This window comes from Aquarana catesbeiana, linkage group LG09 (genome assembly GCF_042186555.1).
Source record: "Aquarana catesbeiana isolate 2022-GZ linkage group LG09, ASM4218655v1, whole genome shotgun sequence".
Classification (NCBI taxonomy): Eukaryota; Metazoa; Chordata; class Amphibia; order Anura; family Ranidae; genus Aquarana; species Aquarana catesbeiana.
In genome coordinates this window covers 75,689,003-75,761,091 of record NC_133332.1, presented here as the reverse complement: position 1 = coordinate 75,761,091, position 72,089 = coordinate 75,689,003, and the positions used below count along the sequence as shown (strand labels likewise).

General features: G+C 42.3%; 2 protein-coding genes across 4 annotated transcripts; one reads left to right on the top strand and one right to left on the bottom strand.

Moving 5' to 3' along the window:
- The first annotated feature begins 3,428 nt into the window (after positions 1-3,428).
- LOC141107813 (cytochrome c oxidase subunit 7A2, mitochondrial-like) lies at positions 3,429-13,238 on the top strand. 3 transcript variants are annotated; one of them, XM_073598801.1, is made up of 4 exons: positions 3,429-3,586; positions 9,439-9,528; positions 11,995-12,079; positions 13,114-13,238. In XM_073598801.1, exons 1-4 carry the CDS (start codon positions 3,503-3,505, stop codon positions 13,170-13,172), a joined length of 318 nt encoding a protein of 105 aa, XP_073454902.1. In that variant the 5' UTR covers positions 3,429-3,502; the 3' UTR covers positions 13,173-13,238. The 3 variants fall into 3 exon arrangements, with proteins under 3 accessions (XP_073454902.1, XP_073454903.1, XP_073454901.1); XM_073598802.1 differs by lacking the exon at positions 3,429-3,586 and adding an exon at positions 6,176-6,321; XM_073598800.1 differs by lacking the exon at positions 3,429-3,586 and adding an exon at positions 6,252-6,379.
- Positions 13,239-26,319: 13,081 nt separating this feature from the next.
- Positions 26,320-68,374, bottom strand: LOC141107812 (synaptosomal-associated protein 25-like). The gene is made up of 8 exons (XM_073598798.1): positions 67,889-68,374; positions 61,245-61,329; positions 47,824-47,865; positions 45,079-45,127; positions 41,569-41,683; positions 32,263-32,388; positions 31,759-31,903; positions 26,320-28,976 (listed from the first exon to the last, which is right to left on the bottom strand). The coding sequence occupies exons 2-8, from the start codon at positions 61,311-61,313 to the stop codon at positions 28,908-28,910; spliced, it is 615 nt and encodes a 204-aa protein (XP_073454899.1). The 5' UTR covers positions 61,314-61,329; positions 67,889-68,374; the 3' UTR covers positions 26,320-28,907.
- Positions 68,375-72,089: the final 3,715 nt, after the last annotated feature.

Below are 72,089 nucleotides of genomic sequence, written 5' to 3'. Positions count from 1 at the left end.
ATCAGAGACAGAAGCGTGGTCAAAGGATTAGCCAGGGTCATCAACAGGCAGGCAATGAGGTACCAAATCAGGAGCAGAGCCAAAGACAGGAACGAGCCAGGTCAGGAACCAGCGACAAGACAGAAGCAGGATCCAAGATCAGGTCAGGGGTAAGCAGGCAACCAAGGGAACACACTGGAGGTATACAGGACACAGGGTACAGCTGAAGACCAGTCAGCATTAGAGCATAGGAAGGTGCATCCTTAAATAGTCCGTCTGGTGCCAACATACATTGTGCGCTCTCTGTTCACGTGCGTGCATTCGTATGAGCATTCATGTGCGCATGCGCACTTCTGATGGCCTTTCTGCGGAGATTCATGTGCACATGCGCATTTTTATTAGTCAAACGTCTTTGTGCATGCACATTTCTATTAGCCAAATGGCTAGTTGGTATTCTCTGACACCTGCACAGTTCAAGAGGGGCGGAATGAGAGGAGATATGGGGCAGCAGCAATAGTAGCCAATCTCTACTGCCAGACAGAGCAGGTGCCCAAGACACAACAGCAAGCAAAGATAAAAACAGGAAAATTAATTAAAATATTATATTGCTGCCAATTGCAAGTATAGAGAAAAGAGTCCTCCCATATAGATATTTTCCCAGGGGGAAGCCCCATATCAATTAGACATAACCATAAATTGTGTATATATTAAACATGTAATAACAATTATACTGGCTGAAAAAGTACAGTGGGGGAAATCCAAACCGGGGGGGTGACCTTGACGCGTGCATTTGTATTCAGCCCCCTTGAGTTATTACTTTGTAGAACTACCTTTCGCTGTAATTACAGCTGCAAGTCTTTTGTGGATGTCTCTACCAGCTTTGCATAGCTAGAGAGTGACATTTTTGCCCATTCTTCTTTGCAAAATTGGACGGAGAGTGTCTGTGAACAGCAATTTTCAAGTCTTGCCACAGATTCTCAATTGAATTTAGGTCTGGACATTGACTAGGCCAGAACTAGGTTTTGCCTTTAGGCCTAAAAGTTCCATTTTGGTCTCATCTGACCAGAGCACCTTCTTCCACATGTTTTCTGTGCCCACATGACTTCTCGCAAACTGCAAACAAGACTTCTTATGGCTTTCTTTCAACAATGGCTTTCTTCTTGCCACTCTTCCATAAAGGCCAGATTTGTGGAGTACACGACTAATAGTTGTCCTGTGGACAGATTCTCCCACCTGAGCTGTGGATATCTGCAGCTCCTCCAGAGTTACCATGGGCCTCTTGGCTGCTTCTCTGATTAATGCTCTCCTTGCCCGGCCTGTCAGTTTAGGTGGACGGCCATGTCTTGGTAGGTTTGCAGTTGTGCCATACTCTTTCCATTTTTCGGATGATAGATTGAACAGTGCTCCGCGAGATGTTCAAAGCTTGGGATATTATTTTTAATGACCTAAACCTGCTTTAAACTTCTCCACAACTTTATCCCTGACCTGTCTGGTGTGTTCAGTGGCCTTCATGATGCTGTTAGTTCACTAGGGTTCTCTAACAAACCTCTGAGGGCTTCACAGAATGGCTATATTTATACTGAGGTTAAAGAGGAGGTCCAGTTAAAAAAAAAATTAAAAAGTCAGCAGCTACAAACACTGTAGCTGCTGACTTTTAATAAGCACCTGTCCAGGGTGCCCGCAATGTCGGCTGCCCGAGGCTGATTCGTTCATCAGATCGGGTCCCGGCGCTGCCATTCGAAGTAAGGGAAACAGGCAGTGGAGCCTTGCGGCTTCACTGCCCGTTTCCTACTGCGCATGCGCGAGTCGTGTGCCGCTTTGTGAATGGCCGGCTGTGTTCTGGGACATACACAGTTCCCAGAACACACTGCGCCACCTTCCCTAGAAGACAAAGCGAGTGTAGGAAGTGGCAGATTAGGACGATCTGCCTAGCAACAGCCATTTCTGGTAAGAACATTTTTTTTTTTTTCTTTTTTTTTTTCACATTTTTAGGAGCATCTTAATGCAATTTTTTTTTAGGGTGGACCTCCACTTTAAATTACACACAGGTGGACTCTTTACTAATTAGGTGACTTCTGAAGGCAATTGGTCCCATTAGATTTTAGTTAGGGTTATCAGAGTAAAGGGGGCTGAATACAAATGCACGCTACACTTTTCAGATATTTGTTTGTAAAAAATTTGGAAAATCATTTATCATTTTCCTTCCACTTCACAATTATGTGCCACTTTGTGTTGGCCTATCACATAAAAACCCAATAAAATACATTTACGTTTTTGGTTGTAACATGATAAAATTTGAAAATGTCAAGGGGTGTGAATACTTTTTCAAGGCACTGTAAAGGCAGGCGCCCCAATACTTTTGGTAAACTAGTGTTTTGGTCTCTGTATTTTTTTTCCTCATGAAACCAGAGTTATCTTTGAAGTATACTTTTAGTCATGCTACAATAATAATTCAAAGCAGAACTTCACCCAAAAGAGGAAGTTCCACTTTTCCACCTCCTTCCCCCTATTCCCACAACCTTCTGGGACAAGTCACAGGTTGCAGAAGGCTAAGGGACCATTCACAAAGTGCAGTGCAGCTCACGCATGCGCAGTGGGAGTCCGGCTGTGGAGCTGTAAGGAGTCGCAGCAGGCTTCCCACAGTAAGTATGTCGATGCCGGGGACCCAAAGACCGGCGAAAAACCAGCCCAGGTGAGGACAGAGCCATGGGCGTCCGCAGAAGTTTTTTCGGGGGGGGGGGCATCATTTTAGGGTCACCCAGGCGCCGCCCCTTTTTGACAATGTCATTATCACATTGTCATGGTCAGAGACTGCAGGCGTAGTACAGTCCCTAGGATAAGTAATGTCCCATGATGCTCTCCTCTCCTAGTCTCCTTTGATTGGCCCTCAGTTATGGCCAATAGGAAAGGAATAGAGCTGGCAGGAAGCTGGGTGGGGAACCTGGTGAGAGCCTCCGTCTCTTCGCCCTGACAGGAGAAGGGGGGGGCGAGCAGGGGAACCTCTGACAGCCTGCAGCTCGTCTTTCTCCTGTCACAGCGCCGCCGAGTTCTCTGCTGGACTGAGCAGGGAAAAGAGCCCACAGTCACACTACAATGATGGGGGGCTTGATAGCACCTGGATGGTTTCACCCCACTGGCTACCCGCACCCCCATAGCGATGCCACTGTGCTGAATGTGCCCATCCGATCCCTGATTCCAGGGGGGGGGGGGCACTTGACCCCCCTTGCCCCTACCTGCGGACGCCCATGGACAGAGCTTGATCTTTGGACATGGGGGTTCCCTTTTAATAAAAGTCGTCAGCTACAGTAATTGTACAGTAGCTGCTGACTTTGAGGTTTTTCTTTCTGGGGTGAAGATCCCTTTTAAAAAGAGTTTTTTATTGCAACGTATTTTATTGTTTCCTTCCTGTTTTAGCATGAAGCAAGCTGTTCTTTAATTCTAGCAGGACCCCGTGTCTTCCTCCCTTCCCCGGTGTCATGTTAGCTGGGAGTGTTTGGCCTGCTCTGCTACGTCTATTTCTGGCATGGTAGATCATCTGCGTGCGCCCTTGTCAGAAGACACAGAGAGGACGAAGGGAGCAGACACCAGCAGAATGAGGAATTTCATGGTATGTAATAGTCCAGACCCTCTACCACCTGTCTACCATGTGGAAGATTTCACTAGTAAATAGATCCAGGTTTTCTCACTTTATTATCACTTGTATCCTTTCAGGAAAGTTTAAGTTCACCAGTCACCCCTTGGTGTAGGTCACCTTATTGCTCCTCTCCCTTGACGTGTACCAGTACCAGCTAATGGTGGCCAATACACGCTTTCATTTTATTACCTAATCATTATGTGATTGCATCAAAACAATCAAATTCTCGAACAACTGAATAGCCATAACTTCCCTTCCAATGGTTTTATGGTGGCCATACACACTTCGATAAACAATCAATTTATTTTCCAATCAATCCCTTCTAGTATGAATAATGGATCTATAGTCGACAACCCGTTCGATTTATATGCCACACATGGGGAAGCAGATTTAATCAATAGTTAAGGTACGATCTGTTATCGATCACATCTCTGTTTTTACCTCATCTTACCTTATCTCATAATCTGATCAATTGAAATGCGATCGTATTCATCTCAGTGCTGCCTATTAACCTCCCTGGCGGTATGATTATTTCAGATTTTTGCGTCTCAAAGCGGTACAATTATTTTGCATAGAAATTTGGCGTTTTATATTGTAGGCCTGTAATTCTTAGCAATAACACGTTTAGATCTGTCCACCAAGAGTCTAGTAGATATCCCGGGTATGATAAAGTTTGAAACACAAAATCATAAATTATAATACATAAATATAAATAATTTTTAAAAATAATAATATAATAATAATAAAATTAATTTCCCCATGATTCACTATCGCTCAATTCTGCAAGTGTTCTAATCTATTATTGCTGTTTTCTAGCTGGTCTAAAACCACTTTTGATGTAAAGGGACACTTTTTGGTTGCTATCGACAATCTCCAGTTTCCAGGCAGAAAGAACAATATATATCATATAAAACTGCATGCAAGGCATGGGCCAAAGCATTGGGGACAAGAGGGATGTGAAAAGATTTCATACAGTACTGTGATCTGTAAGGTTACAGTACTGTATGTGTTATGATTTTTACATTTTTTTGAATTTGCCGCCAGGCTCCGCCCCGTGCGTCGTGACGCTCACAGGGAACGGAGCCTGGCACGGAGAGGCTTTGGGAGGAGGACGGAGCCCGCAGACACCGCGGGGGGACATCGCAGGATCCTGGGGACAAGGTAAGTAACCTGCACCAGGATCCTGAGATATAATCCCGAGTGTGGCTCGGGGTTACCGCTAATGGGACTGAAATTTAACCCCGAGCCACACTCGGGAATACCATCAGTGAGGCTACGGATGAGCTCCAGCGTGTTCGCACACTCCACGTGCAGAGCCCGCCAGGAAGTCGGCACGGCGTTGCGCTAATCACAGGCAGTGAGACATTTTACCGACGTGCGGCTGCAGAGATCGGAAATGTCTCACTGCCTGTGATTAGCGCAGAGCAGTGCCGACTTCCTGGCGGGCTCTGCACGTGGAGTGTGCGAACACGCCGGAGCTCATCCTTACTGCCTATCGATGGAAAACTACCAACTGTTTTCCATCTTGGCCGATTGATGTAATTTGATTGAGCCAAAACTGAGTCTAATGGTGGCCACGCAGGCTTAATTTTTTTTTTAACTGTGATTTGATCAAAACGATTGAATCCCTAAACAATCAAATAGCTATAACTTCCCTTCCAATCATTTTAGATCAGTGTCAATCAAACTGAGTCAATCGGACAAGGCATTTTGCATCGATCGGCAGCACTGAGATGAATATGATTGTATTTCGATCTATCAGTTGTGATGAGATTACATGGGGGAAACAGAGATGCGATCGATAACTTACAATCATAAGTTATGGTTGTATCTTAACTATCGATTGAAATCTACTTCCCTGTGTGTGGCATTTTGATTGAATGGGTTGTCAACTACAGATAGATTATTCCTACTGAAGAGACCAACTAAGAAAAATAAATCTATCATTTATTAACATGTGTATGGCATTGGCCACCATAATTGTACTACAGCTTTCCAAAACACAGTATCCCTGGTTTGTAAATACCAAAAATGCTAATTCATAATAGGGAGCTGTATTCTTAGAAATTTTCTTAGATGTGATCACCTGAAATGCCGCCATTTTGCTGATTGTTGGTTGCTATGGGTATTTCACACTTCAGATGTGTCAAATATCTGCTCCGCCCGCCACATGCTATGGTTCCTCCCACCAGCTCCTACATCCTGTAGTGACTTATGAGCCCATAGGAGCAACCACAGCATGTGGAAGGAGGAATGGGTAGTCTAACGCCTGGAGATGTGAAATACTTACAGTAGCCAGGGATCAGCAGCATTTCAAGACATGAGCTGCCCGAAAGCATAGTTGCCAACAGTCCCGATTTTCCTGGGACAATCCCGAATTTGGGCCCCTCGTCCCGATTTAAGACTGTCCTGATAATTTTCCCAGGGTTTTGAGTTTGTCCAGAGAAAATCGGGAATGTTTTTGCTAAAAAAACGGCAGTGGCTACAAAAACATGGCCGCTGCCGCCATGAGTGTTATTCCCTCTTGTGTTCAGTGCAGAGGAGAGGGGCAGCCAATCGGCGTCTCTCTTCAGTGTGCCTATTGGCTGCAGGGATTGGCGGCCCCTCCCCGCTCTCCACTGAACACAAGGAGGATGTTATCATCTGCCGCCGCCCCTCCGCCCCATGTGTCAGCTGCACAGACACTGCATAGGTGTCTTTTGGATGAGGTACAGGGAGAGATGGAGCTGGGTTCTGTTAGACCAGGCTCCGCTGGGGACTCCTGATGTAAGGGGGGGTCCGCTGGGGACTTCTGATGTGAGGGTGGTCCGCTGGGGACTCCTGATGTCAGGGGGGGTCTGCTGGGGACTCCTGATGTAAGGGGGGGTCCGCTGGGGACTCCTGATGTAAGGGGGGGTCCGCTGGGGACTCCTGATGTAAGGGGGGGTCCGCTGGGGACTCCTGATGTAAGGGGGGTCCGCTGGGGACTCCTGATGTAAGGGGGGGTCCGCTGGGGACTCCTGATGTGGGGGGGGTCCGCTGGGGACTCCTGATGTAAGGGGAGGTCCGCTGGGGACTCCTGATGTAAGGGGGGGTCCGCTGGGGACTCCTGATGTGAGGGGGGCTCCGCTGGGGACTCCTGATGTGAGGGGGGCTCCGCTGGGGACTCCTGATGTGAGGGGGGCTCCGCTGGGGACTCCTGATGTGAGGGGGGCTCCGCTGGGGACTCCTGATGTGAGGGGGGCTCCGCTGGGGACTCCTGATGTAAGGGGGGTCCGCTGGGGACTCCTGATGTGAGGGGGGCTCCGCTGGGGACTCCTGATGTAAGGGGGGTCCGCTGGGGACTCCTGATCTGATGGGGGGTCCGCTGGGGACTCCTGGTGTGAGAGGGGGCTCCGCTGGGGATTCCTGATGAGAGGGGGGCTCCGCTGGGGACTCCTGATGTAAAGGGGGGCTCCGCTGGGGACTCCTGATGTGAAGGGGGGTCCGCTGGGGACTCCTGATGTGAAGGGGGGTCCGCTGGGGACTCCTGATGTGAAGGGGGGTCCGCTGGGGACTCCTGATGTGAAGGGGGGGTTCGCTGGGGACGCCTGATGTGAGGGGGGGTCCGCTGGGGACGCCTGATGTGAGGGGGGGGTCCGCTGGGGACATCTGATGTAAGGGGGGCACAGCTGGAGACATCTGATGTAAGGGGGGCTCTGCTGGGGGCACTTAATGTAAGGAAGGACTCTGCTGGTGGCAGGCGACGTGGCAGGTAACACGCTCAGGGATCCCACTGATTCGGCATTATGGTGAGCTGAGCCATCACTGACAGTTCTAAATCATGGTTTCCAATAGCAAGCCAGTGGGATGGGCTCCCAATCATGTGACTGCTGTGAAAGCCAATCACAGTAGTCATGTGATCAGCAGACCTCCCTGTGATGTAAAGGGGTTAGAGCTCACCATACATGTTACAATCCGATTGCACAATCTGCCTTAACTTTATATCTATCCAACAACTATGTAGTACAAGTGCCTCCCTGATCGGATTCCAAATGATTGGATAGTTTAGGCAAAATGTTTGCTGTGAAGATGTGGCAAAAATCCATACAATCAGAACAAAAATTGCTGTATTTTCTCTATTATGTGAAGGTCTTATAGTACCAGTGCCACCTAGTGGCCACAATGCATTTTCTTTCCAGAAATACTGCAAACAGGAAAAAAAAATGCATTGTGGACACTAGATGACACTGACGATATAGGAACCACACATACAAGAGAAACAACATAAATTTTCATTCTGATTGTGCGGATATTTGTCACATCCACATAAGAAATGTTTAATACATAGAATCCTTAAAGTAATCCCGTTATGATGGTAATAATGGAGTCTACTTTAACTAGCCTTTGCATGTTCCTGTAATTCTACTTTTTGCCCCCGTTCTGTAAATATTAGTAAGTATTTGGCATGTTGTTGTAAAGTTGGTTCCTTTAAACATGTGCTGGTGTATATAATCTAAATGCTGTCAATACCCCTGCCAAAAAAGTTTTAGTTAACATGATATACTGGTAGGCCAAGCTCTACTTCCCCGAGGCCTGGACAAAATATTACCATCCTGGCCAATCTGCTCCATCCTAGTGAAGCACCCCCTGACCTCCAAGGACAGGTGTGGCCCCCCTATACACAGGGAGGGCTGACGTTTCACCCCAGAGCTTGATCCTCAGCGAGTATTGGGGGTCTGTAAGAATTTGGGTGGCAGTCACATTCTTGAAATAAAGAGAAGGTTCATTATTCACACATCTCAGGAGAGAGGGAAAGGGATTCCGATGCCCTGGAACTTCTGCGGATCTTCAGGATTCTACTTGCTGCTGCACAGGAGTACAGGAAAGGGTCTTTAAGTCGGTAATGACACTCCTGTTTTCTAGTAGCATCCAGCAGACATTATGGACAGCAATAATATTCTTCTCCAGGAGAGTCGATCAGCATCTATTGGGACTCCATCCTGTGTCCGGTCTTTCCCAAGAGAGTTAACCAACCCCACTGGAACTTCATCCATTACCACATCTTCAAGAGACTCAACCAACCGCATTGGGACTCCATCCTATGCCCAAGCTTCAGTAGACTCAACCAACCCCATTGGGGCTTCATCCTATGCCCAATTTTCAGGGGACTCAACCAACCCTATTAGGACTCCATCCTATGCCCAATCGTCTTCAGGAGACTTGACCAACCCCACTGGGACTCTTTCCTACCCCCAGACAGGGACAGCTCCAAATTCAGTCACATACAGGCCTCCTCAGAAAGGCAAGCCTAAAGAGGTACTCAGGATCACATGCACCTCTCCCAGGCCTCAGTTTAGGAGGAAGAGAGCTTCCTTCAGCACACCCTAAATTTTTATACTCTTTTCCCATGATGCTCCATTGGCAATGAAACTCCTAGTGGTTGGTCGGGAAAGCATATGAATATTCATAACCCAAGCCCACTGTGAATCCTCCGTCAAATGCCAGAGGTGACAGCGACACCTACTGAATGAAGGGAGAACTGACAGCCAGGCTAAACTTGGACATAGATGACTACAAATTAGCTGACTGACTACAGCCAAGCAGTTACATTTAGTTGGACACTCTTGCTTACAGCAAGGTGGCTACACAGACATAGAAGCTATGACACGTCCATTGAACGTGACCCCAGGTTCAAAGGAACCCTTGTTCATAAACAGCCACATGTGTAGTGTGCACTCCCTCCCACTATCACAGCAGTGATAACTATCCCTTTAAATGTATCAGAAGTGTATTAGGATGTATAGCAGTGTGTAGAGGTTTAGAGCACAGATATGATCACTGAATCTTTTTTTTTCCACTCACAGGTATTAGGTCAGAGATTCTCCAGATCTTTGTCCACTTCCAGCCGCGTCCACCTACAGAATCGCGTTCTGGAGAAACAGAAGATATTCCAGGTATTCTTAGAGCTCGTTTAGACTTGCGGTTAGGGGGAATCTAAAACACATGTGTGAGCAGTGTTTTTAGGGGCCCCAACCACCCCACTATTAAACTGCAAGCAGACTGGTGCGTTCATTGCCACAGTCACAATGCTTTGCTTCTCCATACTTCTCAAATTTTTGAGATAGGAATGAGGGACACCTAACAGCAAAAGTATGCAGGCATAGGACACACCCCCTGCCATGCCCCCTTAATGGAGAATTATAGAAAAAAACAAGATTGGTTAAACCCTCAAGTGCTTTTTTTTAACCACTACTAGTCCTTTATATTGGCTTTTGGAATTTACAAATGCAGCAATTTAGAAATCAGATGAAAGGTTTAGCGCTGGGAAACGCCTTTTCATAGATAAAAAGTGCATTTTATATACAACTATATAGATCAGACCAAAATGAGGGACAAATGAGGAGGAATGAGGGAGAGAGGGACATTTCTCCAAATCAGGGACAGTCCCTCGAAATCAGGGACAGTTGGGAGCTATGCTTCTCTCCCGTGGGAAAAATGCTCTCTATCTGTCATGTTTGTCAAATAGGCATGCCCCACAAATGCCCCACAGTTGGGGTGTGTTGGTGTGGTATTTACAGGGTTAAAACAGGTGGTGGGGAGGCATCATCCCAGATAGCAAGCGATTGTGCTGCAAGTTTGAAAATTACTCTGGTACCTGGATCGACCTTGTGAACTTACTCTTTATCTATTCTTTCTTCTCCTTCCTTTTCTCTTACTTCTCTTTTTTTTTTTCTCATTTTATGTTATGGTACAATATTTGTTCATCCATATCTGCTCTATATTAATACATACTAGACCGATATATGTACTAAGTTTTTTAAGATATCTTTTGTTAGATATTTATAGTTACATCTTTCATACTTATCAGATAAAGTAACATAGAGCAGTTCATTAATTAATTAAATGTATGCGATGAAGTTCAATGCAAACAATAACATACTATGTTACCTATATATATAATTTGTTTTATTGTTTAACAAAGAGCTTATGTATATACATCCTTGTACATGTAACTAATGGACTTTCATTATATTGTGCAATCAATAAACCTTTTTGACAAGGAAAATGACTTGCTAAGCTATTGCTAGACTCGCCAGGCTTTACAAGTTTGTTGCACAATTGCAGCGAGTCCGCATTGCATGACTCCAGATCAACTTTCTTTGCAAACATTCTACAAGTCGGCTGCAAGTTCAGTTATGTTGTGTTATGTTGTGCATTAGTCATCCCACCACAGGGGTCACTGTGGCTTGCAGAGCTCTTGCTGTAGACTCACCACTGCAACTTTGCTCTTGCTAGAGACTTGCCACTCAAATTCGCTACAAATTGGAAAAGTGTCAACTAGAACTTGTGCTTCAAGTGCTCTGCAAGTGTACAACTTGCCAGTGAAAATGTGTAGCAAGTTAACAGACTTACAATTCAACACTGCCACAAATTTGTGGCAAGTTATCCTTGCTATCTGAGATATCACCTCCTGAGTCCTGACCACCTTTAAAATGAAAAAGTGATGCGAATGTGGATTACTTTTCAGAGGCACAGCAATATAACCACCTGCCTAAACCTATCCTAACACTATATATAGGCCTATAAGGGCTCATTCACATCTGAGACGGGGGGCATGAAAATATGTGGGTGAGCTGCAGTCTTTCCATCCTCCGTAAGCTGCAATGGCAGCAAGACAAGGTTTTCAGACAAATTGTACCATATGTCGCGTTTGGCGAGCAGTACCACTGCTGAACACGACCAACCCAAGCAAATGTGGCCACGCTGCAAACACCCTGCAAACTGCATGTAATCAGATTTTGCGGGGTCATGCAGGCTTTCCAGGGTTAAAGCTGACAGTGAGGAGTCACATATCACCTCCCAACTGGCAACCGCCCTCTGAAATGCAGTCCACTGCAGATCACTTTTCATAGGGGTAGTAAGGACTGCTGAAGGTGTGAATAAGCCCTAAGAGCTGGTTCACACCATGCCCACACAAGAATCACACAGGAATGTGCTGTGCGTTCCTGTGCGATTCACAAGCGGTTCTGTGCTGTGCAATTGTAGCCCATTCATTTTGAATGGGTTAAAATTGCACCACACCAAACCAAAAGTAGTGCATGCGCTACTTTTCAAAACCCACTGCAACCGGATTGCATGGTACAAAAGTACCATGCGATCCGGTGCGGGTAAATGCACCGAGTTTATGACCTGCGTTTGGGGTGTTCTTAGCTTTCTATTGACACCCGCTGCAGATCAGAGTATGTTTTGCATGCGATCTGTACATTCCTGTACAAGTCATGTGCTGGCATGGTGTGAACCGGCCCTAAATGTCAAACTTTCATGGTCTTTGTTGGGTTTCGTCAAAATCTGTTCTGTAAATATTTGGCACATTGGCACATCGTATTGAGTGTACAACTAACGTTCCTCTTTGTGTTCAGGCAGACAATAATGTGCCAGTTCACCTGAAGGGTGGTCAAGGAGACCTCATCCTCTACAGAATTACCATGGGTATCGCCATTGTAGGTATGGTTAGTAGGGTTTTATTATAGAACTATAGACTGTATCATCACTGCAATGTGTTGGATCCACTGGCTTTTACCTAAAGAGCATTGTGGAAAACGCAGTAACCAACAGCTGCAAATCACATTCCATTTTTTATTTAGAAGATGTTTTTTTAACTCATGTCATAATTGCTTTTTGCAGTGCGTTTTGCAGTGCGTTTTTTTTTTTTTACAAACTGTGTATAGCTGGTTGGGCCTGGGAAGCCGGCCGCCACGTCCTTAACAACCACTGAGTCATCAGCTGTCAGTGGGCTTCCCTGCTCAATGTAAAAACGAGAATTTCCAGCAATGGAAAAAAATCTGCAAAAAAAATGGCGTGGGGCCCCCTCTTCAATCCATACCAGGCCCTTCGGGTCTGCTATGGATTTTATCGGGAACCCCATGCCAAATGTTTTTTTTTTAAATGGCGTGGGGTCCCCCAAAAATCTTTACCAGACCCTTATCCGAGCATGCAGAGCATGCATCCTGGCAGGTCAGGAAAGTGAGGGGATGAGCGAGTGCCCCCTCCTAAACAATACCAGGCTACATGCCCTCAACTTTGGGGGTGCTTGTTTATGGGGACAAGGACCTCTTCCCCACAACCCTGGCCGGTGATTGTGGGGGTCTGCGGGCAGGGGGCTTTTTTGGAATCTAGAAGCCCCCAGATCCCACCCCCCCCCATGTGAATGAGTATGGGGTGCATAGTACCCCTACCCATTCACCAAAAAAGTGTAAAAAAACTTGAATAAAAACACTGGCCCTGAGATTGGCCCTTTACCTCGATCGGTGATCATGTGATCAGCTGTGTCCAAATGACACAGCCTTCACAGAGCTATGGCACGGTATTGAAGTGGTTAAAAAAGTCAGTGATTATGCGTTTTAAAGCTCTTTTATGGCTTGTTAATAATATGTAAATAATTTCATGTACATTGTCAAGATGCCATTGAACAGTAAAAACTTGGAAGGTTTGTATTTTATTTAAGTTGCACACAGTGAAACATGTTCTTTCTATTGCAGGGTGCTGCCTAGGTATCTTCACTATAGGCAAGGCATCGCTCCCGAAGAAGTCACCCTAGTGAAGATCTGATTGATTGAAGAATCTACTAGAGAATGTTATTGAATTAAAAATATGAGTGTGCTAATTGCCAGTGTGCTTGTAGGTTATTTACAAAGATGGCAGCTCAATGGAAAGACTGAGATCAGATTATGACCGCTGTGTCCAGGATGGGGGAGGATCTCTCAATCGGGACACCAAAAAACTAAAATGTAATATATTGCAGCTTTCTAATTCTTAGAAGTGGTGGCCGCGTTACTTTCTGCTTTTAGTTTTTTCCTTTATTTTTACCTGGTGATCCGGCCAGTAAGTCTGCTTTTCAACTTCCTTTAACAGACCAAACTGTCCAGCAAAAATTGCAGTTAGAGGGTTGAGATAAACCATTTATCACTGACAGGGGTGCTTACAATGGTCAGCTTTTATTCATTGATGTAAAACCTTTATCTCAGAATGAAAAAAAAAACTGTTGCTGTAACTGCTTAAAAAGTGTTAGCTGGAGTTCGGCTTTAATTTGGGATGGGGGGGGGTACAGACACAGCAGGTTGGGGCTCTCAGCCACACAATGAAAGGCAGAGCCAGCTGTCAATCAGGAAGTGGGTTGGATCCCAACAATAACGTCGGGATCTTTCCTGAGCCTGCAGCTACCCCATCAGTTGATAGATAACAGCTGACTCTGGGTCACAGGAGAACAAAAGCGATCCATTCCTGTGACCCACAAGAGAAGAATGGCCTAAAGATCTTTGGTCATACTTCTCATTTAAGGGTTTGTTAAATGCAATACATTACATTTTTTGTTTTGGGTTTAATACCGCTTTAAGTTTCAAAATCTACCCCTAAACAGGAGGTTGTGACAAACATTTGCACATTACACTATACTGACCTCAACCCGATAGAACACCTTTGAGATGAATTAGAGCGGAGACTGCCAGCCAGGCCTTCTCATCCACATCAGTGCCTGACTTCACAGATGCATTTCTGGAAGAATGGTCAAACATTCCCATAGACACACTCCTAAACCTTGTGGACAGCCTTCCCAGAAGAGTTGAAACTGTTATAGCTGCAAAGGGTGGGCCAACTCAATATTGAACCCTACGAAATAAGTTCACGTGCGTGTAAAGGCAGGCGTCCCAATACTTTAGGTAATATAGTGTATGGAGTTGCTATACTGTGAGCACCACCTAGTGGCCATAATGCTTTTTTTTTTAAGCTATTTATATTTATGCTAGGTGCTGCTGACAATAACGATATAGGAACTTCATATATTAGAGAAATCATGGCGGTTTTCATTCTAAATATGCAGATGTTTGTCACAACCGCACAACAAATGTTTTATACATAGACCCCTAATGGCTACCACGGCATTAAATGACCATCTTTAATACATCTTGGAAAATACACTTATCCTTTAAAGCAGAACTCCATTCTTTAGCATTCTGTATTTTTATGCTCCCCACACACTGTGCAGCTTTTTTTCTCTTATTTTCTATTTTTTATATCTTAATAATTTGCTGCCCCTCTGAAAAGTGATCCACAGAAACTCATTTTCCAGAGGGCATTTGACAGGCAATAAGGAAGTGATATGTCGCCTCCTTGCCACCTGTTTTAACCCTCAGAATGCCGACCCACCATGCTGCAACATTGCACATTGTACATTGCACGTGGCTGCGGGATGGTTGCAGCACAGCCCCATTCACTTAAATGAGTTGTGTTCAGTGACAATACTACCTGCAACATGCCATTTCATTTTTGCTACAGCTGTGGCATGTGTACAGCCCTGACCTGCTGCATTTCTGTGTTTAGGTGGGCGGTTAGTGGACTGTAAAACCGCCTGCTTTTACCACCCCCTGGGCACTCATGTGAACATTCTTTAAAGTGGTTATAAACCTCAGACATTAAATATGAGCATAGCATATTTCTCTATAATATGTTTTTGTCTCAATTAAGAGCACTAAGTGCCATTTCCGTCTGCTGCTTCATTACTCTGTTATCTGCATGAATCACTTCTGCCAAGTTTTCCTGACACCAAGAGAAAAAAGGTGACAGGGGAGGAACCACCAGCTAATTCACAGCTTCAGCCTCTGTTCCTGTGAGCTGTGTAAAGTGTGTGGGGGGGGGTGTCCCTTCCCTCCAATCAGCTCTCAGAGCTCTCGTCACTGAGCTCTGCAGAGTGTAACGTCAACTCTCCGTCCATGTTTTTTTGGACAGCTCAGACAAGCTTTAAATTCTGGACTTTGAATGGCTGTAGAGGAGAGAAGACTGCAGATAAATAGGTACAACTTATGTAGGAGGATTTGTTTTATCTTTGTGTATCCCCTGAGGTATATGTAAGGATTTCCAACCACTTTAATCCAGATGCTGTGTGTTATTTGTGTTTGCAGTCTAGACTCATACTACAGAGCATAAGACATGAGTCTGAGTTCCCCTTCCATTCTCTCCTTACTTCTGGATAATATAGCACCCATTATCACCTAATACAATAAGGAGCACAGCAGGTCAGGTCTACATACTGGCAAACAACAATGCACCCACACATATAGAGGTAGCAAGGTCCCAGGCCTCCTTTGATCCAATGACAACCTCCAGGGCCAGAGATAGCTGACATCCTTCTGTATGAAGTGGGTTGTGAGGCACGGTGGGTGCAGAGTAGTTAAAGTTATTGGGCGCCAGACACTTCTTGAACGCAAAAGAAAGTTTATTTCTCTTAACAAACTTTTTTGGGGGGGGAGAGAAGGTTAGGGCCAGGACACCCTTAGGTAGTTGCAAGATTAATTGGCAGTCTCCGAGACTTCAATAGGACAGCTATGCAGGGAAAGGCATCCAGCAAGATGCCACATCTGCATGTGCAGGAATGCTGTCTCCTATGGCAACAGTCTTTAACAGTTCCAAACACAAACCTAACCGTTCTTTCACTTTCACTACAATCACTTCTTGTAGTTCTTCATCCCACTGAGCTCCCAGTCTCTCTCACTTGACTAGATGATTCACTGACACCGAATCCCTCCAATCTTCACAGTGGTATCTTCCTCAAGCATCACCCCCACCTCTCTGCTGGGTCCCTAGCTTGGCACTCAAGATACCTCTCAAGCTTCACCCCACTGGCCTGCTCAGTCCCTGGCTTGACACACGAGGCTGCTCTGCAAGCGTCACCTCCACTGGCTGAGTCCCTGACTTGATACCCACTGAAGTTCCCTAATTCTTCACCGTCCCCGGTTGGTGAGAATTCTGCTCCGGTACTTGCTTCAGTTACTCACTGTGGTCCCTGGCGGATAGTCCCTTACTGGCGACAGCTTCCCTTCTACTTCTGACAACAACAGGTTCTCACGTTTGGTTGGACTGCAAGCCGCAGTCCCAACCCTGCGCTGCTCTCTTGCTTCTGGATAGGTCCTCAGACAGCCTAGCAGCCAGATGTGCCCGGGATAGGCCCAAACTTCACCCATACCCACTACAACACTTTTTTGGGTTCATTTTAGTTTCACATTTTACAGTTCTCCACCACATGGTGGGTTTGGTTTTGGTTTTATCTGTTGTGGGTATATGTATACACATTTTCTCTGGCTGTAGTTCCCTTAGCTAATACACTCCATATCACTGTAGCAATCACCACCATTCATCACCTCACTCACTCACAGGCATATCCCATTAATAATACATTCATTTCACATGGTTCCATCTCCATATCCTTGCAGGGCAGTGTGGACTGTTAAGCATACACCAGATTCACATGGTCGTGACATGGTCACCTGATCTTCCACCAGATTCACATGGTCGTGACATAGTCACCTGATCTTCCACCAGATTCACATGGTCTTCACTTGGCTGCTATCTCTTGTCTGGATGGGATTCCTCACCTCAGCCCCAGGGGAGATAGTCATCCCTGGTCCCTGTCTTCCCTTGAACATAGGTTGGGCATCACCACTGGGCCGCATTGTAAGTTATAGACCTTTATTTTGAGAGATTGTTCTCCGCTTAACCACTAGAGATCCGCGCTATAGCCGAATGATGGCTACAGCGCGGACCTGCTTTGCCGGGACTACGTCTATTGACGTAGTCCCATGCACGAGCGGCCTGCGTGCCCCCTTCAGGGTGCGTGCGGCGCGCTCTGTGATCAGGGAGTCTATGGGACTCGCCTGATCACAGATCAGAGTAAGGGGTCGATACCAACCCCTTACCACATGATCAGCTGTCAGCCAATGACATCAACAGAGCCAGTAATTGGCTATTTTTTCTCCTCGCGCTAACAGCGTGAGGAGGAAAAAAAAGGCGATCGCCAGTGGCTGTGAGAGGGACATCAGTCCCAATCACGGAGATCTGCCGCCAGATCACCAGTGCCCACCTGTGCCCCCTGCCAGTGCCACCTAGCAGTGCCCACCAGCGCCACCCATCAGTGCCCACAGTGCCACCCATCAGTGCCCACAGTGTCACCCATCAGTGCCCACAGTGTCACCTACCAGTGTCCATCAGTGCCACCTATCAGTGGTACCTATCAGTGCCCATCAGTGCCACCCATCTGTGCCACCCATCCGTGCCACCCATCAGGGCCCATCTGTGCCCATCAGTGCCGCCCTATCTGTGTCGCCTTAACTGTGCCTATCAGTGCCGCCTTAACTGTGCCTATCAGTGCCCCCTTAAATGTGCCCATCAGTGCAGCCTATCAGTGCCCACTAGTGCCGCCTCACCAGCGCCTATCAATGAAGGAAAAAAACTACCTGTTTGCAAAATTTTATAACAAACTATGAAAGATGATTTTTTTTTCCCAAAATTTTCCATCTTTTTTTGTTTGTTTAGCAACAAATAAAAATCCCAGCTGTGATTAAATACCACCAAAAGAAAGCTCTATTTGTGGGGAAAAAATTATAAAAATGTCATTTGGGTACAGTGTTGTACGACCGAGCAATTGTCATTCAAAGTGCGACAGCGCTGAAAGCTGAAAATTGGTCTGGGCAGGAGGGGGGTTTAAGTGCCCAGTAAGCAGGTGGTTAAAGGGTATCCTATATTTATAGATATCACTGATTTAATTTCAGAGCATTTTACTGCTGATGATTGGCATGAGCCATGAAACGTGCGTCGAGTATACATCGAATTGATGCCCAGACAAGTTTGGCTCACCACCAGCGATTGTTTATGTTTATTGCACTTTTATGAATGGATGAGTGTTTTATTTATTTATTTATTATATTTATTGGCGTATAACACTTTTCACCTTGAAAATCGGGTGCAAATATTGTGTGTGTGTTATACGCCTATACATCAATTTTAGCTGCCTCAGAGGGGACAGGGAGGGGGGCGGGACGAGCGCCGTCAGATTACATACAGTGAGAATCTCCTGTTTACTTGGCGGCCTCTGTAATAGGAAGTCCCGTCTCCTGGGCCGCCATTGGACCAGTGTTCTGTCTATCATAGGAGATTCTCATTGTATGTAATCTGCCGGCGCTCGTCCCGCCCCCCTGTAAGCTGTAGATGGGCTTTGATCAGGCTGCACTGAAGGCAATGGTGAGGCTGCTGCATTGATGTGGACTGAAGAGGCTGCATTGATGGCACTTGTGAGGCTGCAGATGGGCATTGATCAGGCTGCATTGATGGCAATGGTGAGGCTGCATTGATGGGCATTGACCCTTATTTTGCTTCAAAGTTCCTTATTTAAAAATTTAGTTTTTTTTTTTTTTTTTTTTTTTTTTTTTTTGTGTGTGTGTTATACGGCGATAAATTCGGTATATATTCATACAAGTGTATCATAGTACATTGTGTCCTGTATCACAGATTGACACTCTTTACAACGTGATTTGTAATAAATAATTCTATGAATGATATGAATAAGGTATCCATTCAGTGACATGCCTCACACAAAGTGCATCTAGTTCATCCAAAAAAAAATACAATCCATTTATACACAATCTTTCACCCACAGTTGATCCAGAGGAAGGCGAAAAACCCCAGCAAAGCATGATCCAATTTGCTACAGCAGGGGAAAAAAATTCCTTCCTGATCTCCCGAGAGGCAATTGGATTTTCCCTGGATCAACTTTACCTATAAATGTTAGTACCCAGTTATATTATGTACATTTAGGAAAGAATCCAGGGCTTTCTTAAAGTAATCTACTGAGCTGGCCAGAACCAGCTCTGGAGGGAGTCTATTCCACATTTTCACTTTTTCCTCTAGACGTAAAGAGTGCCCCTTGTCCTCTGTGATTACCTTAAAGTGAATAACTCAACACCAAGTTCACTATATGGACCACTTATGTATTTGTACATGTTGATCATATCCCTCCTTAATCTCCTCTTCTCCAGAGAGAATACATTCAGTTCCTCTAATCTCTCCTCATAGCTGAGCTCCTCCATGCCTCTTTATCAGTTTGGTTGGCCTTCTCTGCACTTTCTCCAGTTCCCCGATATCCTTATTGAGAACTGGTGCCCAAAACTGAATTGTATATTCCAGATGAGGTCTTACTAATGATATATACAGGGGCAAAATTATCTCTCTCTCTCTCTGGAGTCCATACCTCTCTTAATACAAGAAAGGACTTTGCTCACTTTGGAAACTGCAGCTTGGCATTGCATGCTATTATTGACTCTAAAGACATGCTGGTAGGTTAATCGGGTCCTGTCTAAATTGTCCCTAGTATGTATGAATGTGAGTTAGGGACCTTAGATTGTAAGCTCTTTGAGGGTAGGGACCAATGTGAATGTACAATGTATATGTAAACAGCTGCGTAAATTGACGGCGCTATAGAAGTACCTGAAATAAATAAAATAATAAATAAATTTAATGACCAATAAACTCCCTGTAGCTTACTGATTCCCTCTTACAAGCTGGCAAGGTGTACTGCTTTATTTCAACCATCCGAGACCATCTTATGATCACATAGAATGACAGGTCAGAGAACAGTTTTTGTGAAATCATACTTTTATTGTGGTAAGATAGAAAAGTTTAGGGCATGCATTGTACAAATCTGGAACACAGTGTATGCAATAAATACATCCCACAGTAAAGATAAAATTATTAAGGCTTCATGCGTAAAAAAAAAAAAAAAAAAAAAAAAAGAATCAGAGGGGGAAATGCCTGCTGTCTGCAAAGCTTTTCTTTATTGCATGAGCACATTGAAAGATAACATTTCAGGACCATACAAGAACCCTTCATTAGGAATAAGATGTCCGAAGCGGTCCTGGAATGTTGTCTTTCAATGTGATCATGCAATAAAAAGAGCTTTGCACTCTGAAACAAGCTTGTTGGCGTGAGGATGACATATTTTATTTATGTTATATACTGTGACCAGCATCATTTTAACCATATGGTTGATTCCAGTATGGGGCACAAAAGGAATATACTTCATTGTCCTACATCAAACTTCCTTCAAAACTCAAAAATCTTCCCTCCAAAAGCTGTCTGCTGCAAATGTTTCTGGCACATATCGATAAACCTGTACTCGCTGTCAGTACGCATATGTGCGGCATCAAGATGGGTGAGCCTTAAAACTCAACAGTTGCACATGCGTCCATGAGGAGCAAGCAACCATTATATTCTATAATATTTATTAGATTCCGCACTTAGGTGTAGGCTGGGCTGCTGCCTCACCCAAAGGGCTCCAACCAGAGTACCAATAGTAAAAATGATAGTAATATAGGGGTGGGTGGCGCTGCCCATCACCTGAAGAGTGCTCCTCCGCAATGGGTCACTCTTCCCAGGTGAGTGTGCAATAAATAGGTGAAAAAACACTGCCATCACCTGAAGGGTAATCCTCCACAGTGAATCACTCTTTTAAGAATGAGTAGCGAGTGCTAAATAGTATGGTTAATCACAAAAAAATAGATATCATAATGGGTGTTCTCACCCTGTGCTTGAGACAAGTTTATACAATTAAAGCCCTATTAGTTGTGCTAATTGCAAACTAGTGTATCAGCCTGCAGTATGAAAGTGAATATGCTTAGTGTGATAGTGAGTGTTCTCACCCAATCAGCAATTATAACCAGATTTCATCCTAAGCAATTCATCCCAACAACTAGATCATAAAAGTGCAGCATGAATTAATTGTATCTGTGTATGCTCAAGCTTTTACGCCCCCGGTGGTCAGATACTAAATCTGACCACCAGGGGCGTAAGGCTCAAGCATGCACAGATCCCTATGGAGAGTGGACTATTTGCGGAGATGTGGCAAAACGGTCCCCTCCGGGGTCTATAAGGCTATGTATAGCATGTGTATGATAATCAGACACAGGGGTTGCATAACATACACACGGCAACAAAATATCCTGATTTGTGAACCCGCCTATGGGGGGTGGACCCTGCAAGACCGCTCACTATAACAGTGCACCCTCAGACGACATCCTATGACAAAACGCGTAAGCCGGAGCTTGGTACGCACTCACGTCACTTCCGGTTGCGGAGCTACAGTTAGTGGATCGCATGCCGGTTCGAAGCTCCTGTACTGCAACCAAGCTATGCTATCTCACACACCTGACTGTGTCAAGTGGTGTTTTTAAACTTAAATTTTTAATAAAATCACCCGGATTTACACTACGATTACCCATCTCTTTTGTCCATGAGGATAACCTGTGGTTTACCACGGTGGAGGTAACTACTACGACTTAATCTATTGGGAACGGCTTACCCCCGGAGGGGCACAAGGATCTGGATACCCCACCACGTGCTGAGTTAAGGAGGAGGTGAATGCCCTGAGGATTGCCACTATACTCCTTGCATGCGATTTACCCCTGCAGGGGTGCAGGGATCTGGTGAGTGGGGAACTGAAAGGGAGCACAGAAGTCACCTAAATTGCTACATAGGCACGAGTCACATTTTGACAAGCACAAGTCACTTGAAACCTTGCCATTTTTGCACGACTAAAGACTGAACTCAAAATGTAATTATTAACCACCAATTTTTTTATACATCTTTTTTACGAAAAAACTCCTTTTAATAGAACGTGTTAATGTACTAATTTTTGGACACTAATGATTTGAAAACAATTAATTCATGCTGCAATTTTATGATCTAGTTGTTGGGATGAATTGTTTAGGATGAAATCTGGTTATAATTGCTGATTGGGTGAGAACACTCACTATCACACTAAGCACATTCACTTTCATACTGCAGGCTGATACACCAGTTTGCAATTGACACAGCTAATAGGGCTTTAATTGTATAAACTCGTCTCAAGCACAGGGTGAGAACACCCATTATGATATCTATTTTTTTGTGATTAACCACACTATTTAGCACTCCCTACTCATTCTTAAAAGAGTGATTCACTGTGGAGGATTACCCTTCAGGTGACGGCAGTGTTTTTTCACCTATTTATTGCACACTCACCTGGGAAGAGTGACCCATTGCAGAGGAGCACTTTTCAGGTGGCGGGCAGCGCCACCCACCCCTATATTCATATCATTTTAACCATTATATTCTAAATGCACTCATTGCAGAAAAAGAGGTGGAAGACATGAGGGAAGATGGAGTAAGACTGATGTAGAACAGTATATAGAAGAGATGTCTACAGACATTGTACTATAGAGAAGGAAGGAAATGTAAAAAAAAAACAGCATTTAGGGTCCTTTCACACTGGGGCGGTTTGCAGGCGCTATTGCGCTAATAATAGCGCCTGCAAACCGACCCAAAAGTGCCGCTGCTTTAATTTAAAACTTTCACACCGGAGCGGTGCGCTAGCAGGACGGGAAAAAAAGTCCTGCTAGCAGCATCTTCGGAGCGGTGAAGGAGCGGAGTATATACCGCTCCTTCACCGCTCCTGCCCATTGAAATCAATGGGACGGCGCGGCTATACCGCCGGCAAAGCGCCTCTGCAGAGACGCTTTGCAGTGGTTTTAACCCTTTCTCGGCCACTAGCAGGGGGGTAAAACCGCCCCGCTAGCGGCCGCATACCGACGGTAAAGCGCCGCTTAAAATAGCGGTGCTTTACCGCCGACACCGCCCCCGCCCCAGTGTGAAAGGGCCCTTAATTAGCAAAAACTACCCAAATAATTCACATAAAAGTCAGTTCTAGCACCCTTATCGAACTGGCATGGCTTGGTGCATCGGGAATTTGCCTGCAACACAGTGAATCCCTAGGCTGGAGTGGAAAGGCTGCAAACAAGGGGTTAACTTAATCATGGGTCTAGTTTAAGGTTCCATTCCCACCTATGCAGGTGCCACGGTGTGTATGTGTTTTTGTACATCTGAGTGCGGTTTCACACGTTGCGCTTAGGGCAGCCCTTTCATTTTAATGGGATGCCCTGCTTGCGAAGAATAACACAAAAGAAGTGCTTGACCTTTTTTTCAAATCTCACTGCACAAAAACACATGCTACTTTATTATTGAGGTATATTGGGGTTCCATTAACCCCACGCCTGCAAAAGGGATGCATCCAGAAACAAATGTGAACCTAGTGTAAGGGTTAGTGTTAGGATTCCAGGGGGTTGGTTTCAGGGTTAAAAGGAAGGTCACTGTAGGCGTTACAGGAAATGTGAGGGTTAAAGTTACAGGCGGGGTCAGAGTGAGGAGGGGATCTCCCAGTGCTGAAAGTTAATATATTAAAAATGCTTGCTTATATTTAATTGATCAGTGAATAAAACGTAATTGTCAAGTTAACTTTAACCCCTTCACAACGCAATAACACATATATGCGGCATTTAGGACCTAAGTGCTGCATATGTGTTCTTGTGTTTGCGCTGAGAGCACGTTCCGAGCAGAGATACCGGGCGCTTACCGAGAGCCTCAGGTCTCCTATTAACAATCAAGAATCGGGAGTCCTGGTTCCCGATCACCTGATCGCTGTAATAGTTTCTGATTGGCTATCCCAGCAATCAGTCACTGAACAGCCTGCCCCTGTTATTTATTTTTCTCCTCTGAAGGGAGAGAAAGATACATTGTATCTTCCTCTCCTTGCCAGGGGAAAAAATGTAAACAAATAAGTGTGTGCAAAAAAAAAAAAAAATAATAATAATTTTAAAATAAATAAAAAAATACCTAGATTAAAGTTTGATCTAAGTCAGTGTTAGGGTCAAGGATCAAAGGTCAGTCACTATATTTTAGGTAGGATTTTTTTTAAAAATGCTTTTTTTTTTTTAAACACCTGACCACCAATTTACCCCCTTTCACGACCAGGCCTTTTTTTGCGATACAACACTGCATTAATTTAACTGACAATTGTGCGGTCGTGTGACGCTGTACCCAAGCAAAATTTATTTCCTTTTTTCCCCACAAATAGAGCTTTCTTTTGGTGGTATGGTTTTTATTTTTTGCGCTACAAACAAAAAAAGACCAACAATTTTGAAAAAAAAATATATATTTTTTTTACTTTCTGTTATTAAAAAAAAATTCCTATTAAAGAAAAGGAAAAAAAATCTAATTTCTTCATCAATTTAGGTCAATATGTATTCTGCTACATACTGTATGTTTAGTAAAAAAAAATCCCAATAAGTGTATATTGATTGGTTTGTGTAAGGCTCCATGCACACTGAAGGTCATAAACGGCTGTTTTTGGGAGTTTGGGTGTTTTTTTGTTTTTTGTTTTTTTAACAGCCCATAAACTCCCCTCTATGTTATCCTATGGGTCCATGCACAAATGGACGTTTTTGGATGTTTATCAGCAGTGAAGTTTATGAGCTGTTGTCTAAACACCCTAAAATCACATTCAGGAGCTGTTTTTCTGACCACAAAAAAATGCTTAAAAACGTTAAACGTCGATAAACGCTCAAAAACATGGCTCACCAGTGTTTAACGTTTTTAATCCATTGAAAAAAAATTAACAAAAAAATAGCAAAAGACCGCTAACGCAGAAAAATACAAAAAGAAAAAAGCTAATAAACGCTACTGCAAAAATGTTAAACGTTGAAAGACTCACTGCAAAGCTACTGGTGTTTTTATAACGTTATTTTAACGTCCAGTGTGCATGAGGCCTAAATGTTATAGCATCTACAAACTATGGGATATTTTTATTAATTTTTTTGTATTTTTTCTTCTACTAGTAATGGCGGCGATCAACAACTTAACAACTTAACTGCGATATTGCGGCGGACAGTTGGGACACTAACTGACAGTTGACACTTTTGGGGACCAGTGACACTAATACAGTGATCAGTGCTAAAAATATGCACTGTCACTGTACTAATGACACTGGTTAGGAAGTGGTTAAACATCGGGGCGATCAAAGGGTTAACTACATGCCTAACCAGTGTTTTCTCACTGTGGGGGAGGTGCTTTTACTAGGGGAAGGCATTGATCCATGTTCCTGCTTAGCAGAAACACAGGATCCATGCCTTCCCTACTGACAGAATGGCGATCTGCCTTGTTTACATGGGCAGATCGCAGTTCCGGCTCTCTGCCTAATGATCAAGGGACATCAAGTCCGCGGTACCCACGGATCAGCTCCTGCCGTGACTAATGACAGTGGGATTGGATCGCCGGCAGCCCACATGCGCGCCCCAGACCCAGAAGTGTTGGATCCCATACTAGGTACGTGATCCGGCACAGAGTGGCCACCCTGCCAAAGTATATCTGTGGTGGGCGGTCAGGAACTGGTTAAAGTAGTATCAGTGTCACAGGAGTTGATTTACTAAAACTGGAGAGTGCAAAAGCTGGTGCAGCTTAGCATAGATAGATAAACCAATCGGCTTCCAGGTTTTTTTTTTGTCAAAGCTTAATTGAACAAGTGGAAGTTAGAAGCTGATTGGTTATCATGAGTAATGGTATAGTATTATATAGTAAATCATATATCTATAGTATTTATAGTAAATCAACCCCAATGCGTATGGATAAAAAAAAAAAAAAAAAAAAAAAAAAGCAAAATGCACACTATTGTTTCTGGGCCCCACTATGGGTACAAACAACAAATAATATACACAAATGTGGTATTGCAGCAATTGCCAGGAGCAGAAAAATGTATTCTAAGTTATTCTTTGGTGGTAAGTTATAGTAATAGCAATAAATATAAAGTTATGTTTAAAAAATATATTTATTTTTTTTTACTATTTTGGACCAGTTTTCCTTTAATAATAATAATAATAATAATAATAATAAAAATAGAAAATATCCATTACCATTTACCACCAAATGAAGGCCAAATTTGTCCTAAAAAACAAGGTATAATCCACCTAGATACACTCAGTAGTTGCATTCATATGTACAGTTTTACTAAGTGTCGGTTCACACTGGGACGACTTGTCAGGCGACTTAGCCGCCTGACATGTAGCATCCCATTCTGTACAATGGAACCGTTCCGGTCGCTCCAACTTAGAAAAAGGTTCCTGTACGACTTTGGGAGCGACTTGCATTGACTTCTATACAGAAGTCGTTTTGCAAGTCACCGCTCCTGTCGTGTCCAGGTCGCCTGAGGCAATCGCACTGCAAGTCGTGCTGCCTCAGTGTGAACTGACACTAATGCCCCGTACACACGTTCGTATTTTCCGACGGAAAATGTGTGATAGGACTTTGTTGTCGGAAATTCCGACCGTGTGTGGGTTCCATCACACATTTTCCATCGGATTTTCCGACACACAAAGTTTGAGAGCAGGATATAAAATTTTCCAACAACAAAATCCGTTGTCGGAATTTCCGATCGTGTGTACACAAATCCGACGGACAAAGTGCCACGCATGCTCAGAATAAATAAAGAGATGAAAGTTATTGGCCACTGCCCCGTTTAGAGTCCCGACATACGTGTTTTACTTCACCGCGTTCAGAACGATCGGATTTTCCGACAACTTTGTGTGACCGTGTGTATGCAAGACAAGTTTGAGCCAACATCCGTCAGAAAAAATCCTAGGATTTTGTTGTCGGAATGTCCGATCAATGTCCGGCCGTGTGTACGGGGCATTACACATGTCAAAGTGGCAAAATTGAGTCTGGGCGTTTTGGTTTTGACCTTGGTCTTAATGAGATTAAAAAGTTGCTTTGTTCATGCATGGTTCCATTGTCTCCATCAGCATCTTCAAGAGCTCTCACCACCAGTGTTTTGAACCTGGTCATGAAGAGGTTAAAGCTGAACTTTAAATCATTTTAATGATAGGATTATTTTAACAGTGAGAGACAGAATAACACCAAAAATATCCAGAAAAACACATTTCACAAAAGTTATAAATTGATTTGCATTTTAATGAGTGAAAAAAGTATTTGATCCCCCATCAATCAGCAAGATTTCTGTCTCCCAGGAGTCTTCTATACAGGTAACCAGCTGAGATTAGGAGCACTTTCAGCTGAACTCACACGATTTCAAACTGGCAATGCAGTCCGACTTCAGGGGCGATTTGCCAGACATTTGTGCGGGTTTATGCACAGATGTCTATTAAAATTGCCCCCGAAGTCGTCAAAAGTAGTACAGGAATTACTTTTGGGAATTGGTGGGGCGTCGCACCGATTTGGACAGTGCAATAGCTGTCGATTTGGCATGAGATTTGACATGCAAATCGCATTTCAAAATAGTTCAATGTGAACATGGGCAAAGGGAGTGCTCCTAATCTCAGCTTGTTACCTGTATAAAAGACACCCGTCCATAGAAGCAATCAATCAGATTCCAATCTCTCCACCATGGCCAAGACCAAGGAGCTTCCCAAGAATGTCAGGGACAAGATTGTAGACCTACAAAAGGCTGGAATGGGCTACAAGACCATCGTCAAGCAGCTTGGTGAGAGGGTGACAACAGTTGGTGCGATTATTCGCAAATGGAAGAAACACAAAATAACTGTTAATCTCCCTCTGTCTGGGGCCCCATGCAAGATCTCACCTCGAAGTGTTTCAATGATCATGAGGACGGTGAGGAATCAGCCCAGAGCTATACGGTAGAATCTTGTCAATGATCTCAAGGCAGCTGGGACCATAGTCACCAAGAAAACAATTGGTAACCCACTACCCCATGAGGACTGAAAGGTCTCCCTGCTCAAGAAAGCACATGTACAGGCCCATCTGAAGTTTGCTAATGAACAGCTGAATGATTCAGAGGATCTGGTTGAAAGTGTTGTGGTCAGATGAGATCAAAATCAAGCTCTTTGGCATCAACTCGTGTTTGGAGGAGAAGGAATGCTGTCCATGACCCATGTCATACATAGAGGTGGAAACATTATGCTTTGGGGGTGTCTTTCTGCTAAGGGAACAAGACAACTTCACCGCACCAAAGGGATGGTGGATGGGGCCATGTACGTGAAATCTTGGGTGAGAACCTCGTTCCTTCAGCCAGGGCATTGAAAATGGGTCGTGGATGAGTATTCCAGCATGACAATAAGCCAAAACACATGGCCAAGGCAACAGAGGAGTGGCTCAAGTAGAAGCACATTAAGGTCCTCCTGAAGTGGCCTAGCCAGTCTCCAGACCATAATCCCATAGAAAATATGTGGAGGGAGCTGAAGGTTCGTGTTACCAAACATCAGCCTCAAAACCTTAATAACTTGGAGTGGATCTGCAAAGAGGAGTGGGACAAAATCCCTCCTGAGATGTGTGCAAACCTGGTGGCCAACTACAAGAAATTACAAAAACAGCAGGGGATCAAATACTTTTTTTCCCTCACTGTATGCTAAAATGACACCTGGAATCAGAATGGTTGCTACTGTCAATACAATTTTCCTTTCCGCCATTTTTAATACATGACTGTGTTCCACTTCCTACACACAAGGCACAAGCAATAGGTTCATACTCCATCTTCAAATAATGTGATGGGTCTTGTATCAGGACATATCACTGTACAATATGAAGGCACACCTAGAGGAACCCAGACAACAAAGTGGGGCCAATAAAAGCAAGATCTACTACTCATCATAGATCGGTATGCTACTGCAGGGAAGTCTCAGACGCTCTTAAGAATCTTTTTGGCTTTAGTATTCGCTTCCTTTATCCGGTCTTCATTCACTACAACCTGGAAGGAAGAAGACAAGACTTGGGATTTTGCACTTTTTTTTTTAAAGCAAATCTGTTATTTGTGAGTAAAGATCAGAGATTCATAGAATTTATTGAACAATGTTAAAAACGTTTTACTTTTTAAATTCAGGTTGCCAATGCCAAGCAATTATTCCTCATGCACATGGCGTGTTAGAAAAAAACGAGCTGCAAAGCCAGTACTGACGCCAGGAAAAAGCGTCGGTAAAAACACGCTTTTAGTAACTTTTTGCTTGGCGTTAATGCGTGTTTAGCCATGTTAGAGTTTAGCAGCATCATCCATTTCCCACTCTCAAATACAATTACTACAGAGCACAAGTCGCATGGCACGTCAAAATCAATGGTTCCCTATGAGAGCCGTCTTAACTGATCTGACTTTCAGTCCATTGATTTGAATGGAAGTCGTATCCAAGTGGGATCATCATGATCCGACTTGTGGCATGTGGCCTGTGCTCTAAGGATCTTGAAAAATGGCGTATCCAGCGTTAAACGTTTTTACAGCTGTAACGCTGGTCTTCAGAATGCGCTGGCCTGGGTTTTTTTTTGCAGCTTGAAAATGCCTATGACTCTTACAGCGTCTAAAAGCCTGTGTGTGCATGGACACATACAATAACATGGAGAGGCGTTTTTAAGCTGCAAAACAAAAGGTCTGACGCTAGTAAAAGCGGCTGTAAAAACGCCCTGTGCGCATGAGGCCGTGAAACCTCAATAGTTTTGGTGCCTGATTTAAAGCTTATTTCCAGCTTTTTTGTCACTTTAAATAGTTTGTTTAGGCCAGCTTGCCCCAAGCGAACTAATTAAAGTGAAAGTAAAGCTGGAGATCCGTTTTAAGTTTACAACTCGGTAGGAGAAAGTTGTATAAAGTCCAGAATAAAATAATCCTTATAAGGTGCATTCCATCATAAGGGTGGAGAAGCCAATCCCAAAATTCCCTGTGTTCTCTGTAACTATATAAAATCCCTGACCTTTCATACTCATGGAGCTTCTCCCCGAGTCAACCAGTAAAGAATCCTTCCTTATGGGTTATGTTCCATGCTAGTGATATTATGGAAACGTGGTTAGCTTAAGGGGTTTAGTTCGAAGTTAAGGGTTAAAACATTATTTAAAAATAATCATATTTTCATTAGGTGGTTACTTTTTCTTTTTTGAATCGCCACATAAAGTTCTTGTACCAAAAAATACCATGCATAATCAAGCAACAACAGCAAATCTAATGTACTGTACCCTGAACTAATTTCTGTACATTTTTGTGGCCTGAATGGTGTCAGCCCTATCCAGTTGTCTTTTGATAAAATATCCAAAACCACCCCTGTATCTTATTCTCCACAACAAAAAGAGCCATTGTTCTAAAATCCCAAGGTAAATTATTTTTTTATCCACTTGTAAGGTGCCTATAAAATTTCTCGAAATGTTGACAAGTTAATATCCTAGCACAGCCCCCTCCCTCTTTGCACATCATAGTCCTCTCCCCTCTTGGGAGTGTCTAATTAATGTGCTGCTCCACCTCTCCATTCACCTCCCCACATAACCTTTTATGTAGCTGGTGGGGGAGGAAAGAAGGGGAATACTATAGATTGCCACATAAGCTCATGTTGGAGTGGCTGACCTCACATCCATGATGGTGGCACCCAGCAGCAGTCTCAGGGCTTTTGGATGTCTACGAGCAAATATGTGTTAAATTCACATATAATATTATGGGGATATGTTTGATTACATGAATGGTCTTCCGACAGGGTCTCTTTGACAGGGCTAATAAGAGAATTTATTTGCTATGGGTTTACATACACTTTAAAGGGGGTTATTTTTAAAACTTTGCATAGCAATTCTCCCAGTTAAAGTGCATGTACATTCACTCTGTGCGAATGGAGCAAAAAAAAAATCAACGTTAGGCTATTTCCTGTGCTGGACGAATGTTTCACTTTTCATTTAAAACTGAATATATCACATTTGGCCACTAGATGGCGATAAGTATGTAAGGAAATTCCTATGATACTTAATGCCATCTAGTGGCCAAATGTAGCATTTTTTCATTTTAAATCAATAAAAAAAATTCAACAAGCACAGACAATAAGTATAACAATATGATAAGTGTGGCGCCAACAACATAAAAATACAAATATGTGTATATAAGTGCAGCTGCCCCTTTAAGTAGATGGGCCCACCTTCAAATCAAAAACATTAGGAAAGTAAGGAGCTACTATACCACTCCAGAAAATGGAGGACAGAAATTAGCCTAACGTTGTTGTTTTTTTGTTTGTTTTTTTTTTTGCCCCATTGGCACAGAAATAATGTACATGCACTTTCAACAGGCATATTTCTAGGTGATTTTTTCTATAAATATACCCCATAGTCTATTGCGAGTTAGACCATAGAGAATCTTCACTAAGATACTGTGAAGTAGAACATGAAGAACAAATACAAATATCAAGGGTTTTACTGACTTGTGGATATATGCAAATGATTACTTCATTAGCAAACTGTGACTCGAGAAGTGATAGTTTATGTCTCAGGAACTTAAGTGAAAAGATAAAACTCGTTGGTTGGTTGGTATAGCCTGTTTTGTACTAAAATATTTTCAGTTTTGAGATTTGAAGTCTTGTGATTCTTTTCTACCTGTGTTCTTTGCTGTCTTCCACACCCTGATGTTTTTTACCTATTTCCAGCAATATCTTACCATAAGTGGTCATCAATGCCTACTTGTCCAGTGTTTATAACAACTTCATTACATCTACCTTTGTGTGCCCCCAACTTCTCTTACTAACCTTCTCCATGATTTTCTCCACTTGCTTGTTCTGGATGTCAATCTCATTTCCAACATCCAGAGCCATGCTACGGAGATTGCCTAGAATGCTCCCAACTTGATTTAAATTTTCTTCCATTTCATCTTCACGAGTATCCCTTGTTATTCTGTGGAAAAGAGTCATCAATGTTCAGCATTAGGAGACTGGAACAGTGGAGAAGAGAATATCTCTAAGACATGGCATGCTGTTGGGTGGTAGGTGGTGGCAAAGCCTTGATGGGTGTGACAATAGTTATGTATACTAACTGGGTTCTTAGCCTCTTTTAATTAAGTGAAAACTTTTGATGCAAGTGGCCCCAAAATGTTGAGCAATCCAGCTTATGACCTGACAGAGGAACATCACAACAGTAACTGATTAGGTGTTTGATGGTGGTGAAACATAGGATGAGGCTTAATATATTATGCAGGACATTCAACCAATTGAAAGTAGCTGAGTTTCCCTGAGCTGCTTTGTTTGGACTTTTACCTTCGGATGTAACTACCACTCATCATCATGCGCTCTCTTTCATCAGCAACATGAGAAGGCTGACTGGCGATTACTTCATCATTGGATTTACCCCACACTTCTGTGTACATAGAGCTGTTCATCATTCTAAGATGGTACAAGAAACAAAAACAGGACAGACATGAAGAGAAAATGACAAGGTTGGAGGACATAAGGAAAGGTTATCAATGTAAAGCTTAACTGATAGTTCTGTGATACCACTGTGAACTTGAACCATGATTATCTGCTTGAATCTCTTTGATAATTCCTGTAGTATGTCATTCCCTCCAGAATTACCAGTAGCCACACAGGAACTGTGGGAAAGTTTCCTTGATGGGGACACAGCAATACAAAAAAAAACTGGACAGTCTAACTCTCTTCCCATTCTACCTCAAACTAAAAAGGAGTTTTGGCTGAAGTTTCACTATAAAAATATGCACAGGATAAAGGAGTTTTAAAGTTGGATAATAACAACAGTGCCCATAGCATCAAGTCCACCTGCCGTTCTCAAATGCAAGCTAGACACTGAAAGGAAGAAAATTATTGGTCGAAGCAGGCAACGCTATTATTCATGTACACAATTTGTGGTGTCCAATAATCTCTACACTATATCAGAAAGGAAGGTGATGGTAAAGAGGAAGGAGAAGGCTACAAGCAAGTTAAATCAGAGCCATCATAGATACACAGAAACAAAGAAGAATGAGGGTAGAAAGAACTAGTGATCCATTAAGTCTGCTCCTTTTTTATTTACAATATATATATATATATATATATATATATATATATATATATATATATATATATTATTTACAATATATATATATATATATATATTTTTTTTTTTTTTTTTACAATATATATATATATATATATATATATATATATATATATATATATATATATATATATATATATATATATATATTTGTATCTGTTTTTGTCTGGGTATAGATCCATGATTTTCCAAAGCATTTTTGAATAACCTCTTATTCTCTACTAAGCCCCAGAATTGCTGAGATGTAGATTTTTTTGTTTTTGTTTTCTTAATTCCTTATTCAATGTTTTTGCACTCATACAGGCATAAATGGTTACAGGTGTACAGAAAGTGGTGGCTATATTTAATTTCACAGAGTTCTAGATGTTTAACCTTTTGGGGTCTGTTTTTCAATAAGAGCAGACTAAAGTCATACAGAGGCCCCGACACTGTAAGCTAATTTTGTAAAGTAATACATTTTGTTTACTGATCTCTGCAAGTAACTTTAAAAAAATATGACAGCATGTTGGGGATTCAAATAATATTTTTATTACATATATTTTTAATGAGCGTCCAGGTTATATTTAGTACCGTATTTATCAGCGTATAATACGCACTTTTTTCCCCTTAAAATCAGGGGAAAATCGCAGGTGCGTGTTATACGCTGATCCCCTGCGATCCCCCGCTGACTGAGTGGAGCGATCGCCAGCCGCCGATTTGAAAATGGCGCCGCCGGCGCCGAAATACACGGAGCCGGTCCTCGGCTCTTCTCGGCCACTTTCGGCTCCACTCGAGCGCATATACAGATAGCTGAGTGTACTCGGCTAGGTTCGGCTAGCTCCGTTCACAGTCACGCCCATCCCAGGTGGGACTACGAGTGGAGCCGAAAGTGGCCGAAAGTGACCGAGAGCAGCCGAGAAGAGCCGAGGACCGGCTTTGTGTATTTCGGCGCCGGCAGCGCCCTTGTCAAACTGCAGTGACACTGACAAGTCACTGCAGTTTAACTGCAGCCTGGGCAAGGCTGCAAATGCACACAGAAAAACTGCAGATGGGCACTGGCAAAGCTGCAAGGCTGCAAATGGACACCGATAAGGCTGCAAATGACACCAAGGCTGCAAATGACACTGGACAAGCATGCAGATGGACGCTGTGCAAGGCTGCATTGATGGGCATTTAAATGTAAGTTTTTTTCCTTAAAACATTTTTTTTCCTTATAATTCCCTCCTAAACTTGGGGTGCGTGTTATACGCCGATAAATATGGTAATTTATTTTGTATGTCACATTTCCATCAACCTTTCTAGAGATAAGGTCAAGGAAAAAATATGAGTTATGTAAGAAAGTGTATATTTAAAGTGGAATTATATTGAAACAAATTGCTAATAGGTAGAGTTTTTGGTGGTGGAGAGACCTTGTATGATTCTTCTGACAAAATAATTGTATTTCCCTTCTTAATTAGTAATGTTTCGATATTGTACACTGCATGACGCACATCGGCAGTGCAGCATATATTCCTGGCATTTGTAAAATGCCAACAGTCGAAGTCAGGTGTTGAGGTAATGTGGGAGTTAAATAATCAGTGGTAGCCCAATGGCCAAAGAAAGAGGACTTCAGTCTGTGAGAAGACAAGAAAGAGATAACAAGGCCAGTAGAGGGATGAAGGGGGTACAGACCTGCCATTGTTTGAGGAGTCCAAACAAAGTCCAACAGAGTGTCCCTTACAGGCGGTTCTCACCCACCATAACCCATCCCCATCTGTTGCAATGACACTTGTCAGATTTAATTGTTGTTTATTCTGTAGCAGTCAAGTGGTGGACTCAGACATCCACCACACCTGAAATTGTGTCAGATGCTGAAGATAGTGCCGCCTAAGTGAGGATTTGAGGAAAAGGGGTGTGACAGGTAAGTATATATAATCGACCCCTGGATCCTCTTTAACCCTCAAACTTTCCTTTTGGGACCCCGCCCCCCCCATGTCTGCCGGCAACACGTGATCACCTATTACAGAGATAGAACGGGGAACTGCCTTTGTAAACAAGGCAATTCGGGAACAGTGATCTCTGTCATGTCCCAGGCAGCCCATCCCCCCCTACAGTTAGAACACACCTGGGGAACACATTTAACCCCTTGATCGCCCCCTAGTGTTAACCCCTTCCCTGCCATTGACATTTTTACAGTAATCAGTGGCTATTTATAGCACTGATCGCTGTATAAATGTCACTGGTCCCAAAAAAAGTGTCAAAAGTGTCTGACCTGTCCACCGCAATGTCACAGTCCCGCTAAAAATTGCAGATCGCCGCAATTACTAGTAAAAAAAAAATATAATAATAATAATAAAAATGCCATAAATCTATCCCCTATTTGGTAGACACCATAACTTTTGTGCAAGCAATCATACGCCTGTTGCGATTTCTGTTTTACCAAAAATATGTAGAAGAATATACCGTATATCAGCCTAAACTGATGAACAAATTAGGTTTTTGTTTTTTTTTAGTTTTTTTTCTTGTATAAGTATTATAGCAAAAAGTAAAAAAAAAAATTTTTTTTTCTTTTTAAATTATCGCTCTTTGCTTATAGCGCAAAAAATAAAAACCGCAGAGGTGATGAAATACCACCAAAAGAATGCTCTACTTGCGGGAAAAAAAGGACGTCAATTTTGTTTGGGTGCAACGGCGCACTACCGCGCAATTGTCAGTTAAAACGACGCAGTGCCGTATCGCAAAAAATGGCCTGGTCATTAAGGGGGCAAATCCTTCCGGTCCTTAAGTATTTAAAATGCACATCCAAGAGTTTTTTTAAAAATATCCATACTCTGCGCTGACACAACCAATTGTGGAAGAGCGTTCCACATCCTTATTGCCCTGACAGTGAAAAACTCTCTGTACAGTTTAAGGTTAATCCGCTTCTCCTCCAATCTCATAGTGTGTCCCTGTGTCTTCTGACATTCCTTGAGACTGAATGTTTTTTTTTCCTATGCTGGGATCACCATTGAGGTATTTGTAAATCACTATCATGTCCCCTCTCAAGCATCGCTTCTCCAGCAAAAATAAATTTGGGTGCTTGCAGGCATTCCTCATAATTGAGGTCCTCAGTCCACTTATTAGTTTTGTTGCCCGTCTTTGGACTCTCTCCAGTTCCAGCACATCCCTTCTGAGGCCTGGTGACCAGAACTGGAAAGAGTACTCCAGATGTGGTCTAACCAGAGTTTTATAAAGTGGTAGGATTATCGTTTTATTCCTGGAGTACATCCCTTTTTTTATGAATGCTAATATTCTGCCAGCTTTGGTAAGCTGCAGCTTGACATTGCACGCTTTTGCTCAATCTGTCCTCTACTAGGTCCCCCAGATTCCCCCAGCGGTTCTCCCCCTAGCGAGTAGGAATGGGCGAACAGTTCGGCCCGAGCATAAGTTCGGATAATACCGAACAATATGCGGTGTTCGGTGCAAATTCAAAAGCCGCCGGAACACCGTTAAAGTCTATGGGACACTAACATGAAAAATCTAAAGTGCTCATTTTAAAGGCTTATATGCAAGTTATTGTCATAAAAAGTGTTTGGGGACCTGGGTCCTGCCCCAGGGGACATGTATCAATGCAAAAAAAAGTTTTAAAAAATGCAGTTTTTTCCGGAGCAGTGATTATTTTAATGCTTAAAGTGAAACAATAAAATTGAAATATTCCTTTAAATATCGTGCCTGGGGGGTGTCTATAGTATGCCTGTAAAGTGGCACATTTTTCTCGTGTTTAGAAAAGGACCACAGCAAAATGACATTTCTAAAGGAAAAATTGTCATTTAAAACTGATCGCGACTGTAATGAATTGTCAGTCTCTTTAATATAGATAAAACTCATTGAAAAAAATGGCATGGGTCCCCCCCCAGTCCATTACCAGGCCCTTCAGGTCTGGTATGGATTTTAAGGGGAACCCTGCACCAAAATGTAAAAAAATGGTGTAGGGGTCCCCCCAAAATCCAAACCAGACCCTTATCCAAGCATGCAACCTGGCAGGCCGCAGAAAAGAGGGGGGACGAGAGTGCGGCCCGTGGCGTCAGAGGGGGACAGGGTCACCCATTTACTTTACCGGGTGGCCCCGTCCTCAGCTATATAACAGCTGTCACCAAAAAAGAAGCGTCAATCGCAGGAGCCTCCCATGTAGGCGGAACTGTTGCAGCTTTCCTTTTTCGGTCCGCCGGGTGGTGTGGATTTACATCGCTGGACATTATTTTATCTTTTAATAAAAGACTTGTCCTAAGCTGTCTCTTGTCTTTTTTACCATTTCTGACCCTTTTTTTTGTGAAATGGTGGGGGTACAATGTACCCCATTACTTATTCACATAAGGGGGGCCAGGATCTGTGGAAAATGTAATTTTGCTGTTGTACTGTTTTACTTTACAGGCATACTATAGACACACCCCAGGCATGATATTTAAAGGAATATTTCATTTTTATTGTTTCACTTTAAGCATTAAAAAAAAAAAAAAAAATCACTGCTCCCGAAAAAACAGCCGTTTTTAAAAAAAAGTTTGCATTGATACATGTCCCCTGGGGCAGGACCCGGGTCCCCAAACACTTTTTATGGCATAACTTGCATATAAGCCTTTAAAATGAGCACTTTTGATTTTTCATGTTCGTGTCCCATAGATTTTAACGGTGTTCATGTGTTCGTCTGAGTTTTTTGCCTGTTCGCATGTTCTGGTGCGAACCGAACCGGGGTGGGGGGGGGGGGGGGGGTGTTCGGCTCATCCTTCTTACTAGCGAGTAGTTTGCATTTATGTTTTTTGCCCCCAAGTGCATTACTTTACATTTCTCCACATTAAACCTCATTTGCCATGTAGTTGCCCACTCCATTATTTTATTCAGGTCTTTCTATATCCTGATGTAAAGTTTTTGCCCTGCTTATTTTTGTGTTGTCCCTATTTATCCCATTCTCTATATCATTTATGAATACATTTATTAGAATTGGTCCCAAGACAGAACCTTGGGAAACCCCCACTAACCTCTCCAGACCAGTCTGAGCACATGTTATTTATCACCATCCTTTGGACACGCCCCTGTAACCAGTTTTTTGTCTTTACCCAAGAACAAACCTTTGGTCCATGCCAACAGACCTCAGCTTATAATTAAGCATTTATGGAGACACTATCAAATGCTTTTGCAAAATCCAGGTACACTAAAACCACAGGCCTCCCCCTGTCTAGATCGCAGCTCACTTCCTTGTAGAATATTAACCAGATTGGTCTGGCAGGAACAACCTTTTGTAAACCTATTGCTGATTACTACTAATGATATTTTTTTCTTCAGTAAATTTTTAGATGTAGTCGCTTATCGTCCCCTCCAATAATTTACCTACTATTGATGTTAGGCTGACTGGCCTGTAGTTTCTAGGGCTCCAAGATACAGGTATAGGGGAAAAATACAGAAACCCCTCTACATGTTTTGCAGCGATAGCCACTTAAAGAGGAATCAGGGGCTTAAAACATCTAAAAAGGGTCACAACATTACTCAAAAAATACAACAGCTCAGAAATATATGTGTACAAACAAATGTTAACAATAAGAAAAGACCACAAATAGTACCTACCGCTAATACGGACAAATTTACACATGGTAGGCCTACCTTGTGTAGATACGTCCATATTAGGGGTATGTACTATTTGAGTTTTTCTTTTTCTCCCTTGCTCCTGGTCAGCCCCTGCCTCCATAGGAAGAAAAGAACAGCTGCAAACCACAGGAACGTTCCAACAATTTTATTCCAAAATAGTAAATGAAAGCCAACAAAGACAGAGTGTCCGAACTCAGGGACGGTGACACGTGCATTTCACACTGCCCTCAGTGCTTCTTAAAACCTACAGCACAACTTAAACACTGAGCATATAAAGGCTCCATCCCTCCACACACAGGTGCGGGATAATGCAATCAGCTGTGCCGAATGTTTGACAAGGCAATCCTAATACACCTACATAACCATACCTCTGTGTTACCATATGACAACATGGCATAGCATGTAAACTTCATACAAAAAAATATATAATATTATAAAAAATAAAAAATAATAACACCGCCAAAGATTGTTATAATAGTCATACAATATAAGTATAAATATGTTAAAGTGTAAAGAGAAAACCTTAAATAACAAATAGCATAATATTGAGAATAATAGAAACTAACCCAAATATATGGATGAGAATGATAAATACATTACTAGAGAAATAGTGTCCTATATTAATAAAAAATAACATTCCATATGCAAATAACCTAGCAATTCATACATAAAAATAAAAAGGAAAGACAAAAAAGGAAAAAAACACATCCCAATATCGTAAAATAAATAAATCAGTTTGATATTGTGGACGCACAAGAACAAAAAAGATCTCTAAATGGGAAGATGTGGAGTATGTGGTGCTAATGGAAACTATTATGTTAAAACCGATAAGACTAAAAGGCAACATTTCCCCTGAAACACCAAATGGTGACCCCAATTTATAGCCATAGAAAAATACTTCACAAAAGACATCCCCTAAGTACTATACAAACAATGTCCACAGTCCCATCAACCCGCTATAATTGTCAGTTAATTGTATATAATAACCAATTTTGAACAGCCCCTGCGCAAACCAATCAACATACGCTTATTGGGATATTTTTTTTACCAAAAATATGTAGCAGAATACATATTGGCCTAAACTGATGAAGACATTTGATCTTTTACAGTTTTTTTTTATTGAATATGTTTTATAGCAGAAAGTAAATATATATATATATAATATTTTTTTTTAACACTGTCAATCTTTATTTGTTTACAGCGCTAAAACAAAAAAAATGCAGAGGTGATCAAATACTAACCAAAAAAAACTTTATTTGTGGGAAAATAAATTTTATCTGGGTACAGTGTTGCATGTCCACGCAATTGTCAGTTAAAGTAACGCAGTGCCGTATCGCAAAAAAATGGCCTGGTCAGGAAAGGGAGCTGAAGTGGTTAGAGTTGTGTAATAAGCTTTGATATTTCTAAAATTGTTTTGTTCCTTGTATTATGCATACCGAGAACATCCGTGACCTCTTGACTCTTTTTTATATACAAAATGGATTTCTATAACCCCTCTGGGGCTGGGACTACTTAATACCTTTGTAGCACCCTGGTATTAGGCAGGGTTGCTAACAAATTTAGTTATGCTAGGTGGTCATTAACCTGGCTAAGCGGTAGTTGTATCCACTGAATTTTTTGCCTTAAAGCCTGAACCTGATGCATTTCTCTCTTCTGTCAATAGGTGGCACTGCTGCCTTTGGCATTAGAATGACAAGACCACAGTGCGTTCAAGTTGTGAATAGACATATTTTCTCAGCCAATCATATTTGTGGCTAAGCATGCTGGGAAAGTCTATTTAAAGGGGAATGAGTCAGGTGATCAGTGTTCTTTTAGCCCCAGGCTGAGGCCTGGGGGCTGTATGTGAAGCAGCAGCTGAAGGTTAGGCCTAAGCCTGAGGTCTAGCCACATGTGTGTAGAGGCTCAGCCTGAGGGGAGCCTGATCACTGCAAAGGTTCAGCCGGACGGTAAACTGAGTGTTGCCAGAGGTGAAGGGGAAGCAGTTGCCACATGGGATAACCACGCCTGTTACCAGAGGCAAGTGAGAACCAGAGGTCAGAGATAAAGGGGACACCATTGCCAGTAAGGAACAACTACCGCTGTTATCAGAGGCCAGGTTTCTGAAGTCTGAAGAAGTACCAGAGCAGCTTTTTTTCACTAGCCGGGGACAGTGAACAAGTTGGGAAAGCTTCAGCGTTCCAAGTCAGGGACCCAGCGGGTGAGCACTTGAAGAGAATTCAGCGGGTTAGCTGAGAGCCAAGCCAGGGACCCAGCAGGTAGCGTGGGTGATGCTTGGAGTGTACAGCGGGTTAGGCCCTAACCTTCTCTCCACCAGTTTTTGTTAAGAGACCATAAATCCCTTTAGTTCGCATTCAAAAAGTGACTGGCGCCCAATCAGTCTATCTTGCATTACACCCACTATGCCTAGTAACCCATTCTACAAAGAAGGATGTCAGCTGTCCCTGAGTCTGGAGGTCACCATTAGGCCTCTAGGTGTTCCGGGCCCTTGCTACACCTTCATAACCAGAACAAATGTTGGCATTTTGCAGAGTGTAGATTCATCCACTGATTCTTTTAAGCTCCATTCAGAAAGCTAGCACACCAGGACAAGAAACTTTATTTAAAAAACAAGTGACAGTTATTTTTTAGCTACATGAAATTTGAGAACCACACAGGGCTAAAATATAGATCCTTATTCTTGTTTAATAGCTTTGTGAATGAACACAAATCTACTGTTTTTTCTGGGAAAAAATTGTCTTTTTTCTGGTAGTACACTTGATAGCAATCCTGTATATGATAAAGCTGTTTGGACCACACAGTGATCGTTTTTCATATAGAGAGTTGCCGTTTTTCTGAAATTACATTGGGGTTCTAACTTATGGTCAATTTAGATGTGCTAATAGGTCTTAGGGATGTTCTCAAGTCAATTTAGACACGGTAAGTTATGAATACAAATATACCTGTTACAACATGAGCAGAGTCCACAGCATTTCCCCATATCAGTGAGGTTCTTCTCTGCTTCTCTCATATCCTCATTAATCTGCTCCAGACCTTTATCAACGAGCTCTAGCTGCTCTGAAATCATAGAGGATAAATAATAGATTATTATTTTTATACATTTTATATAGCGCCAACAGTTTACGCAGCGCTTTACAACCTGATGATAGAGATAGAGATGATAGAGATAGAGATGGAGATGATAGAGATGGAGACGATAGAGATGGAGACGATAGAGATGGAGACGATAGAGATGGAGAAGATAGAGATGGAGACGATAGAGATGGAGAAGATAGAGATGGAGAAGATAGAGACGATAGAGATGGAGATGGAGACGATAGAGATGGAGGAGATAGAGATAATAGAGATGGAGACGATGGAGAAGATAGAGATGGAGATGGAGACGATAGAGATGGAGGAGATGGAGATTATAGCGGTGGAGACGATAGAGATGGAGATGGAGATGGAGACGATCGAGATGGAGGAGATAAAGATTATAGAGATGGAGACGATAGAGATGGAGAAGATAGAGATGGAGGAGATAGAGATGGAGATGATAGAGATGGAGATGATAGAGATAAAGATAGATAGATAGCTAGATAGTGATTGATTAATTGATTATATAAATCTAGATAGACAAAATCATTGATTGCATGATTGCAGATAGATAGAATGACTGAATAAATGATAGCTAATAAATAATATTAATAAGAGAGAATGATTAATGTGTAAGTTCGCCTTTCAACAAAAAACCTCTGTCAGTGATAAGCTCTCACTGCCAAACCGATGCAGCAGGCAAGGAATTTAAAAGCTACAGCCTTCTGGCCCTTCTTTCTTCAGGGATAATGGGACAGATCAAATCGATTCTGATTGGTCAGCACTGACATGTGATCCCTTTGATAAATCAGTATCACTGTGATCTGTCCTGGTGTCGCTAAGAAAAGAAGGGGAAGCAGATTGCAGCCTTCAAATCCCTAAACCTCTGTGTGGGCAGTGAAAGCTAATCATCCACAAAGTAAGTACAGTGGGGGGCGGGGGTTACTGTAGGGTGTTAGTTTATCTTTTCACTTTTTGTGAAAAGTTAAACTTGCACTTTAAATAATGGATGGATGGATAGATAGATAAGCTGATCATACATTATACAATTTTCTTATTCAATATCCTTTAGATTTACCTTCAGCTATGTAGTGCAAGGGCCTGCCTAATTGAATATAAATTGAATGTGTTAAGGTTTGACCTCCTATTATATGGTTTTGGTAAATTTAAAGGAAAATTGCACAAGAAAATTGTATAATGTATGGTAGATAGATAGATAGATAGATAGATAGATAGATAGATAGATAGATAGATAGATAGATAGATAGATAGATAGATGAATATGAGAGAGATTAGTGAAATACAGGGTTTCCATTGCTGACTTCCCTCTAGAATATTATTTTCCTGGCTGTCCCTGGCTTTAATACTTTCTTAGTCACTGCCCGGAAATAAGCATGCAGATTAAAAATCTTATCGAAGCTCGTGCTACAGGTCATATTACAAAAAAAATGTTTTTTTTAGAACAAGAAGCTCAGCAATTGCAGCCTTTGTAGCAGCATACTACAGGTTCCCTTTAATTAGCACTCTATTAAGCTTGTCCTCTTGTCTTGTATAAATTAGAGAAGGATTCCACCATGTTCATGTTTTAGAAATGAAAATGTTTTGTTGTGCAGCAGCCAAAATGTAATATTTGTTACTTTGAAAGCCAATTCAAAAATAAGTCTGAGCTGCCCTAGGTGTGAACATTGTGTAGCCACCCTGCCATATGAAGGAGTGACTAAAGTGGGGATGCAATAGCAACATAGTACATAGGATTGAAAAAGATCGAAGTCTATCAAGCTCAACGTATTCTAATGTTAACCCTGACCCCACCAATGGCAGATTAATTCTCTGAATAACTCCCTCCACTGACAACTCATAAGAATTATAGGTGGAGTTGTCATTTCTAAAAAAAAAAAACATTTGTGCTGGTGATCAAATGTAAATTTCCCTTCATCACGTACACAGTCCAAAAATCATTCTGACACGTCATCTCTGTAAGGGATATAACACATTGATGAGTTCAAGGGCCGGGCTGCTTCTAACACAAATTCCACTTGCAGTATACATTTTATATGCATAACTTACTCTACGTGCCCCTCAGGTTTACAAACCACAAATTATATAACTTCTGTTTTTAGACTGATGTGATTGAAGACTCAATTAAACAATTCAACCTAAATCGTCCATCACCGCACAGAAACCCCAGAGACCAAATCTATTGCTCATATGCCTATGGAATACTGTTAAACCTTGGTTTGAGAGCGTTTTGCAAGACAAGCTAAATTGTTTAAAATACATTTTGACTTGATATACAAGCGATGTCTTGATATACAAGTACCATCATGTCACAACTGAGTATAAAAGAGAAGAGAGGCGCCTCTAAGTGTAGCAATATGGTTCCATTTCAGCGTGCTTTCAAACAGACAGCGCCCAGGCGTCGGTGGTAAAGTGGCGCCATTTTTAGCGCCGCTTTAGCGGCGCTATTCGGGCCACTAGCGGAGCAGTTTTAACCCCGCTAGCGACTGAAAAAGGGTTAAAATCGCCCACAAAGCGCCACAAAGCGGCGCTATTGTGTTCAAGGGGCAGGAGCGGTGTATTCACCACTCCTACAGCGCTGCAAAGAAGCTACTTGCAGGACATTTTGTGACGTCCTGCCAGGGCAGCATCCCAGTGTGAAAGCACTCTGGCTTTTTTCAGGCTTTTTTCAGGTGCTTTACAGGCGCTATTTTTAGCGCTAAAGCGCCTGAAAAACGCCCCCAGTGTGAAAGGGGTCTTAGAGGTGCCTCTTTTCTCTTTTATACTCTGTAGCTCCTGCTAGATTTTGCTTCTAATCCCCTCGTGGAGGCTTCCATTTGTGATAACACACCACAAGGTGGCAGCTATGCACTCATGTGTAAAGCAAAGGTGAATTTCAAAATTAAAGCTGCATACTGGCCTTAAAAATACTGTATCCAAAGTAAATCTGCTATTATACAACCAAATCAATTAATAATTTATTGTTTAATTGATTAAATACCTGCACACTGCTATACACGCTCATGTAACAGGATCTAGGACTTGTAATTGGCTGCTGCTCAGGCGCGAGCAAGAAGGACCAGGGTGATGGGTAATAATAATAATATTATTTCATTATTTACTTTTCTTTTTTTCTGTAGGTTTGCTTTAAACCTATTTTATTCTTCCCTAATAAACATTCCATTCTACGGTTAAAATATCTCATCTTTGCAGTCTTTTGCATTGGTAATAAATATCTCCTTTTGGAAACACATATCACACCAAGTGGATAGTGAGAGCCATCAAGGGCAGGCTGAGCGTTATACGTGGATTTCATAGACGTGGGTTGTTGAGCTCTGTAGTATAGTCTCCTCCTGTTACTCTGAGGACAGTAGCCTCACCTCCTTGCTCATCCAGCATCACCAGAGTCCGAATTCCAGCATCTTTACTCTGTCAGAAAACACAGCCATAAAGAAAAAAATATATAAGTCATTTTACTCAAAATCACGATACTATAGGAGTTACAAGCTATATTACAAAAAAATAAAAATGGTAACCTAGGAAAGGATCTGGCATTACCTAGTGGTACAGGTGTATAGGCTGTTCCATGTTACACTTACCACTTCTTCTGAAATTCTAAGGGCTTACCATTTGGGGGTTGTAAAAATAGGCAACTAAGCTGCATTTTTACTGCCCCCCAACCACTCCCCCCCTTAAGCTGCAAAGACAGTGGATAGGGGACAGTGGCGGCTGGTGCTCAAAATTGGGGGGGGCGCAAACAAACTGAAAAGTACTGAAAAAAACAAAACATCAAATGCAGCCACTTGTTCCCATCAATTGCAGCCATTGTGCCCATCAAATGCAGCCACTTGTGCCCATCATATGCAGCCACTTGTGCCCATCATATGCAGCCACTTGTGCCCATCATATGCAGCCACTTGTGCCAATCATATGCAGCTACTTGTGCCCATCATATACAGCCACTTGTGCCCCATCAAATGCAACCACTTGTGCCCCATCAAATGCCGCCACTTGTGCCCATCAAATGCAGTCACTTGTGCCCCGTCATATGCAGCCACTTGTGCCCAAATTCAGCCACTTGTGCCCATCAAATGCGTCCATTTGTGCTCATCAAATGCAGCCACTTGTGCTTATCAAATGCAGCCACTTGTGCTCATCAAATGCAGCCACTTGTACCTATCATATGCTGCCACTTGTACCCATCATATGCAGCCACCTGTGCCCATCATATGCCGCCACCTGTGCCCATCATATACTGCCACTTGTGCCCATCATATGCCGCCACTTGTGCCCATCAAATGCAGCCACTTGTGCCCATCATATGCAGCCACCTGTGCCCATCATATGCCGTCACTTGTGCCCATCAAATGCAGCCACTTATGCCCATCATATGCAGCCACCAGGGCCCATCATATGCAGCCACCTGGGCCCATCATATGCAGCCACTTGTGCCCATCAAATGCCGCCACTTGTGCCCATCAAATGCGTCCATTTGTGCTTATCAAATGCAGCCGCTTGTGCTCATCAAATGCAGCCACTTGTACCTATCATATGCTGCCACTTGTACCCATCATATGCAGCCACCTGTGCCCATCATATGCAGCCACCTGTGCCCATCATATGCCGCCACCTGTGCCCATCATATACTGCCACTTGTGCCCATCATATGCCGCCACTTGTGCCCATCAAATGCAGCCACTTGTGCCCATCATATGCAGCCACCTGTGCCCATCATATGCCGTCACTTGTGGCCATCAAATGCAGCCACTTATGCCCATCATATGCAGCCACCTGGGCCCATCATATGCAGCCACCTGGGCCCATCATATGCAGCCACTTGTGCCCATCATATGCCACCACTTGTGCCCATCAAATGCCGCCACTTGTACCCCTCAAATGCAGCCACTTGTGCCCATCAAATGCAACCACTTATGCCCATCATATAGAGCCACCTGTGCCCATCAAATGCAGCCACTTGTGCCCATCAAATGCAGCCACTTGTGTCCATCATATGCAGCCACCTGTGCTCATCATATGCAGCCACTTGTGCCCATCAAATGCAGCCACTTATGCCCATCATATAGAGCCACCTGTGCCCATCAAATGCAGCCACTTGTGCCCATCAAATGCCGCCACTTGTGTCCATCATATGCCGCCTCTGTGACCCCCTGCCCGTCCACTGTCTGCCCGGCACTTACCCCATCATAGTGGCGGGTCGGGTCAGGCAGCAGGTGATTGCTGCGAGCTGTGTGGAACGGCTCTTGTGTCCTCCATGCTTGCCCCTCCTCTGTTCTTCCATTCTGCTAGGCATCCAATAGGGGCGCCTGTGCCTGATTGGCAGGGAGGCGGTTCAGTGTTAGAAACAAATATTAATTTGCTTTTCTAACACATCTGGGTGGACTGCGAGCGCAATGTTCTGCGCTCCAAGTCTACCTTTTTTTGAAGCCTATTAGAGCCTATGTCATGAATCTTTTCATTAGTCATATAGAGGGGTGGCGTGACAGAGGGAGCGGCGCCCGTGCCCCCTTAATGGACGGCCCTGATAGGGGAACACACAAATATACTGCAGCTGCAAGGTTTTGCTCCACGGCTATGGAATGAATCACGTATTACGCTATGTGAGGCCTTTTATTTAAATACGGCCCTCAGTGATGTTAGTCGACAGGTCAAAGGGAGTGCAGGAGGAAGTGTGCTCCTGTGACCCACAGGAAAGTAGGGTCAAAAAAGCTTTGGCCTTACTGCTCCACTTTTATTGCCCTGCTAGTTCCAACACTAGGGTTGTCAGATCGAATCCTTACCACGACATTACCTGCACAAAGTTTGCATGTTCTTCCTGTGTGGGTTTCCTCTGAGTACTCTGGTTTCCTCCCACACTTGAAAACAGTCTGGTGGGTTAATTTGCTCTTGTATGTGTATGTATGAATGTGAGTTAGGGACCTTAGATTGTAAGCTCCTTGGGGGCAGGGACTAATGTGAATGTACAATATAAATGTAAAGTGGTGCCTAAATTGTTGCTCTATATAAATACCTGTAATAAATAAATAAATAAATAAAATAATCTTTCCTGCAATAACATGACATCACCCGATCACCAAGTCATATTTATTGGCTATGGAGGGTCTCACCTCTTCCATCAGCTGCACCATGCGTCGAGTAACTTCCAGAGACTAAAAGAGAAAATGTTCAGGTTATTAGAGCTCTGGATCCTTCAATACAACACAAACATTTCTATCAGTGGTCTTATTCCAGGGCTATTATTTATATGTATCCCTCCGTGTGGCTCAAAGCTCTTTTTTTTTTCTTCACGCATTAAAGATGGCCAGCATGAGCTTACTGACAAAATACATGCTGATCATATAAATGTCAGTGTGAAGATCTAGGCCAGTGCTGGTCAACTTAGTGAATATAGGGGGCCTCATATGCAGCCCTTTACTTAGCATATATTTTTCTTGCATTAACACACAATAAAACTTAGGTCTTAGGTTTGTAGACACTGTCTATATTCAGGGCCACTCACTCGCACTCCTGCTACATTAGGATGAGTGACTGTGTCTCAATGGGCTTCCTGCACACAGCACCTGGAAGTTAGAGACACTGCAAAAAATGGCCCGTTCATGCTATATAGGCACCTTCACCCGTGTGAACAAAGCCTACATAAGTGAAGATCCTCAGTGAGGATTTCAACGTCTTTGTCCTAATGAGTTAGAATTTCCTTAATTTCATGTCCAGGCAGAGATACAGACTGTAATTAAAATCTCATAGAAAAACTCCCGTAACAGCAGAAGTTCTAATCCTTCCCAACCCCATCCAAAACCAAAAATACATTTTGACTGGAGCTCGGCCTTAAGTTTTGGATATATGCAATGCAAGGATTAAATGTGTCAGCTTAATGGTAGAGATGGGGTTAGAGGTCAGGGTACGTAAGGGAAAAAAATGCTGGAAAAGCACTGCTGCTTCTTTATCAAGCGATGACTCCTCAGCTGTCAGCGGGTTCCCTGCTGACAGCTGAATGTAAACAAAAGAATTGACAACTTTTAAAATTTGAGAATAAAAACAGCGTCGGGGCCCCCCCTAAACCATACCAGGTCCTTCGGGTCTGGTATAGATTTTAAAGAGAACCCCAAACCAAAATTTTAAAAAAGACAGCGTAGGGTCCCCCCCAAAATCCATACTAAACCCTTATTTGAGCCCCCCCTTCTCCTGAACCATACCAGGCTACATGACCTGAACATGGGGGGGTGCTTTGGGGTAGGGGGCCCTCTCCCAAAGCACCTTGTCCCCATGTTGATGAGGACAAGGGCCTCTTCCCCACAACCCTAGCCCGGTGGTTGTGGGGGGTGCAGGGGTGTTATTTATCAAAATCTGGAATGTGAATGAGTAGGGGTACACAGTACCCCTACTCATTCACCAAAAAAAATTGTAAAAGTGAGTAAAAACACAACAGTTTTTGACAAGTCCTTTATTTAAATTATTTTTTTTTTTTAATTGTCCCCCGGTGTAGATTTAATGTCAATCACAATGAACACCAGCCGCTGACCAGAGCCAAAAAAGACTTCCGGGTTATCCCGGCGCTTTGTGACGACATCAACCCGGTCAATGATGTCATAAGGGGAGGGAGTTACCCGGTGACATCATTGAATAGCCCTGTCCCTCAATTTATTTAGCGGCAAAAGGCCGGGTTGGCAGCCGGCAATTCGTGATTGACGTTGGACCTTCTCCATGGGAGTCAATTTTTTTTTTCTTTTTTAATAAAACACTTGTCAAAAATTGCCTCTTGTTTTTATTTACACTACTCTTTTTTTTTGGTGATTGAATAGGGGTACTATGTAACCCATACTCATTCACATGGGGAGGGCCAGGATCCAGATTCCGATAAGTACCCTGCCTGCCGACCCCCACAACCACCAGCCAGGGTTATGGGGAAGGGGCCCTTGTCCTAATCTACATGGGGACAAAATACTTTGGGGGGAGTCCCCCTACCCCAAAACACCCCCCCATGTGGAGGGCATGTGTCCTAGTATGGTTCAGGGGGGCGCTCACCCCCCCCCCCTTCCTTGCCTGCTAGTCTGCATGCTCAGATAAGGGTCTGGTATGGATTTTGTGGCGTGGGGTTCCCCTTAAAATCAAGGCCAGACTCGAAGGGCTTGTTATGGATTGAGAGAGGACCCCCATGCTGTTTTTTTTTCTCAGTTTTCATTGCCAGCAATTGTTTTGTTTACATTCAGCTGTAAAACCCATCAATGGATCACTTACAGGTCCATAAATCCCAGGTTAAGATCCCCCGCATTAAAAGGAAACTACCGTGTATTTTTAGTGAGTTGATTTTATTATTGTAACCTTTACCTAAAAGTCATTTTGATGTGGACAAGCTTGATGTCCTAAATTTCCATTACTGTACTGCAAATGATACCACTAATAGCTGTCTCTGCAAACTATAACATCACATTGAAATATTACTACAATTAAATGGGTCACCTTCAGATGTATATCTTCAAAAAATACTCATATAATAGACTATAGTTAGGCCATCTGACCTCTGTGATCTGCTTGGCAAGATCAGAGTTATTAACATCCCAGGATGGTGCCTGGACTACTTTATGGCCATCTTCTATCTTCTTCCAGCACAAGAAGAAAGGAAAGACAGATCAGACAAACAAACTGCTAAGATCTACAGAAAAGCTCAAAGAAATCACACATAGACGTGGAGGAAATATAAGATAGATGACAAAGCATCAGTTCCTTATATTCTTTTATCTTAATTCAAGAGCCAGTACTGTCTAATTGTAGGACTCCCATTTCTTTGGAAGGTGTCATGTAAGTCTATGGCCACTAGGTGACACCAGGTTTCTAGATAAGACATTCTAATTATGTACTGAATAAATTTCCCATTCACTATGATGCGTCTCCAATTATATCTCTTGACAAATGACAATAATGCAAATGAATAATTTACTACTTTGTTCAGGTTTCTAAAACACTTCATACTTGTTCAATAGTGCAGTAATGAAGACTAATTTTATTAGCATACAGATGGTTAGATAATACGTTTTGTACAAGAGGTCTTCCCCGCCTTGGACAAATATACTGTTCTGTTCTATTATTTTATCTGAAACTTTGCTCTACAATACATTTCAAAACTTCTTTATTTTTTACAAAAAAAGAACTCTAGACCAATATATATATATATATATATATATATATATATATACACACACACACACACACAGGTGCATCTCAAAAAATTTGAATATCATCAAAAACTTAATTTATTTCAGTAATTCAATTCAAAAAGTGAAACGCATCTATTTTATATAGATGCGTTACACACAGAGTGATATAGTTCAAGCATTTTTTTTTTTTTGATGATTATGGCTTACACAGCTAGTGAAAACCCAAAATTCAGTATCTCAGAAAACTAGATTATTACATAAGACCATCACAGACTGTGGAAAATGTTGCATTTCATTTGGAAATCAAGGTCCAGAGTCTGGAGGAAGAGTGGAGAGGCACAGAATCCAAGTTGCATGAGGTCCAGTGTGAAGTTTCCACAGTCAGTGGTGATTTGGGGAGCCATGTCATCTTCTGGTGTTGGTCCACTGTGTTTTATCAAGTCCAAAGTCAGCTCAGCCCTCTACCAGGAAATTCTAGAGCACTTCATGGTTGCCTCTGCTGACCAGATTTATGGAGATGCTAATTTCATTTTCCAGCAGAACTTGGCACCTGCCCACACTGGCAAAAGTATCAATACCTGGTTTAATGATCATGGTATCACTGAGCTTGATTGGCCAGCAAACTCGCCTGACCTAAACCCCATAGAGAATCTGTGGGGTATTGTCAAGAGGAAGATGAGAGACACCAGACCCAACAAAGCAGACAAGCTGAAGGCCGCTATCAAAGCAACCTGGGCTTCCATAACACCTCAGCATTGCCACAGGCTGATTGTCTCCATGCCACGCCACATTGATGCAATAATTAATGCAAAAGGAGCCCGACCAAGTATTGAGCGCATACTATACTGTACATGGACATACTTTTCAGTAAGCCAACATTTCTGTATTAAAAATCCCTTTTTTTATTGGTCTTATATAAAATTCAAATTTTCTGAGATACTTAATCTTGGGCTTTCACTAGCTGTAAACCATAATAATCAAAATTAAAAGAAAGAAATGCTAGAAATACATCACTCTGTGTGGAACGCATCTATATAAAATATACGAGTTTCACTTTTTTAATTGAATTACTGAAACAAATTAACGTGTGTGTGTGTGTGTGTGTGTGTGTGTGTGTGTGTGTGTGTGTGTGTGTATATATATATATATATATATATATATATATATATATAATTTTTTTTTTTTTCCTCACACATTGATGATAACATATACACAATCAGGCATAACTTTATGACCACTAACACCTAAATAACATTGATTATCTTGTTACGATGGCATCTGAAAGTTGGGGGGATATATTAGGCGGCAAGTAAACATGTTGTCCTTGAAGCTGTTGTGTTGAAAGCAGAAAAAAATGAGCATCGCAGTTTGTTGTGTATGGGGCTGCGTAGCAGCAGACCGGTTAGGGTGCCCATGCTGACCCATGTCCACAGCCAAAAGTGCCTACAATGGGCACGTGAGCATCAGAACTGGACCACTGGGCAATGGAAGGTGGCCTGGTCTGGTGAATCGTGTTTTCTTTTACATCATACAGATGGTCGGTGTGTGTCGTTTACCTGGGTAAGAGATGGCACCAGCATGCAGTATGGGAAGAAGGCAAGCTGACAAGGCAGTTTATGTGGATGTTACTTGACACATATCACCTGCCTAAATATTGTTGCTGACCATTTATACCCCATTATGTAAACTGTATTTCCTAAAAGCAGTGGCCCCTTTCAGCAGGATAATGTGCCCTGCCACACTGCAAAAAGATTTAAGAATGGCTTGAGGAACACAACAAAAATTTCAAGGTGTTTTCTTGGCCTCCAAATTCTCATGATCTCAATCCAATTGAGCATCTGTGGGATGTGCTGTGAAAACAAGTCAGTCCAATCCATGGATGCCCCATCTCACAACTTACAGGACTTAAAGGATCTGCTACTGATAGCTTGGTGCCAGAGACCTCAGCATACCCTCAGAGGTCTAGTGGTGTCCATGCCTCGACAGGTCAGGGCCATTTTGGCAGCAAAAGGGGACCTACTCAATTTTAATTGGGTGGTCAAAAAGTTATGGTTGATCAGTGTATATATACATACATACTGTACACATACTGTATAGTGTCAGTTTTATAAGGGAACAAAATGAAGAATCGTTCCTTCCAAACCAATCTATTAACCTTCTATGAGGAGGTGAGTTGCCATCTAGATAAAGGAAGGCCCATAGACATGGTGTATCTGGATTTTGCAAAAGCATTTGACACAGTTCCCCATAAACATTTACTGTACAAGATAAGGTCTGATGGCATGGACCATAGGGTGGGAACATGGATTGAAAACTGGCTACAAGGGCGAGTTCCGAGGGTGGTGATAAATGGCGAGTACTCAGAATGGTCAGGGGTGGGTAGTGGGGTTCCCCAGGGTTCTGTGCTGGGACCAAGCCTAATTAATTTGTTCATAAACGACCCGGAGGATGGGATAAACAGTTCAATCTCTGTATTTGCGGAAGATACTAAGCTAAGCAGGGCAATAACTTCTCCGCAGGATGTGGAAACCTTGCAAAAAGATCTGAACAAATTAATGGGGTGGGCAACTACATGGCAAATGAGGTTCAATGTAGAAAAATGTAAAATATAGCATTTGGGTGGTAAAAATATGAATGCAATCTATACACTGGGGGGAGAACCTCTGGGGGAATCTAGGATGGAAAAGGACCTGGGGGTCCTAGTAGATGATAGGCTCAGCAATGACATGCAATGACAAGCTGCTGCTAACAAAGCAAACAGAATATTGGCATGCATTAAAAAGGGGATCAACTCCAGAGATAAAATGATAATTCTCCCACTCTACAAGACTCTGGTCCGGCCGCACCTAGAGTATGCTGTCCAGTTCTGGGCACTAGTCCTCAGGAAGGATGGAAGGGTGTACTGGAAATGGAGCGAGTACAAAGAAGGGCAACAAAGCTAATAAAGGGTCTGGAGGATATTAGTTATGAAGAAAGGTTGCGAGCACTGAACTTATTCTCTCTGGAGAAGAGACGCTTGAGAGGGGATATGATTTCCTTGTCAAAAGAAGTTTATTGAGTATACAATGTTATAAAGATACATAAAGTAAGTTTACAAGGATCTATAAAGTAAGCTCATTGTTTTACAGTAGGGTTTATATAGGTAAATATCATGAAATTTCAAACATTAAACATTGGGTTCACGTAAACCTAAATTAAAGATATATATATCATTTCCTTAGTTACTTTTGTAGGTATTTAAATGATTTATACCTACTATACATATTGTTTACAAGTAGAGTGTATATAGGTCAAATAAATTCTGATAATGAGCTTTAATCGTAAGGTGGAGAAAAGGAAAGAGAAAGAAGAAAAAGGGTTGAAAGGTAGAGGTATGGTCCACAAGGTTGTCCCGCTCGTCAGTTTATTATTCTTTTTAGTTCTCTTTGAAGCCTTAGAATGGGTGTCTCTGTAAGTCATTTAATCTGTTACCATGGCAACAGGACAGAGTCATTGAAGTTTGACAGGAACTGTTGTTTTATCCAAGGATGCCAAAGTTTTTCAAATTTTGGAATTTGATTTTGATCGATGGCTACCATCTTAGCATGGGACATTGTATTATTCATTCTGTGAATTGTTTCTGCTAGTACCAATGTAGGAGATTTCCATGCTTTGGCCACTGTTTGTTTTGCAGCCGTTATTAGTTGGATCATAAGTTTGAATTGAGAGAGTGTTAACGATTCCGGTTTTGGATTAACTAAAGTTAAATATGGATCTGGTTTTATTATTTTTTTAAATATTTTAGATGCAATCACGAAGACTTCCTTCCAGAAGCTTTGGATTACTGGGCACGTCCACCATATGTGTAAATATGTGCCTATTTCTGGACATCCTCGAAAACAAAGAGCTGAGGTATTAGGTGAATATTTTGCCACTCTAGCGGGTACAAGGTACCAGCGAGTTAGGACTTTATAATTTGTCTCCAGTGCTAAGATGTTGGGTGAAGATGACTTAGATGTGAGCCATATGTTAGACCATTCCGTGTCTTCTAAAGTTCGTCCCAGGTCCTCCTCCCACCTCTGAACGTAAGAGGGTCTATTAAGATTTGCTACTCCATATAATTGATTATAAAGTGATGAAATTGTACCTTTAGCAAATGGATCTTTTGTACAGATTGATTCAAAAATGGATAATTGGGATAATGGTGTATCCCCCTTTAGGAATGGTGTATAGAAATTTTTGATTTGGAGATATCTAAATATCTCAGAGTTTGGTAGATCATATTTTTCTCTAAGCGATGGGAATGAAAGGAATGATTTAGATGCTATGAAGTCATTTAGTGTCTGAATGCCTGATGTTGTCCAAGCTTTAAAAGAATTTGGGTAGATCCATGCCGGATAAAAGGCTGGATTTCTGATAAAAGAAAGGAGAGGATTGTGTGGAGATTGTAACTGATATTTGGTTTTTAGTTTATCCCAGAGAGATAAGAAGTGTTTAGTTATGGGATTATGAATTTTAAAGCGGTCTTTAGGATCAAGCCATAATAAATTTGATATTAATAGAGGGTCATTTTCTGAAGCCTCTATAAATACCCATAATGGGATTTCCTGTTTTGCATGGTATTTGGACAGACTGGCCAAATGTGCTGCTCTGTAGTAGTTAGTAAAATTAGGGTATCCCAGGCCTCCTTTATTTTTGGGAAGATGTAGTGTGTGTATAGGTATACGTGGTTTAGAAGAGCCCCATATAAACGAAGTTGCTCTTTTTTGTACTATTCTCAAAAAATAGGAAGGAATTGGAATAGGGAGGACTCTGAATAGATAAAGCAATTTGGGTAGAATAGTCATTTTGATTGCATTAATCTTCCCTATCCAGGATAAAGGAAGTTGCGACCATTGTTTTATTAGATTTGTGATCTGTCTTAATACAGGAGGATAATTGGTTGAGAATAAGTCAGAATGAGATGCTGTTAAATGAATTCCAAGATATGGGATTGATTTTTCTGCCCATGTGAATGGGAGTGCAGCCCTAGCCGGGATCAATTCCATGTTTGTGAGTGAAATATTAAGCACTAGGCATTTCTTAGGATTAATCATAAGGCCGGATAGGGCTGCAAATCCATCAAGAGCTGGTATTAAGTTAGGACCAGAGACCTGTGGTGATGATAGAAAAAGTAATATATCGTCTGCAAATATACATAATTTGTGTGTAATACCTCCTACTTCAATGCCAGTTATAGTTTGGTTTGTTCTGATGTATTGGGCCATGGGTTCGAGTATAAGGGCAAATAATAAGGGAGATAATGGGCAACCCTGTCGGGTACCTCTTTCGATATTAAAGGCTTCAGATTTGTATCCAGCATATTTTATATAGGTTTTGGGTTTATTATATAATGCTTTGATCCATGTTAAAAAGTGGGGTCCAAAACCCCATTTTTGTAATGAATATTGCATATATTGCCAGGATACTGTGTCAAATGCCCTCTTAATATCGAGAGATAGAAAACATAAAGGGATTTTCCGTTTTTTAGCAATATGTGCCAATAACACTGCTCTGCGTATATTATCGCCTGCCTGTCTATTTGGCATGAAGCCTACTTGATCTCTATGTATTAATTTTCCTATAATGCTATTGAGGCGTTTTGCTATTATTTTTGCTAATAATTTAATATCGAGGTTTAACAGAGAGATAGGCCAATAATTCACACAGGAAGTATCATCAGAAAGGGGTTTTGGGATTATACAAACAATTGCCATTAGTGTTTCTTGCCGAAAAGAATGTCCATCTAGAAGTTTGTTAAAAGTTTCAGTGAGAATGGGAGAGAGTATTTCTGAGAATGTTTTATAGTATAAAGCCGAGTAGCCGTCTGGGCCTGGTCTTTTGTTAAGTTTTAGGTCTTTTATGGCGTTAGCAACTTCATCTATAGTTATAGGCTCATCCAAACTGCTTTTTTGATTCTGAGATAACTCAGGTAAGGTTATTTTTGAGAAGAAGGATTCAGCCTCTGTAGGATTAAATTCATTGTTTGTCTTGTATAAAGTTGCGAGATGTGAGTGAAATTTATGGACTATTTTAACTGGATTACAAGTGTAAACATTTTTTGATAATTTCAAACGTATTGGTTTGAAAGATTTGTTAGTTGAATTTAATGCCCGAGCCAAATATGTACCTGGTTTGTTTGTATTCATATAGAAATTGTGTTTGGAGCGTTTGAGGGATTTATCAACTGACTCAGTGAGAAATAGATCGTATTCCAATCTAGATTTTTCCAGATGAGATTTTGTACTCTGAGATGGATTATCTTGAAATGATATGTAGGCTGCATTAAAATTGAGTTCTAGTTTTTTTGCTAGATTTTTGCGTTCCCGTTTAAATAGTGCCATTTGTCTTTGTATTGTACCACGCAAGACAGGCTTATGAGCTTCCCACAGTGTTATTGGGGAGATGTCTGTTGTATTATTAATTGATATGTATTCCTTTAAAGCTTGTTCAATGGCCATCTGATGTAGTGGGTGTTTGAGCATTATGTCCGGTAAGTACCACGTTGGGTCATGCGCTTTTGGTATGGCTGAGGCTATAGTAGTGTATACTGCATTATGGTCAGACCACGGAATCGGAATTATATCTGATGCAATAATTTCTGGTATCATTCCTATTGTTAGAAAAATATGATCTATTCTGGTGAAGGTTTGATGAGGGTGCGAGAAATAAGTGAATTTCTTTTTCATTGGGTTACTTTCTCTCCATGAATCTACCAGATTGTATTTGGAAAGAAGTTGAGAAAAAGGTAATCTAGAGGTTATTTTGGATGGTGTAAAAGGTGATTTATCTAGAAATGGGAGAAGGACCTGGTTCGAATCCCCACACATTATCACTGTTCCTATTTTGTGTGTATTAATCACTTGTAATATATGTGAGAGGAATGGTGTAGGTTGTTTGTTAGGAGCGTAGTAGGAAATCACCGTGATTGCTGTATCCATTATATAACCCATGAGTATCAGGTATCTACCTTCTGGGTCTTTAATTTCTGATGATAAGGTGAATGGTGTGGATCGGTGAAATGCAATTAGAGTTCCCCTTTGCTTGGTACAGGCAGAAGCCGTGTAAATTTGTTGATAAAAAGGAGAAATATATTTTGGAGTAGAATCTTTGGTGAAGTGTGTTTCTTGGAGGCATACTATGTGAGCCTTCTTGTTATGGAAAGTACGGAAGGCTTTGGTCCTTTTTTGAGGGACATTTATTCCCTGAACATTCAGGGAAAGTATATTCAGTGGTGCCATGGCAATCGATCAAATAGTTTTGACTCACTTTTTGCTATGCAGAGCTGACTGCGCAGATCAACCTGTGTGGACTGAAGAGATGAATAGATAGAAAAGAAACCAGTGAATTCTGGAGTAAAGAGTAAACAAAAAACATATGAGATTAGATGATACATTGTATAAATTATTTTTTGCAAGTAATCACAATTTACCCGTGAAAGAGAATAAATATCTCTCACAGGGGAATAAGTGCCCTCGTCACACTCCCACATAATATGGTTGGGAGAATGAGGAGGGCTAATGGGGGTACACGGATCTTCCGCTTACAGGGGAGAAGTGCTATGTCAAAAGACATCAAAATGATGTTTTATTAATTGGAGTGCAGAATATAGTTTTTGTTGAAATTATTTATTCTAGGGTGGTTGTATATGGTTAGTCTTGCCCTAGGCTAAATAATTCAGTTAGAAAGGTACTGTTAATAACTTTGGTATTGATGAAGATAGTTTGAATTATTTTGGGATTTTAACCCTTTTAGAGTAAACAATTACATATTTTATTCATATGTAACTGTTTAGATATGTTAACTCATAAAATTGAGGTTGTATTGCTTCAGATTAGAATAAACAAAAACATAATTCTATAAACTAGTTAGGTAATAATATATTTGTTTTAAGAAAAGAAAGAAAAAGCTTCCATTACTTCTGGATTATTGAACATATTTGTCCTAAAAAGTAATAAATCTATTGTTATTACCTGATAATATATAACAGAACAAGAATTTCCTTATTTCACTTATATATTCTAAGGCTATATGAATCAGAAGTAATAAGAAATATAACTGGAATGTAACATGATCCCACACAGTGTGTGACTATCAGAATGCAGTTACATTCAGTTATAAATATAGGTTTTTTATAGAGAACCATCTCTTAGTATAATAAATGAAGAGATATCAGGAATTAGGATGTCAGTCCATTGAATCTTCTTGGTCCATGGATGATGTGGCATAACGGCCTCTTTTGTGAGAATGATGATTCCCATTTTGTTCTGAAATTTTCTGGGTGCTGCCTGAAGGTGAAGATGATGCCATTCTTCTGCGTGTGGGAGTGTTGCTGCTTGTGGGTTCTGTCAGATTTAATTTTAAAAGGGTTTGTTGTAGTTCATCTGCTGATCTGCTTCTGTAAATTGTACCTTGGTAGTTAAATCTGACTGAAAAGGGGAAGCCCCATTGATACATAATGTTGTGGCGTTGCAGTTCCATTAGTTGGGGTTTCATGGATCGTATTTTAGTAATAGTAAGTTGGGATAGGTCAGCAAAAATTTGATAATTGTGTCCTTGAAAATTAAGTTCCTTTTTCTCTCTTGCAGCAATTAGTATTTGTTCTTTCGTTCTGTAATAATGAAATTTTGTGATTATATCACGTGGGGGTCCATCTTTCTTTTTGGCTGTGAGGGCTCTGTGTACTCTGTCCAGTTCTAAACGTTCAATAGGGATATCTGGCTTTAGTTCTTGTAATAGAGCAGTAATAGTAGATTGCAGGTCTGTCACAGTTTCAGGTATTCCCCTTATGCGCAAGTTTGAACGTCTGGCTCTATTTTCGTAATCTTCGAGCTTAGTTTGAAGTATTAAATTCTCTTTTTTTAATTGTTCCAATTCTGTTATATTTTCTTGGGTTGTAATTTCAATTTCATCCATTTTTATTTCTAAGGCTGCGGTGCGGTTTCCCAGCTCTCTTATTTCTTTGGTTAGGCTTTTTGTTATTTGGTCTGAGGTTTGTTTTAAAGCCTTATGAAGCATCTTTTCAAATTGTAATAATATTTCTGGGGATACTGAGGAGGCTTGTGGAGAAGTTTGTGAGAGGATTTGTTCTGTATCTGACTCAAATGGAGAGTCTTGCTGTGACATTTTCTGTCTGTGAGAGCGCCCTGATGCTGTATCTTGTGAGGTGACTGGAGCTGCTTCAGCTGCAGTGAGTGCCTGTGAGCTCTTTGTGAGGTGATTTTTATTTCTGCCACGGTTTCCTCCCAGTACCATATTTCCTGCCCAAACTTTCACAGTTTGTTCCCTGGGGCAAAAAGGTTCAAATGGATACCTTTTGAGCCTGCAGGCTCCGCTTTGTCCTTCTCTTCTCTCCTCAGCGGTGTGGAGCTCGAACAATGCATGTCTGCTCAGCTAGGCTCCGCCTCCTGCCCCCGAGAGGGGATATGATTTCAATATACAAATGCCATACTGGTGACCCCACAATAGGGATAAAACTTTTTCGCAGAAGAGAGTTTAACAAGACTCGTGGCCACTCATTAAAATTAGAAGAAAAGAGGTTTAACCTTAAACTACGTAGAGGGTTCTTTACTGTAATAGGGCGTACAAACGGTCGGACTTTGTTCGGACATTCCGACAACAAAATCCTAGGATTTTTTCAGACGGATGTTGGCTCAAACTTGTTTTGTCTACACACGGTCGCACAAAGTTGTCGGAAAATCCGATCGTTCTAAATGCGCTGACATAAAACACGTACGTCGGGACTATAAACGGGGCAGTGGCCAATAGCTTTCATCTCTATATGTATTCTGAGCATGCGTGGCACTTTGTCCGTCGGATTTGTGTACACACGATCAGAATTTCCGACAACGGATTTTGTTGTCGGAAAATTTTATCTCCTGCTCTACAACTTTGTGTGTCGGAAAATCCGATGGAAAATGTCCGATGGAGCCCACACAGGGTCGGAATTTCCGACAACACGCTCCGATCGGACATTTTCCATCGGAAAATCCGACCGTGTGTACGGGGCATAAGAGCGGCAAGGATGTGGAATTCCCTTCCACACAAGGTGGTCTCAGCAGGGGGCATCGATAGTTTCTTTATGATAGGATAGGAAACTAATAGAACATTTTAACATGAGAACAATAGAGAAACTGATGAAATTTTCCAACTAACCATTTCTTTTTTGCCCAATGGTAATCTAAATTTCTTTGCCGGAGGGCATAGTACACTTGGCACTTTAAACACACAAATGAACAGACTAGTTGGATCATCAATAAACGTTTTCGTGAATATGTCATACTTAGTGTAATGCAAGATTCTGTATGTGCTTGGTACTCATATCCTCACTCACACGTCTACATCCAGCTGTCACTCACCTCATCAGTGACTTGATCCAGGCGCAATTTCAGCTGCAATTCCCTATCGAATCTCCCCTTATTCTCCATCTTAGTATAAACTATTCTGGATAAAACATTAAATAAGAAAATAAGAATAATAGATACAAATCAAGAAGAATCAAGATGAAGCATTAAAAAAAGTCACTTTAACACAAAAAAAACAGATAGCAGTATAGTCTGGAGTTTGTAAAGTCAAGTTTTTTCTTTTAAAATAACAAACATGTTATACTTACCTGCTCTGTGCAATGGTATTGCACAGATGCCCTGATCCTCCTCTTTTCGGGGTTCCCATTGCTCTCAGCAAAGCCTGTAGAAGTGGGAAGAAGAGGAAAAATCCGATACAGATGGGCACAGGCAGCACTGGATTGAGATCAGGCTCAGGTAAGTGTAAGGGGGGGGGCAATACGCATACTGAAACATTTTTTATGGATTGAGTGTAGGCTTTACAACCAATTTAAATAAGAGCTATCATTACATTTTTTTCACTGTTCCGCCCCAATGGGACAAATTACCTTGGCCTATGTAGCAAGGTGCTTTCTAACGTTGGCCAAACACCGATCATAATTTGGCAGGTTCAGCAGGGACAAATCCCAAATTGGTGTTTGGCCATCCTCACTCAACAGTTGATGGACTTCTGTCAAAAAGACATGTTGAAAACATTTTCCACTATCAGCAGCTGCAGCCAGTCAAATGCGGGAGCCGCTGTCAGAATACAATATCCCAGCGGGGGAGGGGAGGGGGGCCAGTCACAATTCCTCCATCCACCTTGTTTATGTGGATGGAGGAATCTGTTGGCCTGCTAGCTGAATGAAAGAAAAAACGAACCTGGTATGACCAGCTTAAGTCTAGTTATGAGGCCTGTCCCCCTTCTCTTGCAGCCGATCTGACAACAGCTAAGAAGAAGACGGATCCATCATAAAGACAGCTTGTCTCGGCTCAGAGCATTTCCACAGACAAGCAATGGCAAGAGGAATGCATAGAGACAGCAGGAGGTAGATACCCCCATCCCTCCCTCTGCATTGCTCTTGTCTGGGGAAAGTACTCTGAGCTGAGACAAGCTGCCGTTATGATGGATCCATCTCCTTCCTAGCTGTTGCCAGAGCTGCATGGGGGGCAGACGCAGGTCCGACCTCTTAACTAGACTTAAGCTGGCCATACACAGTTAGGCCTCATTCACACGGGCATACCTACTAGGGTTGCCACCTTTTCTTCAAGTCAAACCCGAACACTTTAGCGACCTGGGACATCTTTAGGTGCCCCAAGGAGAATAGTAATGCGGTGCATATAACGTGCTGCAGTGAACAGTGGGTGTGGCCAAATTGCTCCTGCCCCCCAGCGATGCCGAACCTGCCTGCAGATCCGGGGCGGCAACAGATTTGTGCGTGACTGTCTTGGTTATTTGGGGAGCCACAGCCTGGTCTGAATAATGTGTCCAGGTTTCAGTCCTCCTGAAACCTGGACACATGATTCAAAACCTGGACTGTCCGGGTGAATCCCGAACAAGGTGGCAACCCTAATACCTACGCATACACCAATGCACAGGTGTTCCCTGCATCCATCCGCATACAGGCAGTCCTATGCTTGTTTATTGGGACGCGTTGGTGGCACGGACACCACCCCTGGTCCCAAAGGCACACCGTCTGTGTCTGGGGACATGCACGCCCACGAATGTCAAATTGGGTCCAGCGGTTGTGTCCGTGTAGCTGCTGCATCCCAATAAACAAGAACAGGACTGCCTGTATGCTGATGCACATAACACCTGTGCTTCCAGGGGTGGCAAAGGCAGCTCTTTGCACGGGTGTACACATAGGTACATCTGTGTGAAGGAGGCCTTAGTTTTTTGTTCAGCTAGCACACTAGCAGATTCCTCCATCCGCAGGGTTTGCTGCAGCAGGAGAGGAAGGGGCAAGTCTGGTGTCATAACTAGACTTAGGAAGCACTGGACGTGAACTTTGCCCTACAGGGGGCAGAACATTTTTTTTTAAATGTAATGATAGTTCTTCTTTAAGCTTGCCATACATGTATAGATTTCTTTTGTTGAATCTACTGTATGGACTGAATGAATGAAAGAAACCGATTCCTCAGACCCCACTTTATAACATAGATGTACACAGCTCCAGCTGCAGCTATTTTATAGGCAGCCAGCAGTGGATGAATGCCAGACTGCCATAGGTCAGTCCAAATCTGTGTTCAGACTGCAACTTAAGCTTATCCCTAATCTCCACCTCATTTCATTTCCCTCCCCTCTTCATCCTGCAGATGGAAGATGTACTATTGGATGTGCATCTCAAGAATGCTGAGCCATGAGAGAGAGCGAACTGTGCATGCATGGGTAGGCCAGGTGCTCATTTTTTTTTTTTATTTCTGGGGTTCTGCATCCAACAGTTGGTATGTCCTGCTTGGGGATTTTTTTGTCAAAAGCCTGTACAGGTGAACTTACCCTGTAAAGAGAAACTTCACCTCAAATAACCCCCAAAAGTTCCCTAACACTTGTCCTTGTCTCAAAAATTAAAAAAAAGGACTTGAAGTCGTTTAGCAAAAGATAACTGGGCAGGGCTGATACCACTTAGTCCACGAAAGTGCTGTGTGTTGTCAGCCCACAACAGGACATGGCAGCAGAGTGCATTTCTGGAACATCATCGGGTATTTTTCTGTACTTGCAGGGTCTTTAATGGGAAAAGACAAGAGATGCACTACTTTTTTTCACTAGATGTCTTTTCTTTATTTTTGAACTTGTAGAACATTGAAAGTGGATTGAATAAACATAACTAGGGATGCACCGATACCAATTTTTTTAACAATGAGGACAAGCACCGATACTTTTTTTTTTTTAGTACTCGCCGATACCAATTACCGATACCTACCGCAACTGTTTTGTTTTAACTTCATCTGTCAGCAATGGTACAAAGCATTGAAAGGTTATTTAAAAATGAAATAAATTGTTTTGTTTTTTAATTTAGCACTTTTTCAACGTGAACTGTATATATATATATATATATATATATATATATATATATATTTTTTTTTTTTTTTATATTTATTATGTGTAAAAACATTCACTAACAAAGCAAACAAAAAAAAAAAGTTTTAATTGTTTATCGTTTATAAAATAGACGTGAACAAAAGAATAAAAGCAGGAAAATAATAATTAAATGGAGGAGAATAGGGAGTTAATTAAGGCTGATTAGAGTAAATTAAGGGTTAATAAAGGGTTAAACAGAGGATCATTTGTTCATCCCTTTGATCTGCAGATGATGAAACAGAAATATACAAAAAGAAACAATGTTTCTTTTTATTTTAGCTTTCAGGGCTGAGCAATGTTGGTAATAAACATTGCTGGCTGCTTTTTTTTTTTTGACAGCTCCAATTACCGGACTTCTTTAACACAGGGGAGACCCACTGACAGGTCAAAGAGCCGAGCCTGAAAGTGTCAGTTTTGGGTATCGGTGCATTTGCACGAGTACCGATACTTGTGCAAATACTCGGTATCAGCACCGATACCTATACTAGTATTGGTGCAACCCTAAACATAACCAAAGTTGCAGTTTGTTGTTTCTGATTTTCTGGGATCAGCTGGAAAATTCCAGCTGGGGAATTTATCAAAGTTGGAGTAGTCAGAATCTGTAAAAGTTGTACATGGTAACCAATCAGCTTCTAACTTTCATTTTCAAAGCTTAACTAAGCAAGCTGAAAATAGAAGCTGATTGGTTGCCAATCACAGCTGCTACAGTTTTAATAAATCCCCCCTTGCGTTTTTAAAGTGTATCTAATTCCGGAACCATAAATGTAAAATATTGCAGCTTACCAATTCTTAGATGTGGCAGCTGCATTTGTTTTCATTTTTCAGGCTTCGTTACCTTTATGCCCCGTACACACGGTCGGACTTTGTTCGGACATTCCGACAACAAAATCCATGGATTTTTCCCGACGGATGTTGGCTCAAACTTGTCTTGCATACACACGGTCACACAAAGTTGTCGGAAAATCCGATCGTTCTAAACGCGGTGACGTAAAACACGTATGTCAGGACTATAAACGGGGCAGTGGCCAATAGCTTTCATCTCTTTATTTATTCTGAGCATGCGTGGCACTTTGTCCGTTGGATTTGTGTACACACGGTCGGAAAATTTTATATCCTGCTCTCAAACTTTGTGTGTCGGAAATTCCGATGGAAAATGTGTGATGGAGCCTACACACGGTCGGAATTTCGGACAAGGTCCTATCACACATTTTCCGTCGGAAAATCCAACCGTGTGTACGGGGCATTACTCTCACCTGGTGTTCTAGCCAGTAACACATTTCCTGTCTTAGGTTGTCTCCACTCTGGATGAAGGAACAACATAGACACCCTTGGAAAGCAAAATTGTCAGTCTGGATGGGGGGTTAGTCAGTGGTATATTTAGGTTTTGTGCTGCCCTACGACTGACTAAACTTGTGCACACCCTATTTTAAATAATGACCCACCGCTTCCTGTCAAGGCCACATTCCTTCCTGTTTAAGACCCACCCTGTCTGTAAACCACACCCCTTCCTCTTTTGACTCCAACTCTTCCTCTCTGCAGCCTATCAGTGCCCATCAATGCAGCATATCAGTGCAGCCTCATCAGTACCCATGATTGCCACCTCATTAGTGCCCATCAGTGCAGTTTTTCAGTACCCATCATTGCCGCCTCAGCTGTGGCCATCAGTGCAGCCTATTAGTTTGCATCAGTGCAGCATATCAGTGCCCATCAGTGCAGCCTTATCAGTGGCCACCAATGCAGCCTTTTGTTAATGGATTAGTAAGATTACTCCTACCTTATAAGATATTTGAATTTGTGTTTGTTGCCACTGATTGTAATGATATTATTTTACTTGTTTGTGGAATGACTAGGAAGTCCCTAGTCATTATACACATATGTGAAATAATCAGTGGCAGCAAACACAAATCTAAATGTCTTACAAGAAAGGGGTACAAGGAGACAAGGATCATGAAGAATGTTTAAAAGAAATGAAAATGAATTATATTGAAATGATGCCATACCTGGCTGGGGGCTTCCCTCTCAGCACTATTGACACAGAGCTCAGGACGGGTCGGGAGGAAGTTACCTATCCTAACTTCCTCCCAAGGATGCCGCAGAGGAGGGTAGGCAGAGCACTAAGCTGCAGTGCCACACTTAGTGTTGGCGGCCATCACCAGACCAGTTGTATTAAGTGCCGGTCTGTCTGTAGGTCCTCACCCAGCCGGTATTATCATACCAGCAGGCAGCAGTGTGGCCGCTTTGCCCCCTGGACCCTGCCCCCCTACCCCAGAACATGGTTCTGCTATGGTGTTCTGTGTGAGTAGTCTCCAATAAAGCTTCTTGTGAATGATACCCTCATTTTTAACTAGCACAAAATTGTATTACTCTCTTCATAATTATAGGCAGATGTCCAGAGCGACCCCCCCCCCACATCAGATGTCAAGAGTATCCCACCCTCCCTTACATTACAGTGCACCTCTCTTACCTTGTGCTGCTGCCGGGAAGAAGCTGGGTAGCAGAAAGTCCAGGGGCTGGAGGAGGATCAGAGGGAGGCTGGAGTCAGCTGCCAAAATCTGCTGAATGCTGAGACCATGGGAGGCAGAGACGAGGGGTTGCTGCGGCTGCACGGAGAGGCACAGGATCTGTAGGAGGAGTTCCATCCTCTGCTGCCGACTGCTGAGACAGGGGTGCAGGGAAGACCCTCTCCATGGCTCCACGGAGAAGCACAGGATCTGGAGGAGGAGTTCTGTCCTTCTCTCTGCTGCTGAATGCTAAGACAAGGTGGGGTTGGATGCGCAGCTGCAAGAGAGGTGCAAGGCCAGATTCGGCCGGCGGGCCCTGTGTTTGACACATGGGGTGTAGACCATTCATGTACCTCCTAAAGCCTGGCTGGAATGCACCCAGGACAATACTAGGATGTTGCTAAGATAGGCCTAACCATTTCTGCTCACCTCCACCATCACAGAAATGAGCTTGTTCTCTGATTTAAAACCCCCTCACATGCGCCCTCTGTCCCTGGATGTAGTAGCTCTGAGCATAGCATTTGAGAGCTCATTCCTGTGGTGGTGACGGTGAACAGTAAGAGCTGGGCTTCTCTGTGCAACGTAGTTGGAGTTTTCCAGTCAGGCATCATGAGGTATGTAAATGGTCTACACCTATAGCAAGGGCATTTTTCAACTTTAGTCAAAGCTGTGCAGTTTGTTTTTATCTACAGACACCCCTTTATCTGCATAGGCAGGTTTTTTTTTTTGGTAATGATGAACTAGCCCTTTAAGTACTGTCATTTTGATAGGCAAACTTTAACAAATGATGCAAAAAAAGAAATCTTATGTTATCACAACGCACACTGAGGCAGTTTCACTAAAGAAGCTGAGAATCTTAATGAGCACAATTATCCAGTCATCTCAAAATCAAATTCCTGTTCACTTTGAATCCTCAATCATATTCAGTGAATAAACAAATGTTTTTCACGCAATTGAATATTCACATCATTTATAGTGCGAATATTTACTTACAACACTTTCGAACCCCTACAACCTCTTTAGTGAATGAGCCTCATTCTCTCACTGATGACAGGTTTCATCACAACAAGACGCACTGGCAGCCACAACAAACACCCCACCTGTCTCCCTCGTTGGAATCCTTTCCTTGAGACGGTGAGAAGCGTTTTCCCTGGAAATCAAAGCTCCGCCCCTTCTGCGTTCCAGTCGGCTCTTGCTACGCAACTTCCAGCCAGTAGAATATTGTTGGAATAGAACTAAGAGACCTGAGCCCTCTAAATAGCCTAAATTTATTTCAAGTTCAAATTTTGACTCAGCCAACAAAACCTAAAAGTGTCCCTGCGACTCTACATGTTCCTGCAGCACTGTTGAAAGACGTGTAATGAAGCCCCTTTGAAAAGCGTTCCAACTCATCCAGCTGCAGGAAGCCTTAGCAACGTCACTATGGAAACAGCATCCTCCTCAAAGGGCGGGAAAGTATAATGACAGCAGAGCATGAGGAGCCATTTATCTTCTCCCGGAGAAAAAAAGAGGGGGGAGTTGTATTTAGAGGGACACCATTATTATCATCATAAGCAGAGCAGCGTGAAGAAAACATGAACTGTAGATGTCATCTTCCACAAAATTACATATTGTATTATTTTTATCTCTTTGTCTTAGTATTGTTTCCATGGAGCCAGCTTGTGAGAGCAAGGCTAGTAATCAATGATCACCACAGATCTCATTAGTAGAGCCAGTTCTGAATTCTGGAGATCATTTATGGTCTTAAACAGCCGCCATACACAAAACAAACAAGTTGTATATTATATATACAGTGAGGGGAAAAACATTTTTGATCCCCTGCTGATTTTGTATGTTTGCCCACTGACAAAGAAATGATCAGTCTATAATTTTAATGGTAGGTTTATTTTAACAGTGAGAGACAGAATAACGACAAAAATATCCAGAAAAACACATTTCAAAAAAGTTATGAATTGATTTGCATTTTAATGAGTGAAATAAGTATTTGCAAAACATGACTTAGTACTTGGTGGCAAAACCCTTGTTGGCAATCACAGAGGTCAGACATTTCTTGTAATTGGCCACCAGGTTTGCACACATCTCAGGAGGGATTTGGTCCCACTCCTCTTTGCAGGTCCTCTCCAAGTCATTAAGGTTTTGAGGCTGACGTTTGGTAACTTAAACTTTCAGCTCCTCCACATATTTTCTATGGAATTAAGGTCTGGAGACTGGCTAGGCCACTCCAGGACCTTAATATGCTTCTTCTTGAGCCACTGCTTTGTTGCCGTGTGTTTTGGGTCATTGTCATGCTGGCTGAGGGAAGGAGGTTGTCACCCAAGATTTGACAATACATGGCCCCGTGCATCATCCCTTTGATGCGGTGAAGTTGTCCTGTCCCCTTAGCAGAAAAACACCCCCAAAGCATAATGTATCCACCTCTATGATTGATGGTGGGGAAGGTGTTCTTGGGTTAATAGACAGCATTCCTCCTCCAAACACGGCGAGTTGATCTGACCACAACACTTTCACCCAGTTCTCCTCTGAACCATTCAGATGTTCATTAGCAAACTTCAGACTTCTAAATAGGGAGTCCACCTGAAAAAAAAAAATATTAAAAGCCAGCAGCTACAAATACTGCAGCTGCTGACTTTTAATAAACGGATACTTACCTGTCCAGGAGTCCAGCGATGTCGGCAGCCGAAGCCGAGCAATAGCTTGGCTCTCAGCTGCTGCCGCCATTCTCGGTGAGAGAATAAGGAAGTGAAGCATTGTGGCTTCACTTCCCGGTTCCCTACTGCTCATGCGCAAGTCACGCTGCGCGTCCTTAGTGGTCCCCGCTATCTCCTGGGACCTGTGTGTTTCCCAGGAGACAGCGGGGCAGTGCGGGAGGGGGTACAGGTATCTGCAACCCCCTCCCCCCTGAAAAGGTGCCAATTGTGGCACTGGAGGGGGGGGGGGGGGAAATAAGATGAGCGGAAGTTCCACTTTTGGGTGGAACTCCGCTTTAAGTATGTAAACAGAAAAAAAAAAAAAAAAAAAAAAAAAAAGGGAGGCCAGACCATGGCCCCATAAATAATGAGGAAGGACATCTGGTTACAAAGGATGGGGAGATTTATTCTTCTCCTCAGTCTTCACGAGTGAATCAGGGAGCTTCAGTAACCAAAACTGCAGTGTTTATCCTCATGACACAACACAGGAAGCACCTACATGGTTAACAGAGGACGGAATTAAAATTAGACTTGAGAAACTTAACATTAATTAATCACCGGGACCAGATAGCTTACATCCGAGGGTAGTTAGGGAACTCAGTCAAGTAACTGCCAGACCGTTGTTCCTAATTTTTACTGACTGGAATGGTACCAGGCGATTGGTGCTACATTGGCTTTTCTCCAATATTTAAAAAGAGCCCAAAATACATCCCTGGGAATTACAGACCAGTTAGCCAAACATCAATTGTATGCAAGCTCTTGGAGGGGATGATAAGGCACTTTATACAAGTGTTTTAGTAATGAGAACGGTGTCATTAGCAGTAATCAGCATGGATTCATGAAGAATCGTTCTTGCCAAACCAATCTACTAACCTTCTATGAGGAGGTGAGTTGCCATCTAGATAAAGGAACATGGCGATAATAGACATGGCGTATCTGGATTTTTCAAAAGCATTTGACACAGTTCCCCATAAACATTTACTGTACAAGATAAGGTCCGTTGGCATGGACCATAGGGTGAGTACATGGATTGAAAACTGGCTACAAGGGCGAGTTCAGAGGGTGGTGATAAATGGGGAGTACTCAGAATGGTCAGGGGTGGGTAGTGGGGTTCCCCAGGGTTCTGTGCTGGGACCAATCCTATTTAATTTGTTCATAAACGATCTGGAGGATGGGATAAACAGTTCAATCTCTGTATTTGCGAACTAAACTAAGTAGGGCAATAACTTCTCTGCAGGATGTGGAAACCTTGCAAAAAGATCTGAACAAACTACATGGCAAATGAGTTTTAATGTAGAAAAAAAAAAGTAATAATGCATTTGGGTGGCAAAAATATTAATGCAATCTATACACTGGGGGAATCTACGATGGAAAAGGGCCTGGGCGTCCTACTAGATGATAGGCTAAGCAATGTCATGCAATGCCAAGCTGCTGCTAACAAAGCAAACAGAATATCGGCATGCATTAAAAAGGGGATCAACTCCAGAGATAAAACGATAATTCTCCCACTCTACAAGACTTTGGTCCGGCCACACCTAGAGTATGCTGTCCAGTTCCAGGAGGATGAAATGGAGCGAGTACAAAGAAGGGCAACTAAGCTAATAAAGGGTCTGGAGGATCTTAGTTATGAGGAAAGGTTGCGAGCACCCAACTTATTCTCTCTGGAGAAGAGACGCTTGAGAGGGGATATGATTTCAATTTATAAATACTGTACTGGCGACCCTACAATAGGGAGAAGACTTTTTCACAGAAGGGAGTTTAACAAGACACATGGTCACTCATTAAAAGAGAAGAAAAGAGGTTTAACCTTAAACTATGTAGAGGGTTCTTTACTGTAAGGATGTAGAATTCCCTTTCATGGTGATCCAGTGGCTCAATTTTTTTGTAAAGTGGGTGTAAAATACCCATGGTTGACATTTACCTATAGGTAAACCTTATTATAGGTACAGTAAATATCTCCTAAACATGCACCGTTTAGGAGATATTTACTTGTAAAGGAGCTAGTGACATCACCGGCGCATGCGCTCTGAATGAACAGCCACAAAGGCCATTCCTTCAGAGTCCTTTGCCATGAATAGCGGCTCCCGCAGAAGTGACATCATCGTGGTGCAGCCAGATGCCTGGAGGACGAGAACTCAGAAGGAAGACCGGGTGAAGATGGAAGCCCTGTCAGCGGTGATAGAGCTTTGCTGGAGGGCTTCATTTTAAGGTAAGTTTCACATAATGTGCTAGTATGCGATGCATACTAGCACATGCTAAAACTTTACCTTGTAGGTTTAAAACAAAACAAAAACAAAACAAAAAAAAAAACACAAAAAAACCCCCCAAAAAAAACAAAAAACACCATAAAGCAAGCGTTGTCAGAACTTCAGATCTGTACGACTGTCCTGGGTCAATGACTTCAAAGAAACATTGTATCCTACTTATTTAATTTTCCTTTAAAGTGGTATTTCTACCTTCGCAGCCAAAATTGGGATAATACCAAGTTTGGATTCGGTACACTTTTCCATTCACATAGCATGACAAATGATACTAAAAAAAAATTGCTGCTCACCTTTTTATTTGCTCTTTTCTGAAGACTCGAAAACTGACATTTTCCCCATCTGTGTAAAAT

Coding starts and splice junctions, on each gene's coding strand:
- LOC141107813 (XM_073598800.1), top strand. CDS start 6,278: ATGTGTCAGCTGCACAGACACTGCATAGGTGTCTTTTGGATGAGGTAC. Junction 6,380..9,438: donor CTCCGCTGGGGACTCCTGAT/GTAAGGGGGGGT, acceptor TTCCACTCACAG/GTATTAGGTCAGAGATTCTC. Junction 9,529..11,994: donor AGAAACAGAAGATATTCCAG/GTATTCTTAGAG, acceptor CTTTGTGTTCAG/GCAGACAATAATGTGCCAGT.
- LOC141107812 (XM_073598798.1), bottom strand. CDS start 61,313: ATGGAGAATAAGGGGAGATTCGATAGGGAATTGCAGCTGAAATTGCGC. Junction 47,866..61,244: donor TGGATCAAGTCACTGATGAG/GTGAGTGACAGC, acceptor TTTCTCTTTTAG/TCTCTGGAAGTTACTCGACG. Junction 41,684..45,078: donor GATGCTGGATGAGCAAGGAG/GTGAGGCTACTG, acceptor CTATGATTTCAG/AGCAGCTAGAGCTCGTTGAT.